Source organism: Alnus glutinosa, chromosome 10, assembly GCF_958979055.1.
Source record: "Alnus glutinosa chromosome 10, dhAlnGlut1.1, whole genome shotgun sequence".
Taxonomy (NCBI): Eukaryota; Viridiplantae; Streptophyta; class Magnoliopsida; order Fagales; family Betulaceae; genus Alnus; species Alnus glutinosa.
The window spans coordinates 27,255,638-27,316,763 of NC_084895.1; the positions used below are offsets into that span (position 1 = coordinate 27,255,638).

Sequence of the window (61,126 nt, forward strand, 5' to 3'; positions counted from 1 at the left end):
AAAAGGAGGTGGGTAGGTCAACTATAACTATTTTAGTTGGGTGTGATTATTATAGCTGCATGCGCTCTCTTAACTACGACTGTACGTGCTATAACCTAATTTAGTCCTATCAAAGTATCAGTAGGATATGAAGCTATAACCTAATTTAGTCCTATCAAAGTATCAGTAGGATCTGAAGCGATTAGTACTAATAGAGTAATAGGATTGATAATTTTAAAATTAAGAGTCAAACAATCACTTTAATACATATCCAACTGCTTTAAGAATTTCCTTTAGGCCACCAAACGGTCCAAACCTCCGTCTTTGTCTTATCGATGAATTTTGAGGTAACTAGTAGCCTAAGTAATTAAACAAGGGGAATTGCACAGCTAATCATTCATCAGGAAACAGTACTCCATTAATGATGCACATGCAACCTTATTTTTTTGAGTCTAATGGAAAATTTATCAGTTGCTGGCAGCGTACGAATATCCCACTTTTTTCAGCTACTTCTTCTGTTTTTTTTTTTTTTTTTTTTTTTCGTCTCTCTCTCCATGGAATAAGAATTAAATTAAGAACGACGCTAATTGCTAAACCTTCAACCAAGAGTACCAAGAGTACGAAGCTATTTATGGCGAGAAAGGTCAACAGCTTAGCCCATATATATATATATATATATATATATATATAAAAGAGTAATGATTTAATACCACTCAAAGATACAACTTTTCACCACCTTACCTATGTGGCAATGTAGTCCCCCACTACTTTTTAAGTTTTTTTATTTTTTTAAAATAAATTAAGGTGCTGAAAAGTTGTATATTTAGGTGGTAGTGAATCATTACTCTATATATAAAAGAATAATGATTCAATGCCACCTAAATATACAACTTTTCACCACCTTACCTATGTGGCAAGGTGGTCCCCCACTACTTTTTGAGTTTTTTTATTTTTTAAAAATAAATTAAAGTGGGGGACCACCTTGCCACATAGACAAGGTGGTGAAAAGTTGTATATTTAGGTGGTAGTGAATCACTACTCTATATAAAATGAGTAATGATTCATTATCACATTTTTGTACAACTTTTCACCACCTTGCCTATGTGGCAAAGTGGTCATAGACTCATAGGCAAGGTGGTCCCCTACTACTTTTTGAGTTTTAAAAATAAAATTGGTATATTTTTAAATATGCACCAATTTATCTATGATTTTAAAAAAAAAAAAACACTCTCTAACGATACATTTTTCTACAATTTGGTTTAAAATCGCACTTTTAGACTGTGAAATTACAATACCAAACACATTCTTAGACGGTTTTGAATGGAAAAAGTGAAATAAAAAACGTGAAAAAACTTAAGAAGTTAAAAGCCAGATAAATAAATCGGCAGAGTAAATTAAAATTTCGTGATTATATGGAGTCCAATTATTGGATACAATTATTGTCAAGTTTAGAAAGAGTATGGAGAAAAGAGAGAATAGCGGAAGAGAAAAATCTTGATTAATCTGAATATGAAAATGTAGTTACAGAGAATGAAAGGAAATTACAGTATATAGCTTGAGAACTCTAGCTATCTAAGCTAAACTGTTACAACTAGAAGATAACAAACATAATAGCCTATCAACAATAAGTAACAACTTAACTATATACAAAGAAATATATCTTCTGTCTCTGATAATTATCTTACAGGCAGTAATTTGGCATCCATTTCTCACAAAAAAGGTTCAAAATCCATTTTATAAACCAAATAATATACATTTTATGAAAAGTCCACTGAATTTGTAGTGTTGTGGGGGCTACCTCACCTTGAGAGATGATAGGGCTGCCGCCCCTTCATTGAGACAATGGTTAAAAATAAATAACTAAATGCTACACACGTCTTCACACTTAATATTTTGAAGGGTAAAAAAAACTCCAGAAATAATACTCAAAAAGTTTAGTTTCCCCCTAAAAATATATTGCAAATATGAGTTATTAATATAACAACATTTATATCACATCAATCACCTTTTACTACCACTAAAAATAAAAATAAAAAAATTCCCCCACACTTGAAGGAAAGAGGGTTGCCAAATGGGGTGCACTGCCGAAACACTTGCTGCTGGGACTCTTCTTCTGAAAATGCCTTTCTCGCACACTGCTCTAAAATGACAGAATGAAGTTGTTGCCTTTTTTAATCAACAAAAAAAAAAAGGACCCACCAAGACATATCGTGGCACCCACCAAGGCAAGTCATGGCACCCATCATCCACTAAGGCAAGTCATATCACTCACAAAGGCAAGTAGTGGCAAGCCATGACAACCACCAAGGCATGTCATGGCGCTTTGCTTGTTGGTTGGTTGTTTGTCTTCGTTTTTAATGAAATCTTCTTACATGCACAATAAATAAATAAAGGTGGGTTTGAAAAAGACAAGTGAGGCCCACAGTTAAAGACTTGTTGAAATACAAGTTACCACTTTAGGTTTTGTTCGGCAAAGAAAGGTACATAACAGAGTAGTGAGTTGTTAATTTTGAAATTAGTAAATAATGATGATGTGATATAAATTAAAAGGAATTTGTATAAAAAAGTGAAAAAGTTTTGTATTGTAGTGATTTTTTTTATTTGAACAATAATAAAAAGAAAATTATTGATGTGATATAAAAAGTGAAAAAAGTGAGAATGTTTTGATGTTAATTGTTATTTAAAAAAAAACAAAAATATGAAAAAGTGAAAAAAAAAAAAAAAAAAAAAAAAGTACGTGAACAATAAAACACACTACTGGGTTCCGTTCACATTCTTACCAAACAACCCCTTAATTACACAGGACCAACTATAGTATTATACTGAGGATCAATATCACTGCCTAGCTAGGTAGTTGTTACGATTATGGTTGCTTTAATGTTGGTTATAATTAACTAGCAAGGGCCCGTTTGATATTTCCCCAAAGTCTTCTAAATAGCAATGATGGATTTTCACTTCGTTATCTTTAATGGTCTTTAAAAGATCCTGTTGACTCTTTCCGATTCGATCCAGAAAATTCTTAAAATATCTAAATTTCTGCATTTTCATGTCCTTCAATCCATCCCCCTTGCGATGAAAAGGGCCTATTGAGACTAGATTAGGAGTGTAGGCTTTTTCATTTACGTTGCGCAGTTGCTTAGAAACCTGTAGATACAGCATTCCGGCCACTTGGCAGGGGGAAGGTCTGGTGGAATGTGAATGACAAAGTCCTTGCACTCAAGTTCTTTTGTAATAATCGAAGCACTAGCCATCTTTTCAATACCTCAAGTTTGTTTTCCTATTGACAAATAAGCAACAATCGATCAGTGGCAGATCGTTTATTTCAATTAGCATCCATTTCTGTATGCATGGCACCTGTTAATCCCCCACCCCATGCATGTACTTTGTATGAACTTTTATTTTTATTTTTTTTATTATTATTTGACTATAGGCCAATTTTTTTTAAAGCAATTGGAGATGCGACGATTCAACCCAACTAGAACATGCATGATCCACCATACGCATGCAACATTGGAGATATATATATATATATATCTTTTTCTTTAAAAGGCTCGTGCTCGAAGTATGACATTCAATTACAACAATAGTTTCTTAAATATTCTCATCATTATTGTTGATACAAGTGATCGATTCCTATACGAGCACAACCACTAGATACAAAGATCCTTGAATTTTGACCTGTTGTATGTCTTGATCTAAGAGCATATATTATTCATAGTGCGCTTTTCAAATTTTCACTAAATTTGATGATGAAAATTTACTTTTCTATTTTGCAGAGCTACTTTTCAATGGAACCAAACATCAAACTCTCTATATAATTTTTTTACTTTAATTAAGTATTCCTTTTTATTTTTTTCTTTAAATTAAATACTGCGATAAACCCAATCCATAAACCCGGAATACATGAAGAATAGCTAGCCTATCTATATATATAGGAAACAAAAAGATGAAAAAACTCAAAGGAGGCATTTATGCATGTTATGTTATTTGTTAGATGAGTTTGTGAAACAAAGGGATGGAGAAGACCTGAGCATGAAAGCGTAGTGGTGAAGATCATAGAAGACGAGAACAAATATAAGCGCAATAGTGATGAAGACAGAAGGCCATATCAGCAATCAAAGTACGAAATAACATTTAAAAACTAAATAGCTTTCACTTATTAATTGGCTCTTGATATTTGGGGAGCATCTCTCACAAATAGTTAAAGACTAGTTGAAATGCACGTCGCCACTTTAATTACACTACACCTACTATAGCACTATACTAAGGATCAATATCACTGCCTAGCTAGGTAGTTGTTGCGATTATGGTTGCTTTAAAAACGCACCAATTTATCTATGATTTAAAAAAAAACACTCTTTAACGATACATTTTTCTACAATTTAGTTTAAAATCGCACTTTTAGACTGTGAAATCATAATACCAAACACATTCTTAGACGGTTTTGAATGGAAAGAGTGAAATAAAAAACGTGAAAAAACTTAGGAAGTTAAAAGTCAGATATAAAAACCGACAGAGTAAATTAAAATTTGGTGATTATATGGAGTCCAATTATTGGATACAATTATTGTCAAGTTTAGAAAGAGCATAGAGAAAAGAGAGAATAGCGGAAGAGAAGAATCTTGATTAATCTGAATATGAAAATGTAGTTACAGAGAATGAAAGGAAATTACAATATATAGCATGAGAACTCTAGCTATCTAAGCTAAACTGTTACAACCAGAAGATAACAAACATAACAGCATGTCAACAATAAGTAACAACTTAACTATATACAAAGAAATATATCTTCTATCTCTGATAATTATCTTACAGGCAGTAAATTCCATTTCTCACACAAAAGGTTCAAAATCCAATTTGTATACCAAATAGTATACATTTTACGAAAAGTCCACTGAATTTGTAGTGTTGTGGGAACTACCTCACCTTGAGAGATGATAGGGCTGCCGCCCCTTCATTGAGACAATGGTTAAAAAAATAAATAAATAAATAAAAATAATGCTACACACATCTTCACACATAATATTTTGTAGGGTCAAAAAAACTCCGGAAATAATACTCAAAAAGTTTAATTTCCCTCTAAAAATATATTGCAAATATGAGCTATTAATATAACATTTATATCACAGTAATAAAGCAATGCATATCAAAAGAGTTGTAAAATGAAATTGTGAGATTCAAGCTATAGAATATTATATAAAATAGTTCATTAATCAAATGCTTTAAGATGGTTAAAAGTTTTAAAAAAAAAAAATCAAACTCATAAAAATTAAAGCGCAAAGGGGAACATTTCAACTAAGTGAGGTATGCAAGAAAAATACATAATTAAAAAAGGCACACGTACATATTAAGAAATTTTAAGAAATTAGAAAAAAAAAAAAAAAACAAAAAACAAAAAACAAAACAAAACAAAACAAAACAAAACAAAACAAAAACAAAAACAAAAAAAATTATAAGCAACCATCCATTTTTTTTTTTCTTTTTTCTTTCTCCATCTTTTCATTCTTTTTTTTATTATTCTTTTTTTCAAGAAAAATTGAGACATTTGAACTTTTCATCCCCAAAAAACCCAACTTGCGGCGCACGTGGGCATTCTATATTGACAGTTTCAGAAATTTGGTAGGATTATATTGCTAATTTTTTAAATATTAGAAGCAAGATCTAATAACTTCAACAAATAACTTCAGATAATGAAGACAAAATGAGAGGAAAACGGGCATGGTGGATCAAGGCCTAGCCTTGTAGGATATTTCTCCTTTTCTTCTTCTTCTTCTTCTTTTTTTTTATTTTTTGGTCACAAACATACTCAAAATCAACATGGAGATCCGGTATAATCGGTTAGACCATTGATTTTTTCATATAATAAACATTTGTTAAATAGTATTCCTAATTCTGAATATATGTAATTAAAGAAGAATAAATAAGTATCAAAAAAATAGCATATCTTATTAAAGAAGCTTTCATAAAAATCGAGTGCAATTAACTTGAGATAGGATTTTCTATTATGTAATTAACGTGATAAATATACGTTGACGCGTTATTTAAAAAAATTAAATAATGCATGTGGCATCATTTATTTTATTAGACGCAACAATTTTAAATCATGATCGTAAAATTGCTCCTTTATGTTTCACTCCAACTAACTGGTTGTATTCATGCATATAACACAAAAAGTTAATATAAGACGTGTGCGAACAAGTAAACCTCATTTAATTCCTTGTACACTAAAATGTATTATATACATGTAATGTGTTGGGAATAACAAACAATTTAATCTTTATGGATTTCAAGATAAATTTTTTTAAAAAAAAATCTTATTATAAAAAGGAGGTGGGTAGATCAACTATAACTATTTTAGTTGAGTGTGATTATTATAGCTGCATGCGCTCTCTTAACTACGACTGTACGTGCTATAACCTAATTTAGTCCTATCAAAGTATCAGTAGGATCTGAAGCGATTAGTACTAATAGAGTAATAGGATTGATAATTTTAAAATTAAGAGTCAAACAATCACTTTAATACATATCCAACTGCTTTAAGAATTTCCTTTAGGCCACCAAACGGTCCAAACCTCCGTCTTTGTCTTATCGATGAATTTTGAGGTAACTAGTAGCCTAAGTAATTAAACAAGGGGAATTGCACAGCTAATCATTCATCAGGAAACAGTACTCCATTAATGATGCACATGCAACCTTATTTTTTTGAGCCTAATGGAAAATTTATCAGTTGCTGGCAGCGTACGAATATCCCACTTTTTTCAGCTACTTCTTCTGTTTTTTTTTTTTTGTTTAGCGCAAAGGGGAACATTTCATATATACTGTTCAATATATGAAAAAGAAATTATTAATGTGATATAAAAAGTGAAAAAAAAAAAAAAATAGGAATGTTTTGATGTTAATTGTTATTAAAAAAAAGCACATGAACAGTAAAACACAATACTGTGTTTCGTTCACATTCTTACCAAACAACCCCTTAATTACACGACACCTACTATTGTCCTATACTAAGGATCAATATCACTGCCTAGCTAGGTAGTTGTTACCGTCATGGTTGCTTTAATGTTGGTTATAATTAACTATATATATATATATAATAGCTGCATGAAACAGAGAAGAGAAGAGAGAAGTGGTAGCTAGCAATATTATCATCAATCTTGAGTAACAGTGCAGTTTGATTGAAAGAAACGGGGAAAGAATGTGGAGGCTTAAGATAGCAGAGGGTGGCAATGACCCTTATATCTCTAGTACAAACAACTTTGTTGGGAGGCAGATATGGGAGTTTGATCCCGAGGCTGGCACCCCACAAGAGCGGGCTAAGGTTGAAGAGGCTCGTCAAAATTTCTACAACAACAGGTTTCGGATCAAACCTAGCAATGATCTCCTATGGCGAATGCAGGTACGTACCCTCATCTTCTCTCTCTTCAATATATCATTATCATTTCCTCTGCACTAAAAATAGCTACTTTTACTCCAACGGGTTTGGCCGAGTGATAAGTCATTTGGCCCTATTCCTCATAAGGTTTGACCTTATTGAGTTCAAACAATTTATTGAGGTAGGATTTTACCCGAGGGAAATACTAAAGATGAGTCTTTCACCCCCCCTTATCACTCCATTTTCCTTAAAAAAATTGATTTTTATTAAAAAGTCGTCTCTGATGTATCAATTTTTTTATTATAAAGGGGTGATAAGGTGGGGATAAAGGGTGCAGGTGTAGAAGGACTCTTTACCCAAACTGTGTAGAGAAAATATTTTGTATGGTGATTTAAAGATCTAGTTGGGGCGAAGCTCCGAATATCCCGATTTTATATATATATATATATATAAAATAATAAAAATAAAAAACAGCTACTTTCCTGCCATGTCACAACCTTTCTCATGTATCAAAATCTGTGTCACCTTGCTTAATTTGAAGGGGCCGAAGGGTGGAAGGTTTTGAAGCTTTTTTGCATGGTTAAAATCCAAAATTTTACCTTCATATATAATTCGGTTCTCATATTAATATATATAGAAGGAAGCAAGGCGCTATTTGATATAAAACTCATTATAATGGAGTATTGAATGATTGTTTCATTATAATGGAGTACTGAATAAATGGGTTCTGGGCCAATTTGAGAACAAAGACATCAAAATCAATTTCAACATACGCTTAAGGTGGCACTACCATACACTTTAAATGCTTACAAACATAAAAAGAAGGAAAAAGAAAACACATAATCCTTTCAACCTACTATCTCATTTTTAATGTCCTCCCAAATGACCAATTGTGTCAATGACTCGATCTCCCCATTTTACACTACCAAAAACTGTCAATGTCCCCCCTACTGACAAACATACCCTTCATAAAATTATTAAAATTTAAAAGAAAAAACTAAAAAATTATTAAACTTTTTTTTTCATTTGTTTTTTAGAAAAATAAAATTGTTTTATAATTTTCAGTTATATTTTTTTAATTCTTTGTTCTTTTTCGTTTTTTTTTCCTAGTTTTTTCTTTATTTTTTTATTTTGGTTTTTTTTCAACTTTTTTTTTGAACTTTTTTTTTTTTTTAGTTTTTCTTTTGTTATCTTTTAGTTGTAGTTTTTTTTTTTTTTTTTTCAAATTTATAAGGACATTATTGTCTTATTGAAAAAAAAAAATTAGGGTCATTTTTATATTTTTGTTGATCTTAGGGAGAGATATTGACATTTTTTGATAGTTTAAAGAGGGATATTGACACAATTGGTAGTTTAGGGAGGATATTGACAATTGAGTAGTAGTTTGAGGGGGATACGTGTACTTTTGCCTAAAAAGAACAAAATCAATTTTAGCAAAAAAACCAATAAAACATAAAATAAAATAAAAAGACGGAGAATTAGAAAAGAAAGGAATTTAAATCTTATAAGAAAGATTGGTGTATAATTGGAGACAAGTCAATTTACCTTTTACATAAACAATCTTTCCAATACAGTTGCTTCTTGTGTTAAACCACCATTTATTTTAAAAGCTTAAACTTATAAGAAGAGGTAAATTTAATCACTTATGCAGTTGTTTCGACGTAAAATATTTTCAACGAAATCATTTTCAAAAAAAAAAAAAATGATTTTCATGTAAATATTTTTTGGCATTTAGCTCGTACAAAAAAATCACCACCGGTGAAAAACTACCGGTGACGAGATTCCGTCACTGGCCAGTAAGATTCCGGTCACTTTCAGCCAATTCAGGCTACTGTTGCCGGATTCTGAGATTCTGGTGATAGAGGCCGGAATCCGACCGTACTAACTAGATTCGTCGAAATGTCGGTTGCGACTATAAATTTTGAGGTTATGATTTCAAAAGTGATGAAAAATTAAGGGTTGTATGTGAAGTTTTTCCTACATTTTATTATTTTTTTTCAAGACGTTTCCTTGAACCAACGCAAAGGTATTGGATTTCAATGTTTAAACCAAGGAACATCACTTCCCAAATGTCTCAGTTATGTGCATGTACAATGGTACGTTACATCATACTAAAACCTGACATACGAGTTAAATTTGTGTCACTAAATCCTCAGTATAACACAGAGCCTAGATAGCTCGTAAATCTGTGTCACTAAATCCTCAGTATAACACAGCCTAGATCTATAAATGCTATTTTGGTTGTTAGTTTAGGAAATGAAATTCTATGGTATTAGTAGGTGATGATATTGCCCTCCCACTTCTGGATACAGAGTAATCTAGCAGCTTTAAAATTCATATATATCATGAGATATCTAATGATTCAGAAATTGTACTCTAATATGCTTATTTCCTTGACAAAATGATTGCAGTTTCTTACGGAGAAAAACTTCAAACAAACGATTCCCCAAGTAAAGGTTGAGGATGGAGAGGAAATCACATATGAAAAGGCCACAGCTGCATTGCGAAGGGCCATCCATTTCTTTTCGGCCTTGCAGGCCAGTGATGGCCATTGGCCTGCAGAACTTACTGGCGTATTGTTTTTTCTTCCCCCCTTGGTGAGACTCATAATTATTATCAATCTTTTTTTTAATTTTTTTTTTTTATCAATGTCATCATTGTGATCATCACATAATCAAACAGATACTGTTTTTGGGATATTTACGGAAAAAAAAAAAAAAAAAAAAGGGAATACATCAGGGAACCTTTTGTGATACCAGGACAAATCATCAACAACATAAAAGCTTTTCTAATGATATTTAACACTGAAACATCTTCTAAGATTGACTGGACTATGAACAGTACCATTGGATTTATGACGGCATGTCTGCCTTTGACTTGTTTTGGTTTTCATCTGATGCACTGCTAATTGTATTCTTTTAACCCGAAAAAATGCAGGTAATGTGTTTGTACATTACAGGACATCTTAATACTATGTTCCCTGCTGAGTATCAAAAGGAAATCCTTCGATACATATACTATCACCAGGTGTATATTCTTGGAAGCTTTACATGTTAATCATGCAAACAGGATTAGATTTTCTGTTGAATTACTTGATTCCTTTCCTTCCTTTTTTTTTTTGTGTGTGTTTAAACTGTCATGTTTAACAATTATGCTGTAAATTTTGCATATTGTAGAATGAAGATGGTGGCTGGGGATTACACATAGAGGGCCACAGCATCATGTTTTCCACGGCTCTCAGCTACATTTGCATGCGTCTACTTGGGGAAGGACCCGATGGTGGCCAGGACAATGCTTGTGCAAGAGCGCGAAAGTGGATCCTTGACCATGGTGGTGTAACACACATACCTTCTTGGGGAAAGACCTGGCTTTCGGTATGACCATGTTTCATGGCTAGTTGGGAAATGAATATGCATATATGATTACTGTTTGTTTGCTGATAATTAACTCTAGTATGCATTTTTCCCTTTGTTGTAGATACTTGGTGTGTTCGAGTGGATTGGAACCAATCCAATGCCTCCGGAATTTTGGATCCTTCCTTCATTTCTTCCCATGCATCCAGGTTTATACATATCTTCTTACAACTTCATTATACTTCCTGAAAATGCCAGTCTATTTAGATCCTTATTGCATCATGAAATGTTTTTAAAATCATTTAGTCCAATGTTGAAAATTAAATACAGGTTTTAATTGAAACATGGTTACCACTTCTGTTGGAAGCCTCTATTACATAGAGGTTTTACTTATTACATAGAGGTTTTACTATCTTCTCTTTGATATTAAACTTTCTACATATTGCTTATCACTTGCCTTTCCCCTAAAATGCAGCCAAAATGTGGTGCTTCTGCCGCTTGGTGTACCTACCTATGTCATACCTGTATGGGAAAAGGTTTGTAGGCCCAATCACACCTCTCATTCTGTCATTGAGGGAGGAACTCTATACTCAACCCTACCACGAAGTTAACTGGAAGAAAGTGCGTCATCTATGTGCAAAGGTGAGTTTACCTTAATCTTCTCCTCATGGTTGATACTTGCTCATTGCTACATATGCTTTTCAATGTTCTTCCAACCCATTGATTATGCAAAACTATTGTTATAGGAGGATCTCTACTATCCCCATCCTTTGATACAAGATCTGCTCTGGGATAGTCTATACATATTCACTGAGCCTCTTCTCACTCGTTGGCCCTTAAACAAGCTGGTAAGAGAGAAGGCACTTCAAGTAACAATGAAGCATATTCATTATGAAGATGAGAACAGTCGATACATCACCGCTGGATGCGTGGAAAAGGTAATGTTATCATACAATCAAGTGAAGCAATGGAAAGTATCTATTTGGGCTATATAACAATACTCTTAAAGCCATTTGCATTGAACAGGTCCTATCTATGCTAGCTTGTTGGGTGGAAGATCCAAATGGGGATTCTTTCAAGAAGCATATTGCTAGGATCCCAGATTACATATGGGTCGCTGAAGATGGAATCAAGATGCAGGCCAGTATACATATTCTGCAGAAATAATTGCTGAACCTTTTGTCTGTCTATGGAACATTAGAATTGCACTTCATTTATATTGAACTATGAATGAAGAGATTTCCTAAAATGAATTTCTTTCTAGGGTTGGTTTTGTAAATATAACTATTCAAACTTGGGTATAAACCCAAGCTCTTGTTTTCTAGCTTCAAGTCTATAAGTCCGGAGTCTTTGCAAGAACATGGAAGGGATCATTGACTTCAATATATGCCATTTGTATTTAGGGTTGCGGAAGTCAAATTTGGGATACCAGTTTCGCTATTCAAGCTTTACTTGCGAGTAATCTCATTGATGAAGTTGGACCTACACTTGCGAGAGGGCACGACTTCATCAAGAAATCCCAGGTTTGATTTTCAATTCTGAAAGCATCTCTTCACCATAATCGTCAGACTAATTATCTGTTTTCCCTTAAAAATTGTAAAGGTCAAGGACAACCCTTCTGGGGACTTTGAAAGCATGTACCGTCACATTTCTAAAGGATCGTGGACTTTTGCTGATCAAGATCAGGGATGGCAAGTTTCTGATTGCACTGCAGAAGCTTTGAAGGTAATTAACTTCATTTAAATGTGTCAATGGGGTAAAGTGTTGCACCTTCTCCATAATTAATGTTTTCCTCACCAAATTCTCCTCTATTTCAGTGTTGCATGCTTTTATCCATGAAGTCGCCAAAAATTGTTGGTGAGAAAATGGAACTCGAGCGATTTTATGATTCTGTAAATGTCATACTTTCTTTACAGGTGAGGATGAAACTTCCACAATTGTTAAATCACCGGTCATCTCAAAAGTTTAAGCTAATAAAAAAAAAAAAATTGACTATAATTATTTAAATAATATTCCAACACTCTCACGTGTGGGCTCAAACTCCTCCTTAATAAGTAAATAATGGAAAAATGTTGATTTTCATTATTTAACTAATATTTTAACACTCCCTCTCATGTTTGGGCTCAAATTACCCCTTAATAGTGAAGCCCAAAACGTAGAGAACTCAGAATCTTGGCTCTTATACCATGTTAAATTACAAATTATCCCAAAAACTTAAACGGATAGAAAATTATTAATTTTAATCATTTAATTAATATTCAAACAACTAGTGTTGTATTATGAAGTACAAATATTTCGCAACTATCGGCATTGAATAGGAAAACCAGGCTGCAATGTTTATCTAGTGCAATGTTTATTTCTTAAGTATTTTACTGCATTCATATCAATAAGCTCTATTGTATGGCTTAATGCAGAGTAAAAATGGTGGTTTAGCTGCCTGGGAACCAGTACGAGCCCAAAATTGGTTGGAAGTAAGTACCTTAACGTATTGAAGTGGCCTTGAAATGTGCTTAGGGGATTACTTCAAAATTATCTAGTGCTTTTATATTCTCCCTTTTCTATCGTATATTAATGGAAAAAATCTTCTTTCTTTTTTTCATTAGTTGCTTAATCCCACAGAGTTCTTCAAAGACATTGTTGTTGAGCATGAGCACCTTGAGTGCACTGCATCAGCAATCCAAGCTTTAGTTTTGTTTAAGAAGTTGTACCCCGAGCACCGGAAGGAAGAGATAGAAGATTTCATAAAAAATGCTGTTCAGTTTATTCAAGACATACAACTGCCTGATGGTTCATGGTATGTATGTTCCTCCACTGGTTTATTAGATATTTCTCTGACATTAGTCTGTTTTTATACCAAAGAAATCTATTACATGATTAAGCATTTCCACAGGTATGGAAATTGGGGAATTTGCTTCATATACGGTACATGGTTTGGACTTGGAGGATTGGCCGCAGCTGGCAAGACTTACAACAATTGTCCAGCTATGCGCAGAGCTGTTGATTTTCTACTCAAAGCACAAAGGGATAATAATGGTGGTTGGGGAGAGAGCTATCTCTCATGCACAAACAATGTAATGTTTTAACAACCATAAATGCTAAAACCCTCGTAATTCTTAATTTATTTTTCATCTCTATTTTCAAACATCATTAGTTTTTTTCATTATCTTTTACTCTAAACATCATGGATAACAATTTAAGAACCTTTATTAACATGCGTCGTGTGGTTCCACAAATTCTTATTAGTGGAAGAATTTCGGTCAAAGAAAAGTCTTTCTTGTTTTTGTCTTTCTAAGATATTGCAGACGCTAGATAATAAAACTATAATCTCTTTGTGCTTGATTATATAGGAATATGTACCACTTGAAGGAAACCGATCAAATTTGGTACAAACTGCATGGGCAATGATGGGTCTCATTCATGCTGGACAGGTGATCGACTTGATGGTTTAAAAATCTAGCCTTGTTTTCTCTTATATCATGCTGTCATTATTGTCATATGCTTTGATCTGGCATATTCTGATGTTAAAATTGTATCGATCTGTAATAGGCTGAAAGAGACCCGACACCTCTTCACCGCGCTGCAAAGCTGATAATTAATTCTCAACTGGCAGACGGTGATTTTCCTCAACAGGTACGTCCTATCTTTAAAACATGAGAATTTAATTCAAAAAGATTGGGGAGAAAAGCAAGATAGCATAACTTGGAAGTATATTATGCTTGAATTTTACCTCCAACGCTTCCTAACCATCCGTCGACACTCTTTCATATATACAGGAAATCCTTGGAGTCTACATGAGGAACTGTATGCTACACTATGGAGCATACAGAAATTATTTCCCAATGTGGGCTCTTGCAGAATACCGCAAGCATGCCACTGCCATTGCTGTAACATCCCCAGCCCGAAAGGAGGTTGGTTCGTGATACAGTCAGATTTCCTAAGGCCTACGTGGCAATACCGTTGCCATCAAACAACCCCCAAGCCAACGCGAATGAGGAGAATAATTCTCCATATTTCTTTCCTTGCATGTTTTAGCTAAATAAGGAATGTATTTTCACTAGTTTATTTCTTTCCTAATGAATTTTCCTGCGTGATGTAAGGATGGCTAGACCTAATGGTTATGTCTTATGACCTAACCGTCTTCTATATAAGTGTAAACCCTAATGTATAAAGATCACGCTAAATTATAATCAAATCTATAACCTTTGTTGGTATCTTGGAGGTCACGGCTCCCTCGAAGTAGCCCATATCCATTTTTCCTTTGTTCTTTTACTATTTGATTGCATCAATTCGTCAACTCTCCTTTCATAAATGCAAAGAATTATAAGGCATGTATCGTAGCTTTGTTGGAAATCATCATTTCGAAATTAAGTTGTGTCTTCATTGAAATATTGATGTGTTAAATATGCTTTGAAGTGTTCAGAAAATAAATCGTTTTAAGTACAGGGTTTTAAAGAAAATGAATTTAACCCAACTGTTTTATGGTCGGAGATTTACTTACTGAGCATTTCAGCTCATTCAGTTTACTTTTTGTTTTCAAGTCTTGAGCAAGGACTAGGTGGTTGGGATGTGGGGCTACGATACATATCCATAAAGAACATACCATGAACAATTTTTCCTTAAATTAAATAAGTGCAGTGACACATGAGTATTTTCAATTATGAACTTGTTACTATCGAAATATCATTTTGGAGGTCTTGATCAAACACTTTCGCACTTAAATAAATTTTTAATTATAGCCAATCCTTTGTACCATGCATTTATTATCTCATTTAGTTAACTACTTTGGCATGCCTTAAAATTCTTTGCGCCTCTAAAAGGAGAGTTGACGAACCTACCCCTTTTCAGGATGGGGATGTTACAATTGCCATTGCCATCCAGAATAATTTAAATCAATTAAGTAAAATCTTAATTAAAGAAAGGCAGTTGTGAATTCTCTTACTTTTTCTATAGCAGTGTTGACTGTTGGGGAAATACCTAGAGAAGTTCTTTTTAGTGAGCCCATAATATAACATGTTGAGACACCATACAACCCAAAAACTTAAGCGTATGGGTTTAGGCCCAACAATGCTATATAAACTACACACTCTCTTTACACCTTAGCAATGTGGGAACACCTCACAAATGCACTCAACAATCTCCCCCTCACTTGTGATTCTCCTCCACATTAACTCAACTCTCTCTCGCTTGTGAGTCTTTTTAGGTTCTTTTTAGTGAGCCCATAATATAACATATTGAGACGCCATACAACCCAAAAGCTTAAGCCCATGAGTTTGGGCCCAACAATGCTATATAAACCACTTACTCTCCTTACATCTTAGCAATGTGGGAATACCTCACAAGTGCTCTCAACATTGACGTTTGTAAGAAGTTTCTAAACACACCGCCGAGTAATTCTCGACGTCATATCCATATCATTTTTAGGGGACACCGGATATGGGTATGATGTTTAGAATTACTCCACACAGCCACCTAAGGTAGATAAGAGTAAGGAATATATTATACAATGATGTACCAATGAATAATATGTAAGAAATTCCTTAATTATATTAAATTGTGGTCCATACGCCACATGTATTTATTGTGATTTAAATTAAATGTAATTATCGGTATTCAATAATTTATTCCAAGCTAGCCTATATTGCGTAGGTTATTTCATTATAATTTACTCGAAAAGTCTTTAAAAGATATAGTATCGGTAACCAATTTCCTTTTCCCCGCTCAATTAACTAATTGTCTACCATGAATGAAAAATGTTCATAAGATCATTTTTGTAACGCCTCGTCTTTTACAAAAAAACGTAAATGATTATATCTGAATAACCATGTGACATTACTACATCAAATACGGTAAATCTCGCAGCGAAAAATAGGTATATGTTTTTTTTATTTTTTGAAAGAGAGGGACAATTCCTTTATAACACATCAGAGCTTGTTTAAAATACCTCAATATAAATAAACATGAACAGCGTGTTCTTACATAATAAATACACACAAAGCGATAACATATGTGGCACATGCGGCACTGATACTACGTAACCATAGTGTTAATACTTTACAAACCACAAGCGAAAAATATAACATATTAAAAGTAACGCTTAAAAGATAAGTCTGACATATATAATAGATAGATTAAACTAGGTAGTCCATCATACAACAGAGGCAATAGTTAGCCTCATCCATAAATATCGGGATTGACAAAATGATTCTGTCAGTACTGACCTGCCTCCTGTCCTGTATAATCATTTATGTGATTGTGGTGATATAATTGAGTGAGTCAACTGTTTCGATAATATAACAATTACTAAATTATTTAGAAGCACATAATGTAATGATATGATGACAATTTTATATGCAAGTCTTATTTATTTTCTTCTTGCACTCCTTTCGTTAGAGCCTTTGCTCCGTTAACGTATTACCTTGGAATCTATGGTCCTTCAACTATAAAGCTTATTTGTTTGATGCTGGAAGCCTACGGTCCCAGCCGACTGAAAGCCTAAGGTCTCAGCCTTTTTATTATTAAATCTTTCACGGAAGCCTATAGTCCCATTGGTGGCCTATGCTCATCAACTTTGTTATTAACCAATTTAGTCATAACGTACACTAAAATATACAAATTTCTATTCACACGCATACAATTAAATAAACTTGTAAACATGATATTATAGAAATCAGCATCACTCTCAATAAGTAATTTATACTTACAGTCATTTCCTGCTTCAGAAAATATTCACACAAGTGATCATTGTAATACAGTTTTGTAATGTGATAGTGAATTAGTACAAATTGCTAAAAACCTATTTTTAAACTTTTGTCACTTTTGACTTTTAACGTAGCTTTCCTAATGTTGCTTAGATAATATAACGGCATATAAAAATAGGCCGGTTGCATGACCACATATTCTCATGTGGGCATTATTATAATGTCCCAGATTTTTATTAGACATTTTTAAAAAAAAAAAAAACAAAACAAAAAAAAAAAAATATGATATATATATATATATATATATATATATATATATATATATATATATATATATATATATAAAACTTATTTAGTAAGTTAAGTAACTTATTTAACAAGTTGAAAAATAAATAAATAAATAAATAAATTTAACAGCAAGTTGTTTTCTTCTTTATTACTTTCTTCTTCGGAAAAATTGCACCGTTGGTCCCTGTGGTATTCCATAATTATTTTTTACTCCCTGTGGTTTAAAAAATTACTGGGAGATCCTTGTGGTATGCAATAATTACAAATCGATCCCTGGCGTCAAATTCTGTTAAATTTTTTAACAGATTCCGTTAAATGCCACGTCAGCGACACGTGTCACCATCTTATGGCGACACGTGTCCATCTTAATAAAAAAATATAAATTTATTAAAAAATAAATTAAAATACATTTAAAAAAATAAAAAAAAATAAAAAAATAAAAAAAAAAAAAAAAACTGAACGGGTGGCCAAGCCACCCATTTGGGGGTGGCCGCGCGCCACCCCCAGAGGCCGCAGGGGGTGGCGCGCGGCCACCCCCAGTGGCCGGGGGTGGCGCGCGGCCAGGCCACCCGTTCAGTTTTTTTATTATTATTATTTTTTTTTTTTTTTAAAGAAAATAAAGTATTTTTATTTATTTTTTAATAAATTTATATTTTTTTTATTAAGATGGACACGTGTCGCCATAAGATGGTGACACGTGTCGCTGACGTGGCATTTGACGGAATCTGTTAAAAAATTTAACAGAATTTGACGCCAGGGATCGATTTGTAATTATTGTATACCACGAGGACCTCCCAGTAATTTTTTAAACCATAGGGAGTAAAAAATAATTATGGCATACCACAGGGACCAACGGTGCAATTTTCCCTTCTTCTTCTTTCTTCCTTCCTCTTCTGTTCTTCTTCTCGCCAGACCCACCGAGAGAGAGAGTGACATCGAGAGATTGAGATAGGAGAGAAACAGAGAAAGAGTGAGAGAGAGAGAGAGAGAGAGAGAGAGACTCGAGGGAGACAGAGAGATGAGACCGAGAGATAGGGATAGGAAGAGTCAGAGATCGGGAGAGAGGGAGCTGAACCCGGAACCCAGAGGACCCGATCCTCTGTGGACGGTGGCCAGAACCGGAATCCGACCGTCCAGTGGCGCGATTTCCAGCGGGTCAGGCGTTGTTCCTGCCGGTCGTGGAGGACTTGAGTGGCCGGAGGTCCGATTTCAGTGGCTGTCGTTCGTGAGACCCGAGAGACCCGTAACTCCAAACCCGGTCTTCCCTTGGAACCTGTGAAGCCCGACCTTCAGTGGCGAAGTCCGGCGCGATTTACGGCGATTGGATGCAGTTCTCCGGTGGTTTTCGTCCGCAGTGGACTGCCCAGCAATCCGTGCAACTCGTGACCTGTTTGTGTGTAACCCGATCGACCCGCCAGACTCGAGAGGAAGACCCGGTTCTTCAAAGCTATTTCCGGCGACTTTTCCGGCGGAATCAGTAGCGAGTTCCGGTGGTTTTACTATGAAAATCATTGGGGTCATTTCTTATAACCTATGATGATTTTATTATGGGGATTAATTTGCTTATTATGGAATTAGGGTTTGATTATTTTGGGGCTTTTCAATCGATTGTGTTTAAATAGGTTGATTGAGTGTTTGTGGGTATTCTGTTTTCTGTTCTTGGTTGATTCAGTGGGTGTACGTGTGTGCTTTGGCAGATTTGGGTTTCTTGTGTCTTAACCGATTATTTAGTGTTTGGATTTTTGATGCTTTTGGCCAAATGGTTTTGAGGTTAAAATTGTCTCTGTTGTGACTGTGATGGACTGATTTGAGGTGTTTGGCCATGTATTAATTTTGGGTAGACTCTCCTAATTTGGCAGTGTATGTAGGTTAGACTTGTGATATTTCATGTTGAATTTTAGTTGTGGTGATAATTTTTCTAAATGATCTTGCTGAGGATTTTTATGAAAGACTTTTGGTTAGTGGCTGATGTTGGTTGAAATCTCTTTTATGGAAAATTTTGTTAGGGTTAATATTATTTGTGATTCTTTGATGATTTTCTTGAGTTATGTTGATGGAAATTAGTCATGGATGAAGGGCTGACTTGAGATTTGATTTGGGGATGTTGTGAAGGATATTATGTAGAAAACATAATAGATATTGAAGATTTTGGATAATTAAATTGGAAATTGTAGATTTTATTTGAATGAATTGTAAATAAATTTTGAGTGAAAAGAGCGATCAAATCGGTATTACAATTTCTTTGAGTATATTGGTTGAATGGTTAAATGGTAGGTTTTGGCGAAATTGAATTTTTATCAAGGAAAGTTTTAGTCGAATAGAAATACTGTATACTTATATGCTGTAAATTTTGGAAAGAAATTTTGTATATAGTATATATATATATATATATAGGATAATTTAATTTAAGTCTTAGAACTGAAATTTCAAAACGCTCCGCTAAATTTATCCTCGTGTTTTATTTAGGTAAAAGCTCAACACTGACACTAATGAAAAATCCAGGTAAGGGAACACTACCTAAAAATCCCGGCGAAATTTTAATAAAACTTTTCAAAAGAAAAGTCGGGAATTTTCCTAAAACTGCCTCATTTCTCTATATTGATTGTCACTTTAAATTCTGTCATGATATTACTCTTATTATCAAATGTGATTGGGAAATCATGTGATTATATGATTATAGCTTTCAAAGTATGAATTGTGAATTAAGATAATGAAACTACGGTTCTCAAAATGTATGTGCTATATGATGATTTCATGAGATTCTGTATAGTTGTATTTGTGCATCATATCGTATATGTTGCATATGCTCCATGTGAGCGGATAATGATGATATTATCGTAATTATATGTGCATATATTACACACAGTTTTGCCCCACGGCTGCATCGGGTGTTGATCCGGATTCAAGTAGGGGAGCATGGCAACCACACCAAAAGTGTGGGCTATCGGTCGGGGGATCTTCACCTAAGGAAGTTCCTAGCCCGACGGCTCTTCTCTGTGACGACAGGATGAGCGTTTTGGTCCTTCGGGATCGGTCCCCATGGATATGCCAAACATAATGTGCGCTGCTCACGGTTAAATAGCAGAGGTGGGCCAGTGGAGGGTGAAACTAACACACTGTATAAATGATTCCAGCACCATGCTGCATTTGATCTATTTTTATGTTATATAACTGTTTCTTTACCTGTTAAATTATTTGAAGTTTATTTAGAATTTCTAAAAAATAGCATACTCTTGTTTGTTATATTTACCTTACTGAGTTGTCAAACTCACCCATTTTCCCCTAAATTTTTTTTCAGATGACGCAGAAAGACGAAGTTAATTCTTGTAAAGGGGTACACCTCGCTAAGAGAAATGGTTCGTTGTGGACCGACCATTGTATAGTATATCCCTTTTTGGAGTTTATGGCTTTGTAACTAATTAATTATAGGCAATAATAAAAAAATAAAAATAAAATTACAATCACTATATTGTAAATGTACAAGTTTTTAGCACTCACGTTCACATTTCCCCTTATATCCCAAAATGGGGGCATGACAATTATTGCGGTATTAATATAGCTAATGCCTAAAATATCCGTAAAGTAAAACAAGCATCATAACAGCATTAGTATGCTAAATATGTAATATTCTGTGTAAAAATAGTAATAGTAACCTCATTAATATAAATAATGAGTATGATATTTTTAGAAATATACGGGCATCGTAACGGCATAATTATAAATAATTTATATTTTATCCTTTTATAAAATTCGGGTAGAATAACGGCACAAATATAAATAATTTCTATTTTATTTTTTTTTATAAAATTTGGCAGAATAACGGCATTAATATGACTAATGCTTAAAAACATTTTTATAATTTTGGGCAGTATAACGACGCTTTTATAAAATACTTACTTTTATTTGGGAATTATAACGTCGTATTTATTAATTAAATACACCATTTTGAAAATCATGTTTAAACACAACATTAAACATTTAAATAACCCAATAATTTATAAATCACACAAACTAAATCATGCCTTAAGAACTTACTCAAAAATATCACAAAATAAGATTGGGATATTTTTAAGAGGACTCCAACCAGGTACAGCCAAAACAATGAGGAAGAGAAAAGTTCTTTTCTTCTCTTTCTATGGGCTGGCCGAAAGAGACAGAGAGGAAGGGCAAAAGGTTACTTTGATTTAAAAGAGAAAGAGGAAGAGAGCTTTTCTGGTTTTTCTTTTGGGTCGGCCGTGAAAAGAAACAGAGGAATGAGAGAGTTTGAGAGAATTGTCTCCTATTTCTGTTAAAGGGGTACAGGCCGTGTAGCATAGAGAGAAGGAGAGCTTGATGTCTTTCTACAAACAAAGAAAGAGAAGAGAAGAGTTTCTGCAGAAAACAATAGAGAAAGAAGAAGAAGTGTGCTGAACGTAAGGGGTTGCACTTCAATATATAATGCTGTGGATGGCTTAGATCAGTTTGAGTCATACCTGAACAATGGGTGAGGATCCTATTCGTGGGCAGCAAGCTAGATGTCGATGAGCTATGTGGTGAGTCATTGCAATAACAAAAATCTGCTATCTCTAATGAACTATCGGTTAAGTTTCTATTTAACCGAAAGTTTTCTCCTAACTAAATTAAGTGGTTTAACTAATTTAGTTTGCTTTAGCCTTCATAATATTTAGGAGTTAGATATTGACAAAATGGGTTCATGCATGGAGAGAAAATCATCAAATGGGTAATGATGATTTTGATAAAAATCGGATGACAGTTGTTCAGTCAAGTTCTGTTCTAAGCAATTATATGGAACACGAGCGCTATATTTTGGGGATCGAGCGCAACTACGATCGAGCTCCATATTCTGCAGTTCGAGCGCAATTGCGATCGAGAGCCATGTTCTGTGGATCGAGCGCCATGTACTGGGGGGATCGAGCGCACATTGGATCGATCACCTTCAACAGACTTGGGTTTGTGTAATCCGTGAATGTTTTCGCATCTTAGATGAAGTCCAAAAATCATACAATTCGGAGAGAAGATAGAAAACTTTGGGTAGAGTTTTCTAGCTTTCGAATCAACTAAATCGGAGCTCGTTTGATCATAATTCCGTCATTTTAAAGTTGAAGGTCCAATAAACTTATCTAATGAATTTGGAGCTGTAAACGTACCTCAAACATCAATGAATATTTAATCCTATAAATACTCATATAGTTCTTTTATCAGATTTACCACTAGCATTATTATTTCTGTATATATATATATATATATATATATATATATATATATATATATATATATATATATATATATATATATATAGCTACAGTATTATTTTCTCGGGCTTTACAATTTTTAACCGAAATTTTTAGTTTACAGAATAAACCCCACATATCAAATAATTTCAGAAATTCTAAAGTTTGATCCTTATAAAATTGAAACGTGTTAAATCTTTGTGACCATAGATGTAGTTTAAAACGAAAGGAACTATAAAGGGTAATAATTATCAAAATTAAAACCAAGATTAATAAATAATAGAAGATGAACAAAGTCACAAAAATGCAACCAACCACAATCCATCACATACCACTTCCCCCTCCACTGCAAAATAATTCTCTCTTGACTATTAATGACTAATCTGCAAACTTAAAATAAGTAAAGTTACAATGATATCAAGCATCAGCAATTTGCTTTATTTCTCTAATTGAGTTATAAAAGTGTTATTGTATTATTTTAAAAAAAAATTATGGAAAATATAAATTTACTCTCAATAATCGTGTAATTTCAATTTATTCCCTTGGGTTTAAAATCCGACTTGTAACTCCTTAAGTTTTTCTTGTTTTTCATTTCGCTCATTCGGTGTAAAAAACAAGCTTACATGGTAATAACCCCTTTAATGCCGCAAAAGCAATTTTAGGGCCCTTTAATGTTTGCGAGTCTAAAAAGTATGATTTTAAAATATGCGATTTTTAAAAACGTAGTTTAGCCTTCATAAATCGTGCATTTTTAAAAATGTACTTATTGCTTACGATTTGAAAACTTTTAAAAAATAAAATAAAAAATACACTCCCAAACAATATATTTTTTTACGATTTGATTTAAAATCGCACTTTAATACTGTGAAATCGCAATGTCAAACACACTCTTACACGGTTTTGAACAAAAAGATTGAAGTTAGAAATGTGAAAAAACTTAAAGTTAAAAATTAGATATAAAATCCGACAAAGTAAATTGAAATTTCGTAATTATATGGAGTCCATTTATCGAATACAAAAGGTTCAAAAGCCAATTTCTAATTTTTTCGGTGGGTTGGGAAGAAAGCACACATTGAATCAAGATCCCCTACGATCTCAATTTTTTTTGAAATCAAGCCGTTTTTTACATTGAAATGACGTAAAAAATGTTGTATGTTAAAAATATGACTTGTTAACAATGAAACACAAATATATATATATATATATATATATATATATATATTCCAAATGGTTTTTTCTTTACTTTTAAAAAGACGCTTCTTTTTTACTAAATTGAAATACAGTTTTTTGCTCAAAGCTTTTATACGACATAAAATGTAAGAAAAAACCTTTTGGAATGATTTTTTTTTTTTTTTTTTTTTTTTTTGAGTTTCATTGTTAACATGTCATATTTTTAATATGTAACATTTTCACGTAATTTCAATGTAGAAAACAGCTTGATTTCAAAAAAATTTGAGAATTTCAAATTTCTTTGAAATTGTAGGGGATCCTGATCCATACACATTTGGGTCCCACAAATTCAATGGTAAATCCATATTTTCTACACATTTATATAAAATTAAATTTTAAATTTATCATATTTAGGTCCCACAAATTCAATAGTAAATTTAAAAATGAAATATGTAGGACATGTATTTATGGGCTTGTTTGTTAAGCTCCTGTACATTACAGGATAGTGCTGGTCACTATTCACATATTTTTTATTTTATTTTTATATTTTTCAATAACAATCAACATCAAAACATTCTTACTTTTTATATCACATCAATAATTTTTTATTATTATTCAAATAAAAAAATTCACTACAATACAAAACTTTTTCACTTTTTTATACAAATTCTTTTTATTTTATATCACATCATCACTTTTTACTAATTTCAAAACTAACAACCCACTACTCTGTTCTGTACTGTTTACTAATTGATGCACGACAGGGTTTTTTAAATTCATTTTATTTTTTAAATGTAAGGAAATTAAAAAAAAAATCTATAAAACAGATTTTTTTTTTTTTTTTTTTTATGTTCCCTAAATCAAGGAAATTAAGAGTGCTACCTTAAATTTAGGGGATCGGGATTCCCTATAATTCTAAAAAAAAAAAAATTAGATTATCAAATTATAGAATTTAGATCGTTTCTAGGCATCGAAACCCTAGGAAAACTCTACCTATTAAAAATGTGTATATTTTCATAATGATCTTGCACTCTATGTTGCAAAAAAGCTTTGAACAAAAAACCATCTTTTGGTTTTGGTTTTAGGAAGAATAAGCGTCTCTGTGACGACCCGTTTTTTTTTTTTTTTTTTTTATACAAACATAAAACGAGTCATCGCAGTGGCACGACTACGTGTCGCTCAGCCAACATATGGCACATGCCCCATAACATGTACCTGATAATCAGAGTATAACATAAATCTATCTATGCAGCGGAAAACATAAATCTGAATAGCGGAAATTACAACTTATACATCTATCACAAGTTAATTACAACAAAGAGCCATTTAACATCTATCTGTTTGAGTCTTATTAACACTATAACAATAATGGCTTAACAAAGAATAAGTGACACAAACGTCACAAGCCATACCAAACCTATAAAATAGTGGACAACCCGTGGTCCGACAATTACAACTGTCGCGGCGAGCTTCAGTCATAATATCCCAAGCATACTGCTTCCGACCCATAGACTATACCGAAGTACCTGCAGCCAAAGAAACATCATCTACACGGTTGTGGTGGTATCCACATCCGCATAGGTGAAAGAATGAGTTCACCGCCTTAGTATACCTCATACTAAGACCTCAGTGGTATAAGACTAACTGAGTTTTCACAAAGAACCAACATTTATATTATTTTAGTCGTGCGAGCACTATATTAGCCACAATTTACCAACAGCTAATGCAGCACACACCGACTATTCAAAAATCATTTAAAACATACTATATAGCTGTGAACATATGTAGAAGTTCCAGTCTACCGCTTGGAAGATTCTACATATAGACCCCTCTATAATAATACTTTTCACCGGTCGCTCAGACATATGTGCACACGATCACTCCATCACAGATATCACGTATACACATAGGTCTTAAGCAAAGAACATGGCATCTTACTCTTCCATACTAGGATAACATCCTTCAACAAAACACTCGCAACACCATCTCTAATCGTATTCCAGCTTCGTGCCTTGACGTCAGTAGATCATGAGAGCACTAGAGTTAAACTCAATCATGCTAACACGTCTTTCCTGAAGAACAAGAACAGTCAACCTTCCTACTCATAGACATGCCATTACTCGCACCTGGGCAGTCATGTATCCATGTACTTTCAAGTTCAATGTATGACCTTAACACATGACTATCCGATAGAAATATACATAAGATCTTTTTCATGAAGACTCTTATGCATACTAATACGTCTAGCAAAACTACTCATAACATAAAAACATCACTCATAAAACAATGTTATAATGCTATGCATGAACTGGGGCTGATACTGTTATGCTGCTGATACTGATACTGCTGATACTGATACTGTTATGCTGCTGATACTGATACTGCTGATACTGTTATGCTGCTGATATGCTGATACTGCTGGTATGTATGCTCTATACTACATGCTCAATGTTCCGTGCTTGACCAGTATATATTTCACTACTGTGTCACGCTGAAATCATGCATTTGTTAAATCACATCCTCTCAAAACTAAACAAATCCAGCATTTTACCCAACACTTTGAAATCATTCAAAACTTAGTTTCTTTATCAAATCTACGCAGTTTCAACATGACATGTTCTCAAACAATTTGCATAATTTAAATCTCAACCGCAAAACTTAACCCTTTAAATCTATTCAATACTTTTCACTCATACACTATCTCTTTAACATCATTGATATAGTTTAAACATAATCGAAACTAAACAAATCATCTCAAAGCATATACATTTCATCATATGGTTGGTTCGGTTTCATAAACAATATATATTTTTATCAATCCAATACATATAAAAATATATATTTTCTCAGTGAGTGGAATACCCACATTGGCTGCATTGGACTCACGACTCGAACTCTACATTGGAGAACCCGTTGAAGTCTCCAACTACGACACGATCCTGCAAACATTGGTAGCATTAGACTATGCTATTGAACCTAAACCCTATGACACATAAACTACCTGCATGCTCACACGTCACATCACTCGCTTCTAAAGCTAGCTAAATACCTTAAGCTATTATTAAATTTACCATTGGTTCTTGGTTCCTATTGTATCTTATTTATCAACATAAAATGTATTTACTCTATTTACTAGCTTATTTATTAAGTTAACAATATATATTTAACATATATGTATGCATACGTATATATTTTTATATATACATACATACCTATATATATACAACTCTTATACCTAACTGATGATACACTTAAATACTTTGTGTACAGGAATATGTGAGTTAGTTACTAAATTAGCTCCTATAGGATTCAAAGTACATTTATGTACTTCTACATTTTTATCAATTCTTTGTTGTCTAAGGATTATATGAATAATTATCATTTCACGGCATTCACATCTTAATCATTGCTTTAATGCTTAACCTTAATTAGTCACTAACCATATAAGTAGTTTGGATTATAGAACATTAATCTTATTTAACGTACTAATCTAATAACTCTTTAGATTAGCTTAGGTTACAATCTCGTTTTGTAATGTTTACGCTTACCATAGCTTGAGGCATATACCAAGACCTCAAAACTAAGCGTTACACTTAGGCTCAATTTACTGTTAGTCCACCACAACTCTACATTAATGCTCCTACCTATTTATTGATACGCTTATCCATTAAGTCTTTCCAACCTAGGACCCTAGTGACTTATACTTAAAGATTATCTTAATGTCTTCAATTATATTAGCATAAATCCATAATCCATTTATATAATCATTTTACCTATTCATAAGTTTATTCTTTCTTTATACAAATGTATTTTATTTACTTGTTTATATTGATTTCTATCCATTCATTTGTTCATCACTATTACCCAAACTACATCCTATTCACTAAGCCATAACATTTGGCCATAACACTTCCGGTCGTTACCACACTCAATCGACAACACTACCATAAACAATTAGAACTCTAATCAATCAACTCCAAATTTGGATTCGACAACATACACACATCAAAGCCATAAAACCAACTCTAAGGGTACCAATTCGGTAATTCTCAACAAAGCCCTCAAAATCAATCTCCAACAACTCTAGAAGACCAATGCTAACTAATTTCAGCACCCATCCACAAGCCCTCTTCGGATAACACCCAACAATTTCCAAATGAAATTAACCGGAACCCATCCTCAACCACGTTCCACCAACAAGACTCAACAAAACATCATCAAATTTGCCAACAACAAAATCCAGCGTCTCTACCAATCAAAGCCAAGCAAAACGCCATTCAAAATGATAACCCATCACCAACAAACCCCATGAAAATCAAACCCAAACGGATGCTAAAAAGGACCCAAAACAGATTCCAAAATAATCTATCCAAGAAGAAATTCCAGAATTTCCCACAATGCCCATTCGGCCAATCAAGGACTTAAGGTTTCCACAGCTCCAAAATAAACTCTAAGGACCCATTCAAGAGCATAAAGCAACCCAAAGAAATCAAAAGCAATTTGGAACCCATTCGGTATTTTCCCTCAAAATTAACCTAAATTTGCATCTAATAAAAGCCATAGAAATTTACACCATTATTTAGCTCTATACTCATTGGGTATTACAAAAATCACAAGAAAAGGTAGGGATTTACCAAACTCCAATATTGCACTCAAGTCCCATTCGGCTACCTCAACCCTAGCATGACAAATCCAACAATAACCCATAAAATTCGCTCCTCAACCAATTGCTAACACAAACCAAAGAGAAAGGTCCAAATCAAGAGCTCCGAAAATAATCCAAACAAGGGAGAACCCATTCGATTCGCATCTCCAAAAATCTCAACGGAAATTCAAATCCAAAAGCTAGGGAAAAAGGATCTTACCGAAGCATGGCCGGAAATCGCGCCACTGACCACCGGCGACACCCACCGGAAATGAGTTCCAGGTCTCTCTCTCTCTCACGGGTTCGTCTCTCACATGGGCTCACTGTGCGTGTGTGGGCGTGGTAGAGACGAAGAGAGGAAGAAAATGGAAGAGAAGGAAAAAGGGAGAAGGAATCGCATGCTGGAACAGGGGAGGGACTGCTGTGTGCGGTAGGGGAGAAGGAAGAGAAGAAAAAGAAAAGAAAATGGGAAGGAGGAGTTGCTGTGCGAGGAACCAAGGGGAAGAGAGGAGAAGAAAAAGAAAGAAAGAAATAAAGAAGAGAGTGTGCGTGTGTGGGGGACAAAGGAATAAAAATCTGAATGAGGAAAGGACTTGTCGTGAGCCACACAAAAAGATAAAGTGCTAAAGTGCAAAATTTCGGAAATGCCCTCTCACTTAAGTGACATTTGTGGGCATTTGTGGAAATTTCTGGTTTGGGCCTCAAAAACATCATTCTTATTCTCTTTTCTTGGGCTATCATTTAAAAGCCCATAAGATAAAATAAAATACTTTGATTCATTTTATCACACTAAATAAACTTATTTTTATTTAATCCTAAAAATCCATTACTAATAGTCTACCTTTTCTTTTCACTCTTCTAAATTAAATCCTCAAGTGTGATTTCACCACATTAAGTGGTCTTACACTAATTTAATTTCTATAAACTCATTAAACAATTTCTTGGATATTACAGTCTCTTAAACAGTAAATAAAAAGTTTTTTAAGAGGGAAATTATTGATTGTTATTTCATAACATGCCATCTTTTTAATGTGGCAATTACTGAGCATTTTGATGTCTAAAAAGGGCCGAAAATTTTAATCCAAATTTAGGATAACATTTTTGCTTCCTTTAACATTATTTAAATAATATAAGACAATGGTTAAAAGAAAAAAGAGAAAAATACTACAAAAATTTTCACTCTTAATATTTTGAAGGGTCAAAAAAACACTCCGGAAATAATAGTCAAAAGTTTTAGTTTCCCTCTGAAAATATATTGCAAATTTGAGCTATTAATATAATATCCTTTCTATCTTTCATACGTATCAATGGAATCCAACATGACTGCCTATAAATATCCATTTTATGCAACGAATATGATATCGCTCAGTTCTCTCTCTCTGCTTTTGCCTCTGGAATCTTCCGCCTCTCTCTATGTAATACTCAACTAATCCACATTCCATTCAAAACATGTTTTCCAAAATCTTTTTCTATGACTCTGAGTTTCTAACTCTAATTCTAACGCTTTTTTTTTTTTTTTAAAGATCTCCACGTACGTGTGTGTGTGTGTTCGGTTTTGCCAAATGTCGAAGGTAGGAGGGGCATTCGATCTCGCGTCAGGTGTGGGAGGGAAGATGGAGAAGCGCGATGTCCTCTCCGCCGTCGAAAAGTATGATGTTTCACTTGGTACTCTTTGTCTCTCCAGCGTTGTGATTGTGGAGCTTCAAACAAATCTATCTGTTTCTCTGTCTTTCTAAATGATGCTTCAGACTTAAGTTTGATATATAACATGCATGTCCAGACAAAACCCAAAAGCTTTCCGTTTTATATAACATGTGGGATTTTCTATATTACGCCAAACTTCGACTTGGCGTCTGCTTTTTCTCTCTAGCTATACGTTGAATAAAATGATATTCTTCAGCTTCAATCTCTGTTTCACTAAAATGAGAAGTATGCTACATCACTCTTTTTGTTTGACAATTCAGGTACGAGAAGTATCATGGCTACTATGGTGGTGACGAGGAAGAGAGAAAAGCAAACTACACTGACATGGTGATGAGTGACGTTCCGTCTTTACCAATCTTTTTATTCCATGCAATGGCAGGGTGTTACTGTCTTTTGAATTTACTATAATAATCTCTTCGATTTTTAGTTTCTAAATCATGTTATAATTAAGGTGCTCTGGTGAGTAGATCAAATGAGAAACCCAAGCCAGCAACTTGAATTATTGTAAATTTATATTTGTTTAGGAGGTTTTTTTTTCCATCTTATATATTCGTTGCTTTATTGGTTGAAATCACGAGGAAAGAGTATAATTTCTATTATACATGTGTGAAGAACAAAATTGAACTGTCTGTTGTGGACTTCAGGTTAATAAATACTATGATCTTGTTACTAGCTTTTATGAGTATGGCTGGGGGGAGTCTTTCCATTTTGCACAAAGGTAGCCTTAATTTGAAGAAATGCAGTATAATTTCTTTTGGCCTACAATATTGTTGATTATATCTAATCATGTTCATACTTTTGTTCCTAAAGATGGAAAGGGGAGTCTCTTCAAGAGAGCATCAAGCGACATGAACACTTCCTTTCTTTACAGTTAGGCCTGAAGCCTGGACAAAAGGTTTGTTCCTTTAGTAGAACATGGGAAAACCGACAATTTGGAGATTCACTATTTAGGTTTTGACATTTATTTTGTTTGCCATAACAGGTTTTGGACGTTGGATGTGGAATTGGTGGACCACTAAGAGAAATTTCCAGATTCAGGTGAATGGCAGTCTATGATTAAATAAGAGTGTCATGGAGGTCATGCTTTCAACTTGTTTGTAGTTTTCATTTATATTCAAATTAGATCGGAATTTGGATGAATATTGAAAGTACTAACTTTCTCTTGAGGGAAGGACTCTTCAGTTATGTTTGCAAATTGCATTAATGGTGATTTGTTACAGCTTAATTAACATCGGTTACGGGGGTGAACAACAATGAATATCAGATATCAAGGGGAAAGGTATATATCTAGAACAATCATTTTTCTTCCTGTTTAACCTTTTGTATTTAGCTCAAATAGTATTGGATTATAAGGGTTTTTTTTTTGCAGTTGGATTTGGATTTTATAAAGATTGATCAAGTGCTAATTAAAATCTCAAAATAGCAATAACATTTGCAAGCTTCAGTTGCTCCACAGGAACTAAACCGCATTGCTGGAGTGGACAAAACCTGCAATTTTGTGAAGGTCGTTGGTTATAAAATCCTTTATTTATTTATAAGTAATTCAATATCATTAAAAAAAAAAAAAAAAAAAAGAGCCATGGGGTACAACCCTTTACTTTGAAATGTTTTTCTTTTTTTTTTTCTTTTTTTTAATCTCATTCTCCTGTAAGTATTTTATATTAATTAGTAATGAGACTTGGAAACAAACCTTTTATGATACTACAAAAGGATTAATATTGGTTCTTGATGATGTTGACACCCCTCGATCCGTTAGGATTTAACAAAAAATCCTAACGAATAGGTGAAATTGAAACATTTTGAAAAATAAATACACTAAATTGAAAGTTTTTGAAGTTTAGAGAAGTAATTGTGAATGTAATGAAAGTTTAAGAGATTTAAGTGAAGTTTCTCTGACCTTTTATGATACTACAAAAGGGTTTTTGGTGATAGATGTCTGATTAGTATTGGTTCTTGATGATGCAGGCTGACTTCATGAAAATGCCATTTCCTGACAATACCTTTGATGCAGCATATGCACTTGACGCTACTTGTCATGCACCAGATGCAGTATGTATTCCAAATTCTAATCATTACAACCTTGGCAAATCAACTTCCACTTCTTAGTGTCTTTTTCTTCTCTTCGGTTCATACTGGTTTAACATTTGCTTCTGATCTGGACAGTATGGATGCTACAAAGAAATATACAGAGTACTGAAACCAGGCCAATGCTTTGCTGCATATGAGTGGTGCATGACTGATTCTTTCGATCCCAATAACAAAGTTTCATTGGCACAGACAGAAATTGAGGTTGGTAATGGCCTTCCTGAAATCAGGTTGACAAGAAAATGCCTTGAAGCTCTCAAACAAGCAGGTTTTGAGGTGACTGCAAGTTTTTCTTTTTTCTTTTTTCTTTTTTTTCGAATCTCTTTTTATTATTGGCACAAGTTTCAACTTTTTGATTTATTTTGCACAAAGGTCATATGGGAGAAAGATCTTGCTGAGGACTCACAAGTCCCTTGGTACTTTGATATGGATACAAGTCGCTTCACACTGAGTAATTTCCGTATAACTGCTGCTGGGCGTTTCATTACAAGGAACATGGTAAGATTTGTTTCAGTGAAATGTTTCCTGCTTCTACAAGATTTGCAAGAATTCATACTTGTTCAACTGTAGAAAGGCAGGGATTTAGAGCTGAGTTTTCATTTTGGCAGGTCAAGGCCATGGAATTTGTAGGACTTGCCCCAAAGGGAAGCCTACGTGTTCAAATCTTTCTAGAGCAGGCTGCAGATGGCCTAACTAAAGCTGGAAAGTGAGTGTTCCCTCTGAAATACTTACTCTCTTTGATCTCATTTGAGAACTAAATATGCTAAATCTTTGATATATCATTCCTTAGCAACATAAAGATAGTATTTATATTTCATGTTTGAGCCTCAATGATGAAAAGAAATGGGTAAATGAAAAAAGAGAGCCTTTGAATTCTCTTTTTTTTTTTTTTTGATAAGTTAGCCTTCGAAATTCTTTTCTTATAGGAGTTGAATCACAGTTTTTATCTTTCTCAGTCATTAAGTTGATATACACATTAGCTACTCGAATAATTATATTACTTTGCCTTTCAGGAGAGAGATTTTCACACCAATGTATTTCTTCTTGGTCCGGAAGCTGCTCTCAGACAATCAGTGACATGTTAATGTAAACTAATAAACCTGATGTCATAGTCATGGAATCTTGCCTGGGATTCTGACAAGTTGAAATGTATGTTAGAGTCGGGTTTTTACCATGCTAGATGACTTTGTGGTCTCAACAGTAAACATTTCAATTGTGACAAATAATTCATGGAACAACTTTTTTAACCACTTTGAAGTATGTTTACTTATTGTGTTCATTTAAAGTCCATGCTAAACTTTCCCCGTAACGTTCTGCTCCTTCGTCTGCAATTTACCTCATCTTTAGGCGAGGTTTAACCATTAAACCCTAAATCATAACGTTAACACTAAACTCAAATTGTACATATTGTTCCTAATTTTTTAAGCCATGAACCTATTACTTATACTATTTTCTTTTAAGCCCTAAACACCCCCCCGCCCCCGTCCCTATCTCTCTTTGACTAGAGTAGTCCGCTCGACACACCACTCAAACGGGTGTCAAAGTGTCTAATTTGACCAAAATTTCTTGAGACGTGGCTTAATTAAAGTTGGCTCGGCCCTTACTTCGCTCGAGCGAAGTGCTCTACCATGCATTAATTGTCCTTAACCTCTAAAAACCACCCCAAAACCTTTATTTTCTAAACTTTCTCTTGGTTTCCTTCACAATACTCCATCACCCAATCAAACCCTACATTTCTAAATCATAAAAATCACCTAAAAAGAACATCCAAAAAACCAATAATCCTCCTTTGAAACAACTCAAAAACCTCCTCACTATCCTCTTCCCCTCCACTTTTCAACCACCACAACATAAACAACCAACAAACTACACAAACTCAAAACATTTCATTCACCTAACTCACACATCCAAAAACCCAACACCTTTCCCAGACACACTAAAGGCCTAGACAAACACCAAAAAAAAAAATCCTCCACTTCTTCTCACTTTTTCCGTCACCATTCTCAAGCACCAAACGACACAACCAACAACACCCACTACAACATCAACCAAAACTTAGAAAGAGAAACTTGCCTTTGAATAACTCATTCCCTTCCACCTCTTCAAACTCCTTCTCTGATGCAGCATTACAATAGTTGATAGAGAAAACAGGGGAATTAAAAGAACACGACGCACACACATAGCCTTATTTTTTATCTGTGATAGACCACTCGAGTGGTCTGTAGAGCGCCCACTCGAGCTAAGCATTCTGCTACCTATCCACTAGAGCGGACTTGGAATTATTTGTTGCTATTGGGATGGGGAATAGGATCCTCTCCATTTCAAGTCCATTTTACTTAAAATAGAGATGAGTTATTTCATGATTTGAATTTGTTATTGTTGTATCTAATTGTGTAGATAATGTGACGTGAGAAAAATGGAAAGGATCCTTGTCCTTGGGATGGTTTTGAAATGCGATGTTTACATTTAAATGCAATATGGTGTACAATGATGGAATAGGATCTCGAAATTGAGAGGATCCATCTTATGATCAAGATTTTGTTTTGTTACATGTAACAGTGTACATGGTGCCATGCCATTTAAACATTAACACTATTAAATATGTGAAAATTAATCTAAGCCATTAAATAAATCATTTTCATTTCACTTAAAATAGAGAGGATCCTAATCCTATAATAATTGCAGTAGTTGAGGTTGACCGGTGTGTTCCCCCATATCAATATGTTTTTAGAACTCCGAAATCTTTTTCTTGTTTCCCCAAAATTTGTAATATTTTCTAGGCGTATTTGTTGCTTCCCTAGCTATGGCCGGGATTAATGACAACTTGTTGATACTTGTTATCACTTTGTTAGTTAAATAACATTCAAGACTACATTCATTTGTCTTACCAAGGCACTTTTGTTCTTTCTTTTTTTTCAATGGCTAATGCCTTTATAAGAAATGCACTTTATTAATAAAAGAAAGTTTTTCTTCGACCTGCCATATTAAACTAAGATAAATGCTTTTATGTATTCTTTTATCCTTCTCCTATCCTCTCAATTTGAAAATTAATCATTGGATCAGTAGGACTTATTGTCACACATAGATCATGTGTAGGTCCTACAAATCTAATAGTTAATTTTCAAAATAAAAAAATGAAAGAAAGATTCAAATATACTAAATAAAAATATTTATTTTTAGGGGATGTGACATTAAGCGCGTAATTCCCACTACATTTTTCCAGTGTACAGAATATCACATAGCTTTCTAATCTGACACCACTCCCCAAATGAAGCAACAATACTAACATTAAGCAGAAGACTTCAAACAGTTTAGATAACTAGTTTCAGTAGAACATGGGCCTAATCAACGGTCATATTCATAAAAAGTAGGATCTTATAACCGTTGCCAAATCTCAATCACAAGAAAAAAGAAAAAAAAGTAGATGATTGAAATAGCATCTAAGCTACAGGGACAACACTAACTTGATCAAGGACAGGACCACAAAGGGATCCGAAGTCATCGACTCTAGTATGGTAGAAAGAGCTGAAGAATGTGATTCTGGTCCTGATTGACAGTGCTTTGAACTTGAAGCTCACTGTCTTGAACCTGCCCTTGCCTTCGGATTTGAAGGGTACTTTCAAGGTGTCTTTAGCAGCAAATGCTTCAACCATCATCGACCCATGGCAACCGTTCTTTGCATCTCCAACAGAGAAGGTGAGATTGTAGAATTTGTTGGGAACTGTCCTGAGAATTTGGGCAATGGCACTTTCTCTCCCTGCAACAAGTTCAACCGCAGCATGTCCAAAAGGGACGTTGAAGTGCTTCGCATCTATGAATTTCACAGCTTTAAGGGATTCAATCATCCAACCAGGAAGCGGGGATGTGCGATCTTCCTGCTGCGGAGGAAGGAGAATACCATGGGAAGAGTTTGCCAGATGATAGGGACCCTCCTCAAAGCCTGGATTCTTCACCAAGTTATCTGCAAGAATTCATTTACAGGTATTGATAAGAACCTAAGTTGTTCATTGATAGAAATAATAAACACAATTCTCACTAATAATACAATTACAATAAAACATTCAAAGCGAAGAGCAGAATTCGGATCACAGTGATATTTCTTGTAACGACTCAGGAAAAATATTAGTCAAGTTGCAATTAGAGCTCTCCAAAATCACTTACAAACTCGATCTTACCCAATTAAAAACCAATGTAAAACTTAACACACACAAGTGCCTCTATAATTCATCCACTTTACGTGGACTACTCATTTTCCTAATGGGGGACTAGGGTGTCGACAAATAAAAACGTATAAAACAGAGTAAAACTCAGACCAGGGACTGCAATTCCAGATCTCAGTGATAGTTATGTTCTTTTCTAGGCCATCTGTTTGAGACTCTACAAGGAATTAACTTAGCTATAAACCACAGAGGGCAGAAAAAATAGCATATGGATAATAGGGTATATAGGTCATATCATGGAGATAAGCATTAATCTCACTGCCTAAACAGTAAAAACTTGCTCATAGAAATAGACAGACCAAATCAGTTGCAAGCACAGTTCGCAAACCATAGTGAACAGAGGAAACTAATATTCTGACAAAAGGCAGTATCCCATATCACAGATCTAGCGCTACACAATTCCAGAAGAATCCCCAAAATGGATTTCTAGAACAAGTAATATGCAGAAAGGGTCCACAAGAACGTCAAGACGAGTCCCCTCAGTAATAAGAGCATCTTGGGAACAAGATGGAATTCTTGTCCTACATCAAGAGATCAAAAACTAAGGAAGCCCAGGTATATATGTGGCTAGAATAGAACAAATATATATGGCTAGTTATCCTCTTACATCTTGTGGGCCTTGGAGGGAAGAGCTCCTTGATAGCAACTGCGTCCAAGAGTGGTCCACAAGCAGGATCCTCCTGAACCCCAGGATTGTGGAATTTCACTGTAACAGTATCAGAAATGGGGATGAATCCCCAAGCGTAAGTGTCACCTCCATTACTGCTGTAGAGTGTCTGCAATGGAAGGTCTCCTTTCTGAGGAAGCGCTATGACGCTCAAAACCTCTTCTTGTGCACATGTTCTTGATGCCCCAAATGTTAGAGCATATAAAGAGCCTGGTTTGACTTTTATGGTCTGAGAGATTGAGGCTTCATTGCCAAGCCTTACAGCATGGACACCGTGAGCCACGGCGAAGAACATGCCCCCGGGCTGCGGCCCCCCGGAGATGTACTCCACCAAGCCATCGATTTCCCACTTGGGCAGTGCGTTTTTTCCTACAAGAACTGTTTTCTTGAGGTCAGTCGGTTTTGGTTGTTCTTCAAAGTTGCCATTGTCCAGGTATCCTGTAGATTTGCAAAGCAACAGCAAATAAGATGTGTTGAAAGTAGAAAGGTTGTAAATTTAAGCTTCTCTCTCTAGAATCTTAGGTGAGCATAAGGGAAAATGTTTCAACAAATCTATGCGTCTAGAGAGAGAGAGAGAGAGCAAAAGCGAAAATCTTTCCAACACAATCTGTGTGTGCGAGTGTGTGTGAGATACAGAGGAAGACCAAGAAGTGTTGACAGTAGAAAGATTGCAAATTTAAGCCTCTCTCTCTCTCTCTCTCTCTCTCTCTCTAATCTTAGGTTAGAAATTTAGAATAAGGAAAAATCTATGCGTCTAGAGAGAGAGAGAGAGAGAGAGAGAGGAAGACCAAAAAGTGAACACCCAACAAACCGAATCAGATTCTAAAGCCACTCCAAAAGAGTGCACAGGAAAGAACATAGAGTCCAACTTCGTGATACAGATCAGAATACCATAAACTCAATAACTAAGCCAAATGGGGTTAGAGAGAGAGAGAGAGGAAGACACCCAACAAAATAGATCAACTTTGTGCAATAAAACCAGCACAAGTAAAATGCAAAACAAAGTTACAGGCACAAAATCCAGCTCAAGAAATGGGGGGGTTAGTTTAGATGCAAGCATTACCCTCCAAGAATGTAGCTGCAAAAGCAGGACCGATGAACAGTAGCAAGCAGGCAGCGAGCAAGAGTGTGACTTTCAGTGCCATTGGCACAAGGAAAAATGGACAAGGACCAGGGGGAGAGAAGGAGAGAGCTGGAATGGGTTTGCTGTGGGAGAAAGATAAGAGAGATCCAGCACCTATACTTATACTGAAACAAAAAAGTGGGTTTAGGAAAATGATGAAGAAAAAGCTTAGCTGAAATCACGTTGAGAAACCACACAGTACTGCACCCGTCTGGCTGTCTCACAGATTATCGAAACCGACTTTTTCTCCATAATTAATGCCAGTGACATTTTGATAATTTTGCTCCTGGATGCTTGACTGCTTGAGGACAGGTGTTTCCGATGATCAGTCCAATCCTTCGCAAATTATTTTTTAATTTTTTTAATAAAATATTGATTCAATAATTAAATTTTTAAAGTTTACAATTAAACATTATAAAAATATTAATTAAACAATTAATTTATTCTCTCTCTTTTTTTATCAATTTAAGGTTTTGGATAAATAATTTAATAGTGAATATTATCATATATGAATCCACACGACCAAGAATATTAAAACCTCACTTAAATCAATATGTTTGTGACAACTTGAAGTGAAATACGATATTGGTTAAAATCGTAAAACAAAGGGTTAAATACCTTTTGCTCCATGTAGTTTAAAAATTTTATTTTTTATTTTTTGAGTTTTTATTTTTTTATACGTGATTCCTATGCTATGCAAAAAGACGGAAATGGTACCTCCGTCAATTTTTTCGTCCAAAACTAACAAATTTTCACATCAGCAATAAATGTCACCATTAAAATTGCGACACGTAGCTACACAATTTTTTTTAATTTTTAAGCTTCTTTTAAAAATAAAAAATAAAAATTTAAAGTTTTTAAACCACATTGTGTGTAAGGTATTTAACCCTAAAATAATCATTTTACAAAAAGAAATTGTTTGGATGGTTCCAATAGATGTTATATAATCAAGGAGTATTTCCTTGTTTAAAGTTTGAAATTCAATCATTCAATCTGCGTAGGAAAAGAAGACGTGCTAGAAGTGGTGGAAACTATCAAGGTTAGTGGTTCTGCAGCAATGACATTAGGATTTAGCAGTATTAGGTGATGGTCTTCAGCATGGCCATAATGTGGGTAGGGAGCATAGTTGTGTTGGCAATTACTTCAATAAGTAGGTAGGTGATGGTTGCTAGGGAGACATCAATGATCTAACATAATCATCAAGTCGGGATCATTTCAAGAGGAGTAATAAAAGATTGATTAAATAATTAAATTTATCATTTTTTTTTATTAATTTAAACTTTTAAAATAATTGGTGATTTAATAAACATAAAAAAGTCTGATTGCGGTCAATTTGATCGTGTTGTAAGCATAAAAGTTTACGCTTCTGTTTACTTTTCGAGCTTCCCATGTGGAGGAGGTTAGGATGGACGAGAGGGTATCCACAATAATGGTGGATAATCTCCGGTCTTTGGTGATCAAAAGAAATAATAGCGCAAATATAACAACTTGAGAGCCGCCTTCAATGATGAAATTGTTAACCTAAAGTTGAGAGGCTAAAGAGACTGCAAGGAGTGCAGCCAAAGTTTCTCCAATGTTTTGATAGGGGCGGGTTGGGGGGGGGGGGGGGGATAATGCTGGAGATAGCTTCGATTATGTGTACCTCAATGCTTCGGTAGACTGCAACTTGTGTCGAGAAAGAGGGCAATAGGTCCATATTCTCAAAAAAAAAAAAAAAAAAAAAGGTATTCAGCTTGAGTTCAATTTTAGTAGAAACTACGCCCGTTAAATTGAAACACATGTCATTTATGTTCTATTATAAGACGTATATCCTAATCCTAACGGGTATTTTAGTTCCGATTAAATTGGTATAAAGCAATTTTTTTTATTAAAAAAAAAAAAAAAAAAGCAAAAAACAGAAGGCAAGAGACAAAAGACAAAAAAAATAAAATAAAAAAATAAAAAAGATGCTTTTGTGGCATTGGTCGCAGAGAAAAGGGAAATGGCACATGCCCATAACATGTTTGCAGTGTTTGATGAAAGTGATAGAATTGGAGGTCACATGAAAATATTTCATCATCTTTTTGTGAAAGGGAGAAGGCTGCATGTGCTCAAGGGCCCAGATGATGGCCCTTCCGTTGAGCTGTTTGGATTTGGCAGACGAGTGACCAAATCATTTTCAGATGATCAGATGGTCGCAGAAATACACATAATGTGGGCCCAAATTGGAACCCCAATCTGGCCCCACATTTTGTAAAGCTGATCCCCCCGAAATTAATTGCCTCAGACGTAAAGAATGGACAACTAATATTAGTTCTCAACCAGTTGAAAGAAATAATGATAAAAAATACTTTTTTTTTTTTTTTCTTTAGCGCATTCTGAGCAGCTTATCTTTGATTTTTCTTAAATTTAAAGAACACAACTACTTTTTATTTCTATATTTAAATACACTCTACACTAGTTTCACTTATCTTTCTTAATATCAATTAAATATTATTTATTTATAAATATAAGTTTGTACCTACCCTCACATTTTTCACAAAATTCTAACACAATCCTTAATAAAAGGCAAAAAAAAAAAATGAGAGAAGAAAAATATTTTGTATTAAAATAATGGGTAAGGAAGCCCTTTTCGTTCCCTACACATTAGGTAAAACTGTGGCATTCTCAATGCTTAAAGAACCGATAGGATATCTGCTATGGGTAGTTATTTGTGATTTTTTTTTTTTGACATTTTTCCTATAGGTAGGGAAGATAATGCTCGGTACATCAAATAAACAAATTACTCTTTACAGTTCAATTTTGCCCACTAAATTAACCGATTCCGATAATATTATACGTCAAAGCAATAAAATTATGACACGTGTCATTTTTAAGTCGGTATGCAAAACGAATTTGACAATAGAAAATACTTTCTTTTTTTTTTTTGACGTACCGACATTTGAATTCATTTTATTGTTACCGTAAAAAAAGCTACTTGTAAAAGAGCTGAACCTAATGAAACGTTTGACCCCGTTTACTCAAGCCAATCAAAACCCATCAAACTAAACTCATCACCGAATCCAGCGATTACCCATCCCCCCGCGTGACCCGCAAATCTCCCCCACAACCGTCCGATCCCCAAAACCCTTTAATGAACCATTTTCAAATACTCCCGCCCAACGCTCCAGATTCAAATTCAAATTCAAATCACTCTGACCGTTACCCCTCCCCTTCAAATCCCTCTCTCTCTCTAGAACCCTTCCAAGAGGACACCCCCTCTGTGTCCAAACAAATCAAGATCTCTCTCTCTCTCTCTCCCTCTCCCTCGCTCTCTCTCGCAACAAGAAACGCCTCCCATGGCGATCGACAAGAGACGCCCTCTCCAGCCCAGCGACGCCGCCAACATGGACCCCCCTCCCAACCCCACCACCGGCAAAACCATCGAAGAAATGTACCAGAAGAAGACCCAGCTCGAGCACATCCTCCTTCGCCCAGACACCTACATAGGCTCCATTGAAAAGCACACCCAAAACCTATGGATCTTCGACTCCGTCTCCAACCTCATGGTCAACCGCCCCATCTCCTTCGTCCCCGGCCTCTACAAGATCTTCGACGAGATCCTCGTCAATGCCGCCGACAACAAGCAACGTGACCCCTCCATGAACTCCCTCAAGGTCGTCATCGACGCCGAGGCCAACACTATCAGCGTATGTAACAACGGGGATGGGGTTCCCGTGGAGATCCACCAGGAGGAGAAGGTGTACGTGCCAGAATTGATCTTCGGCCACTTGCTCACCAGCAGTAATTACGATGACACGCAGAAGAAGACCACCGGCGGCCGCAACGGCTACGGCGCCAAACTCACGAATATCTTCTCGACAGAGTTCATCATTGAGACCGCCGATGGAAAGCGCCAGAAGAAGTACAAGCAGGTACCGGATATGAATGAATGTACTAGTTAGGGTTTAAGGGGTTTTGTTGGTGTGTGGTTAAATGGTTGTTTTGGATTGCGGTTTCTTGGGATTTTTGTTTGATTGAAAAAATTTGAACAATTTAATCGGAAAATGATGGCTAGGGTTTGAAGAGCTCCGTTGTGAAGTTATTGTCGGAAATCCAGAGGATTCAAGTAGTTTGATTAGATTTTTGGTTTAATTCTTGGATAATATTTTTGGTCAATTAGGTTACAGTTCTTGTATTTTTGCGTTTTGAAATTGCTTATGATTTCTCTTCTTTTAGGGAGCAAGAGATTTTACACTGATTCTTTGTTTACTTAAACCCCCAGCAAAGAAAGACGGCATTAGCATTGGGTTATAGATTAAGTTTTTGTCATATCATTTCATCTATCTGCAAAACTTAGTAAATTTGTTTTGCTGAACTTGAAGGTATTCTCTAACAACATGGGAAAGAAATCTGAGCCGGTCATAACCAAGTGCAAGGAGAGTGAGAACTGGACGAAGGTGACATTTAAGCCTGACTTAGAAAAATTTAACATGACCCATCTTGAGGATGATGTAGTTGCACTAATGAAGAAGCGGGTGATTGACTTGGCCGGTTGCCTTGGAGGGTCTGTGAAGGTTGAACTGAATGGAAGTCGGGTCCCTGTAAAATCATTTACTGACTATGTTAATCTCTACTTGGAATCTGCTGCTAATTCCAAACCCGAGAAACCTCCAAGGTCCTTTCTATGAAACTTTGGTTCTCTATGTTTACTTTTCCTTTTTGTTTCTTAACATGAGTTTACTGACTGGATTCTTTGATTTCCTCAGCTATCATGTGAAAGTTAGTGATAGATGGGAGATATGTGTGAGCCTTAGTGATGGGCAGTTTCAACAGGTATTTAGAAGATCTTTTGAAGCACAGGGAGTAACGACTTCTTTGTGATTGCAACTATGTGAGTCTTATATCGAGGGTTCCTTTTCTTTTCTTTTTTTCCTTTAACAGGTCAGCTTTGTGAATTCGATTGCCACAATCAAGGGTGGAACCCATGTTGATTACATCACCAATCAAATTACAAACTATGTGATGAATTTTGTAAATAAGAAGAACAAGAATGCCAACGTCAAGTCTCATAATGTGAAGAGCTACCTGTGGGTCTTTGTCAATGCTCTTATTGACAATCCTGCTTTTGATTCCCAAACTAAGGAAACTCTGACGCTTCGTCATAGCAGTTTCGGGTCCTCGTGTGAGCTTTCAGAAGAGTTTCTGAAGAAAGGTTTTTTATGCTTCAATCTTCATCTTTTTGGCTTTCTAATGATGAATATTGCTTCATTATTCATTATTCTCGATAATAGAATATTATCATTGAAGTGCTAGAGAGTGATCTTTACGTCCTTACCACTATTTACAGTCACAAAGTCCGGAATTGTGGACAGTCTCCTGTCGTGGGCAAATTTCAAACAGAGCAAAGATCTTAAGAAAAGTGATGGAACAAAGACAGAGAAGATTCATGGAATTGAAAAGCTGGATGATGCTAACAAAGCTGGGGGAAAGGAATCTGACCAATGTACCTTGATTTTAACCGAAGGAGATTCAGCTAAAGCTCTTGCTGTAAGTTGTCGAGTTATCGCGCAGTTCACTTTGAAACCAATGTAGCTCATTTTTTGTTTCATTTTTATGAGTTTTGACATTATTGAGTCATACAGTTGGCTGGGCTTGCTGCTGTCGGTCGAGATTACTATGGTGTGTTCCCGTTGAGAGGTAAATTGCTCAATGTGCGGGAAGCCACCATTAAACAGCTCAAAGAGAATAAAGAAATTGGGTACATCAAGCAGATTCTTGGACTGCAGCAGAATAAAGATTACAGCAATGTCAAGTCCTTGAGATATGGTCATTTGATGATAATGACTGATCAGGTGTGATGCCTTAAACAGCTCTCTCTGTTTTCTTGTTTTCAGTTTACAAAATCTCATCCACAATGGTAACAAACACATGGTTTGGCAGGTTTGCCTTTGCCAATTAATCAGACAATAATTGTTTAACTTCTACGCTTGTACAGGATCATGATGGTTCCCACATCAAAGGGCTGTTGATCAATTTCATTCATTCTTACTGGCCGTCACTGTTAAAAGTTCCTTCTTTCTTAATTGAGTTCATAACTCCTATTGTGAAGGTTGGTATTTCAGTTAAGTCGTTTGATAGCAAAGCTTTAATACTAAGTGGAATCTTTCTTGAGGAAATATTGTCGATTATCATCTTTGCAGGCAACCCACAAAAATGGGACACAATTATCGTTTTATACCATGCCGGAGTACGAGTCGTGGAAGGAAAGTTTGAGGAGCAATGCAAGTGGCTGGTCTATCAAGTACTATAAGGTTTGTCTTTTTAACGTGTACAAGTAATGAGAGCCAATTAGAGCACCTTGTTATTCTTCTCTCATGTCCTATTTTGTTTCTGTTTTATAGGGGTTGGGAACAAGCACATCAAAGGAAGGGAGAGAGTACTTTGCGAATCTTGAGAAGCACAGGAAAGATTTTATTTGGGTAGATGACCAAGACGGGGATGCCATTGAGCTGGCATTCAGTAAGAAGAAGATAGAAGAGAGGAAGAATTGGCTCAGGCGGTTTGAGGTCAAAGTTTTGCCATTTTTCATTGTTGTGGTTTTTAGAGAACCTAATTGAGACATTGTGGTTCTAATTCAACATCTTCTTAATGTGCAGCCTGGCACTCACCTTGATCAGCAGGCCAAGCTCATAAAATACAGTGACTTTGTCAACAAGGAGCTTATATTGTTTTCCATGGCAGATCTCCAAAGGTCTATTCCTTCCATGGTTGATGGCCTGAAGCCGGGTCAAAGGAAGATTATTTTCTGCTCTTTTAAGAGGAATTTTGTCAAGGAAGCAAAAGTTGCACAGTTTTCTGGTTATGTGTCTGAACATTCAGCGTATCATCACGGTGAGCAGAGTCTTACAAGTACCATCATTGGATTGGCACAAGACTATGTGGGCAGCAACAACATTAACCTTCTTCAACCAAATGGCCAGTTTGGAACTCGTAATTTTGTGAGATGAACAAAACCCATGTCACTCTTTAAATATGAATGAAGCTCAATCTTGCTTCATTAATTCTGTGCTTATTTTCACATTTTGAATTTATTTATAATCTGTTCGTTTTCAGGGAGGCAAAGACCATGCGAGTGCTAGGTACATATTTACTCAGCTTTCTCCTATCACACGGTTTCTGTTCCATAAGGATGATGATGACGTTCTTGACTACTTGAATGAAGATGGGCAATTAATTGAACCAACTTGGTATTTTTTCCTTCGCTATATTTGTTGAGTGGATTGATGCATTATATATATATATGAAGGAACTTCTAAATTATAAAGCTTACAATTCATTTTTTATTTTTTTTTGTCTATTTTAGGTATATGCCAATTATTCCAATGGTTCTTGTCAATGGTAGTGAAGGAATTGGAACCGGTTGGAGCTCGTACATTCCCAATTATAACCCAAGAGACATCATCGCAAATCTTAGGCGCTTGTTGAAGGGTGAAACCATGGAGCCTATGGATCCATGGTATCGATGGTTTAAAGGAACTATCGAGAAAACTGCAAAGGAAGCTGCGAACGGCTATACTGTTAGTGGAATTATAGAGGAAGTGAATGAGACTACACTCAAGATAACGGAGCTGCCAATTCGTAGGTGGACCCAGGATTATAAGGAATTCCTGGAATCTATTTCTTCAAGTAATAAAGAATGCAAGGATCCTCTGATTGAGGTAAACTAAACTAAGTATTTGAGAATTATGACATCCATCAAAAGGTGTCTTGGTCTGTATCCAGTTTCTCATAAAAAATTATGCTGGTTGCAGGATTTTGACATGTATTGTGACGATGTAACAGTAGACTTTGACATCTGCTTGACCCAAGAGAACTTTGTTAGGGCCAAGCAAGAGGGTTTGCTGAAGAAATTTAAACTAACCACCACAATTAGCACAAGTAACATGCACCTGTTTGACCCAAAAGGCGTCATAAAGAAGTATGACACCCCAGAACAAAGTATGTGTTAGAGGTTACGGAGTACTTCACAATTATTCCTCAATATATTCCAATGATAACATACTTACTGTTTTTTTTTTTTTTTTTTCTCCCTCAGTTCTTGAAGATTTTTTTCCCCTACGACTTGAATTTTATGAGAAAAGAAAGGTGAGCTCACTTATGATCATAGGAAAGAGTACCAATCGCTTCTCAATATTTCAGCAGCTTCTTAGTACAACTATTAACTATAATTTTATAAATGCATGCAGAAATTTCTATTGAACAAACGTGAAGTGCAATTGTTGATGTTGGAAAACCAGGCTAGGTTTATCCTTGCAGTTGTGAATGGAGAGATCATTGTGAGCAATAGGAAGAAAGCTGATCTGATTGATGAGCTGCAAAGAAAAGGTTTCACTCCTCTAGGAAAGAAAACTAAATCTGTTGAACCAGAGGTTGCTGGGGCAATTGATGGCCCCCCAGAAGAAACAGAAGAGAACTCTCATGCTGTTATCAGTGACTACCAGTATCTACTGGACATGGCAATTGACAACTTGACCGTCGACAGGGTTCAGAAGCTATGTGCTGACAGGGATAAGCTCAATAAGTTGGTTGAGGATTTAAGGAAGGAAACTCCAAGGTCTTTTTGGATGAACGATCTGGATGCTCTGGAGAGGCAGCTCGATGTATGAACAAAAAATTTATGATTTTGCATGACGCTTCTTTAACTTGTTTCTTGAATGATTTGTTTTGTGTGATTCAGGAGCTACAAGCAAATGATGCTCAGTCAGAGGAGCAGAGAAAGAAAATGAGAAGCAAAGCAAAGGGTGAAGCTGCTAGAAAGTCTAGACAAGCACCCAAGAACCCGCGCAAGGACAATAAGAAGAAGGCAAATAATGCAGAATCAGTTGCAGAAACCATCTCAACATCGTCTACTACATCTGCAATGGAAATTGGTACACCTGGAACAATAAATTATTATTATTTTTTTTTTCAAAATGTGTTGGTTTTTTCTTTAGATTTTTTGTTTACATATGCTTTATTTGTTAGAGAAAGCTCCTGAGGTGGTGAAACCCAAAGGCAAAGGGCGCCCTAAAAAAGCTCCTGCTAAGGTCTGTTCTGTTCCTATAATCCATTCGTCCCATGCAAAAGGATGTATCTATAACTTATACTATTATTACTTTTCCTTATTAGCAGGAAAGGCCCGCTTTACTCTTGAATGACGATGATGATGAGGACGACGAAGTGCTCGAGCTTAAAGATCGACTTGCTGCCTATAACCTTGAATCATCTCCTGATCAATCAGCAGGTAATGTTATATGCATAAAATTATTTGTTTGTAATGATCTCTACACTATTTTTCGCTGCTGCATATAATAACTGATCATAGTATGTGCTTCCGTGAAAATTATGTCGGGGATATCATATTGCAAGTGAAATTAAATATAAGAAATAAGAGATCGGAATGTGGGGATGTCATAGTATGTGCTTCTGTGAAAAATTATGTTTTTCACTTTTTCTTGGTCAATTTAATTGCAAGAATATCCTAGTATTATGTACACTTATAAGTTATAAGCCGTCTCTTATTTAACGGCATCAGCTTAAAATTTTACTTGAGATGCAGCAGAAACAATTTGTTGCTTGGTTCATGATGTTTAAAAGTGAACATCGAGTGTGTGTTGGAGTGTTTTTCCTGCAAGTATTTATGAGTAAGCTCACTTTGTTTATATGCCCGCAGCTATGGAGACTGAAGTGCCCAAAGTACCACCCAAGAAGAAAGAACCTAGCAAAGTCCCAGCCAAGAAGAAAGAACCTAGCAAAACGACTGCTGCGCAGAAGAAGCCATTTGCCGCTGTTACAGAGGTTTCGGATGTTGATGAGAATGATTCCGATGATGAAGTCTTTGAGCTAGAAACAGGAAAAAAGGGAGGCAAAAAACCGGCTGCAAATGCCAAGGCCGCTAAGGCCCCTGCAGCTGCAAAGAAGAGAGGTGCACCCAAGAAACAGCAGCCTCAGACATCGGGCCAGAAGCTTTTAACTGACATGTTTAAGCCTGCTGAGAATGCGGGGATTTCACCGGAGAAGAAAGTGAGAAAGATGAGGGCATCTCCCTTCAACAAAAAAAGTAGTTCTATGTTGGGCAGAGTTAGTGGGGAAAATGAGGCAACTGGAGGTGAGGAAAACTTGGGTTCTGCTTCTACTTCTGCCAGTACTGAAGAATCGGTTGAAGCTGTGCCAGCAAGAGCAAGACCTCAGAGGGCGAACCGCAATCAGACAAGATATGTTCTGAGTGACTCTGAAAGTGAAAATCCCCCGGATGATTCTGACTTCGATGAAGAGGAGGACTAGATTAGTTTGTTCTGTTGAGGAGCTGACTGAAAACTTGAAACGGGAATTCAATCTCATTTCCCCTTAACATATTTTACTCTGTTTCTCTTTACTTGGTGCTTCGATTCTCTGCTAAATTGTGTTCCCCTAGCAATGATCACTGTATGTTGGATTGGAAGGATATTTTTTCCCCCTTGCAGTTGAATTATGCAGTTAACAGTGCAAGTATATTTCACTATTCACTAACGTGTTTTTTTCCCATGGCCAATAATAATAATAATAATAAAAACAAAAAATAAAGAAAAATCTACTACATTGTTTGGTAAACAGCCAGGGCATTTTTCTATGACGGAGAAACCAATTAAATGCTTTTTTCAAGGTAAGAATCTATAATAGGGGCTGGCTACGAAATTCGAAAAAAAACAGTAGGGCCATTACTCGCAAATTGTACCTACACTGACGTTAAAAAAGAATATTTCTATGAGTATCGATTTTTTTTTATTTTTTCTTTTAAATTTTTTCTAGTTTATCATTGTCTACTTTATTAATTCTAATTGATTTTTTTTTTTACCTAGTTGATTTCTTTAAGGGTGGAAAGGTCTCTCTTTTACAATCGTTTTGGCCAGACGCAAAAGAAAAAAAAAAAAAAAAAAAAAAAAAAAAAAAAAAAAAAAAAAAAATGTATTAGAATAGTGCAAAAGTCATCGAAAGAAGTGATTGATGTTTGAACAGTAAAAAAGAATTGACGTGATATAAAATTATAAAATATATATATATTATAAAAAAGAAAAAAAAATTGTTTTGTAGTTAATTTTTTATTTGAATAGTAAAAAAAAAAAATATAAAAAAAAGGGGGGGAAGAGGAATAGAGGGTTGCAAAACCAAATAAATGAAGAGTAATTTCATTAAATTGTACCAGTATAGTTCTTATTGTAGTCAGCAATAAACGTCTTGAATATTTTTTTTTTCAATATATAAATATAGTCTTGTACAAAGATTTGACAAATGAAAAATTCAGGATAGTAATTAAGGTGGCGCGCGCGCGCGTGCGCGCACACACACACACACACACATATATATATATATATATATATATATATATATATATATATATAAAGGTTCCTTCCACATACCCAAGGTCATCGAGTTGAGCCGCTTCAAAATTTTATAGTTTTTTTTTTAAATATATATTATTTATTTTATTTATGAACTTCAAAATTTTGAATTGAAAGAATTTTTCAACCACTCAATTTATAAGAAATTATTTATGGGAAATGGTTCTTTATTTATGGGAAATGTACGTAATGGAATTTTATGACGTGGACGTTGAGGGACGTGTACGTGAAATGGTTCTTTATTTATGAGAAATGTACGTAATGAAATTTTATGACGTGGACGTTGAGGGACGTGTACGTTTCCTCAGGCTCACACACACACACACACACACACACACACACACATATATATATATATAAAGGTTCCTTCCACAGACCCAAGGTCATCGAGTTGAGCCTCTTCAAATTTTTATAGTTTTTTTTTAAAATATATATTATTTATTTTATTTATGAGCTTCAAAATTTTGAATTGAAAGAATTTTTCAACCACTCAATTTATAAGAAATTATTTATGGGAAATGGTTCTTTATTTATGGAAAATGTACGTAATGGAATTTTATGACGTGGACGTTGAGGGACGTGTACGTGAAATAGTTCTTTATTTATGGGAAATGTACGTAATGAAATTTTATGACGTGGACGTTGAGGGATGTGTACGTTTCCTCAGGCTCCAGAGGTGAATTTCTCAAAGAGAAGGGACCAATCTACCAAAACCTTAGCGTCGAAGAATAAGACTCCGCAAACGACGTCGTATCTCAGAAACTGTTCAGATTAACGCACCCCAATTGTCGCATATTAAAATTGAGCATGGGTACCTATTACCATATCAACAATGTTTTCCACCAAAATTAAGTTGGAAAAAAAATCTTTCAAATTCAATTTATTAATTGACATCTCTGTCCTTAAAAGTATATAATTTTCACATTCATTTTTAAATATAACGACTATCCCAGACTATTAAATTCGAGTATGGTAATCCTAAATGTATGAGAATTACATGTTCTACGATATGGCAGGCAACTTTGTTGTGTCTCTATACGGTACTCTCGAAATTTCATCACCTTTCATTGCAGCCCAAAATACGTATCCCAAGTTCCCAACAATTGCAGTAAATTTCTTCAGGAAATAAAAGTTTGATCTATAATTATCTCTTTCATATTGCTACCCTAAATGGGAACCCTTTTAACATATAAAGAGATGTTGCAGTCTCTGTACAAATTCTGGTTAGCGGCTTGAACAGAAAAATAAAATAAAATAACAAACCTAAAACAGAAAATACACCTACTGATCATGAACTAAAGCCGATGGAACCATGATGTTAAAATACAACACAGAAATGTTGGCACTTGAGGGAAACAATTACCTGAGAAGATGACAATTCTACAGGCAAACCTCTTGACCAGCTGCTAATCACATGGAAAGGTTTCGTTTTGTAGCTTCCATTTTCAGTAACAGATCTTTGATATCCGCTTCCATCCTCATCTTCATATTGAAGTATTCTCTATGTGCTCTCTCTAGGGCCTGGAGTTCTTCCAATTTTTGTTTACGCATTTCTTCCGCCTCAGCCAAACGCAACTTCGCGATTCGACTTGAATACTCCTCTTCAATTTTTTCACTCTTTGCAATGGCAATACGTTTCAGGCCCTCGGCTCCCCTTCTTGCATCTTCAGCGCGTGCTTGGAACATTTTAGCCTCTGCATGTTTGATTTTCACAATACTCTCCAATTCATCAAAGAGAGGTTCCTTTTGAACACTTGTCTGCAACTCCGATTCCAAAACACGCTTATCATTCCGGTCATAACTGAAGCTAGGGAGTATACTAGCTACCCTTTCCAACTGAGGCCCCTTCTCCGAATATACAGAATTTAGCCAGATCGGTTCCTGGCTTGGCCCGGCCATCCCGTTGCTTTCTTTACCTTGTTCCTTCCCAGATGAGATAGGTGTCTTGCCTAACTTGGAAGAGTTGCCATCTGCATTGAAAGCGAAGGATGTAAATAATAACCTTCTGGTTCAGTTTTCTATTTCAACAGAAACCAACATGGGAAGAAGATAAGATTGCATTATATTCATATGATGCCACTATGACTGTCACATATACACCCAAAACACCCATACGCAACAATGTTGGATATTTCCCCATTGCCCAGTTCCACACCCAATAATGCAAATATCTCTAGAGCATAAAGTTGTTCTTATAACTTCAAAGAGAATGAAGTCTGCAGTTTGGATTTGGCAATGAAGCAAATATTGCAGTTCCAAGTCACCATATTGAATGGTTTACCAGTTTCTAACACCAGTTATATCACAGAAGTCAAATGCTAAGAACCACAATCAAAAGGTTATTGAATGCAAAAACTACAGAAAGCAGATCAAAATGACAGTCTTGTAATTCTTCAACTTGGTTTTGGTTGCTCAGCAATATATTGTGGCCCATGTAAAATAATCAATTCTTAAAGAGTTTAGTTCAAATGGAATATCTGATCACTCAAAGATGAATATGATATGTACTTAAGAAAAAAGGGTTTTGGAATAGATTGAATTCAGAGCTTCCCCGACACTGCTTTAGAACATCAATACTCACATATATCAAAATATAATCACAGAAATTTGTGATAAGACATTGGTAATATAATTGACCCATACCTGAAGTTGTCATGCATCATACAATATATCGCAAATAATGCAGATGATGAATAATGCAGAAACAGATTGATGAATATGGCAAAGATACCTGGCATTTTTTTTCTTCCAGAAAAGTAATTTGCCGCACATTCAATTCATTTGGAAAAACTACTAAGTGCCAAAAATATTGATTTTTCTTAAAACCCATTAGCTTTCTTTTACTGCAATCCTGTGAATAGCTAAAGTTATCTCAAACCATTAGGAACATAATCATAGATAAGAAGCATGGCTTCAGCCCAGAGACAACAAGAAAAAAGCTATATCAAATTATGTCATATTGTACAAATTAATATATGAAACAGGTACAAATATCTAAAGTACCTATGTGCATGACAAGTTGAGAAGTAAAATTGATCTCGTAATCATCCAGGAAGGAAAAATATGCAATTCCTTGTTATCGAATATAAAGAGTTTACCATTAAGGAAAGCCATGATATGACTGTAAACTTCATGAAGGTCAGACTTATTAGTCAATCTTCCCAGCATCTGATCAGCAATTTCATAAAGTCGTCTCCCCCTCATGTCCTTGCTGTCGCGAAAAATTCTTTTCACATATTCAAGCTCTCTAGAAAGAGTTTCAGCTGTCCAGTCCTTCGCAAAATTTTGAAAAACCTCCTTCACAAAGCCAAACATCTCAGAAGGATGATCACAGGCAACACAATGGAACTGCATCTCGGTCGGCCCATAAGCGCCAGTAGCACTCCTTCCGTTTCTAATATAAGATTCCCGCAACGCACAATCCGCATGGCACCAATGAAGACAAACATCACAACCAACCCAACTACATGTATTTGACGCCATGTCAAACTTCAAGCACACAAGACACGTACAAGCACTGCAAAAACCATTCTTCTGCACACAAACCTTGCAATCACATTCATCCACAGGCAAAGACTGCTTACAAGTAAGATTTCTGCATTTCAAGTTCAGAAAAACCTCAGCCAAATGAGTAGGTGAAACACTGTTGTCTTGCTGGAGATAATCTGGCAGCCCAGTTTTCAAAGCGACCAAAATTTCCAACTGAGCTCGATGGGATTTCAGTAGCATCTCCATGGTTATGTCAGACCTGTTCTGCAATGCTTTCTGACACGCGAGTAGTTGTGGTCGCTTGTCAACATTCAACATGATCTGGTGAACGCTCTCTTTTAGACACGCTATGGATTGTCCGGCCATCTCATGCAATCTCCTAGCCATTACATGTACCGGTTCAGCAACTATCCGGGCAATGACCGTCTCAACAAATTCCACTCCACCTATTGGAAGCTGTTCAAGCTCCTTCTGGCTACTAGTCCTATATAAACTACCACTACTCTTCTCTCTCATTCCTCGTTTCTTGTCGAAACTATAATTTGATCCAATATCATGAGACCCTACACTCTGCGAAGGTGATCTAACATCGTCGTGGTGCCTTGACTGTCCACCAGACAACTGCCTATGAAAACTCAACTGCCTCTCTAACCCATTGCCCATTTTAGAGCTTCCTTCTAAAACCCTGTGATGTTGTCCTTGCGTAGCTTGACCATTCGAACTGCCCTGTAATACTGGAGACTGACTAAGAGAGCCATTTGGCCCATTTCCATTCATCAAGATTCTGTGATACAAGGGAATTTCTTTCTGCTTAGACTCATTCTGGGACTGTCCCTGCCAATCGATTCCCTGAAATATGGGGTGGCTGCCAACTGATTGTTCAAAGTTGTCCATCGAATTCTGCGTCAGAGAACAGCTCGGGTTGTGGAAAAACGACTGAGAACCTGAAAAAGACATCGATGCAGTTAATCCATCCGAGTTAGTACAAAAAGTATTGCTTAAGGACTGAACACTCCTTGCTTGACTAGGTGAACCAGGAGCAGCTTGGTTCGTATCACGAGCAGCACCAATCGGTAACAAAACATTCGGTAAGCTCAGCGAAAGATCAAACGGCTCTAGCACCAGCTTTTCATCCTTCTTATTATTAACACCAGATCGATCATCTTTCTCCTGTCGTCTAACAGGTGAGGTCGAGAACAGCTCGAAGCCCCGAGTACTCGGTCCTTCCATATCATCATCATCATCCCTCCCGTCCCTTCCAATCCACACACCACCATCTTCAGTAGAATCCACCACATGGGTAGGTTCAATCGACACACTTTTGCCTTTGTCCTTGAAATCCTGAGTCCTCAAACTCTCTGTTTCAATCCCCACATTCACTCCATTCCCTCCTCCATTTTCCTCCTCATTCAATTCCGCTACGTCCACACCCTCTGCCTTGGCCTCAAGATCTATTAAACCCTCCTTACCTTGCTGCTTACACTCCTCTTCAAAACCCAAAGGCTTGTCATCAACAACCACATTCTTCTTCACTTCCTCCTCCTCCTCACACTCCCCATCTTCCTTGACACCCTCTTCTTCCTTATCACCACCACCACCACCTTCATCATTCGCTGCCATTCCAATCTCATCAACGCTTCCGCCTCGTGACTCATCAATCAAATCGTTCTCACTATCACTATCACTACCACTACCACTATCACTATTACTCTCTTGCACTTCTTCATCAACTTCCTTTTCTTTCCTCTCCTCACAAACACTCTCCTTCTTGGTCACCTCCCTTTCTCTCTCTATCTCTCTCTTTCTCTGTTTCTCCTTATCTTCTTTACCCAATTCTTCATTAGCCCCTACCTCCACACCCCCAACTTCAACAGCCTTCTCACTATCGATCTCCAACCCCACACGATCTTTCACCTCCTTCCTCTCCGACTCGGCTTCGGCCTCAACTTCATGACCCGATTCCCTTTCGGGTTCAGGTTTCGATTCTGGTTCTGGCTCCGGCTCCAGCTCTCCTTCCTCCATTTCACTACTACTCTTACTCTCATTCTGCACCTCCTCCTCCTCCTCATGTTCAATAGCAACCTTCTTCACAACCTCCGCCTCCGCCTCCACCTCCACACTCCTCGATTGCTGCTCGCTCGCCCCCGATTCCCTCGACCAACTCGGCGACTTCGACTTGGACTTCGATTTGGACTCCTCTCTCGTCGTCCTTGAACTGGAAAATACTCTTGCGCCTCTTACCGGCGATGATCCCGAATTCGAGGCCCTAACCATTCTTGTCGACTCGCTCGTCGCCGAATCCCTAGACCAAGTCGGAGACTTCACGTCCCTCAATCCGATTCTCGCCGTCGGAGACTTCACCTCAGAGTCCTTATTTCCATTGTTGTTGTTGTTGCTCCCGAATCGCCGCCACGAAGACACGCTCCCCTCCCGCCGGGACCGATCCATCGCAGCCGAAGAGGACCGCTCCGACCGGAACCCCTTCGGAAACTCCCTCCTCCCCGCTGAGGACGAAGACAACCCCCCGCAGAAGCTCTCTGACCGGTGCATCAAATTACGATCGTAGCCTCCGCCGTACCGATCGAAGCCTCCCTTCCGCCGATCGGATCCCCCGTCGAACTCGTGCTCCGGCCGCTTCCTCACCATCCTCGACCCCTCGCGATCCTCGTCGGCCGCTGATCGGTCCCGCTCGTACCGTGCCGACGAAGACAACAAACCCTTGATCCGCACATTCTCGGGCGACTTGTAGTAGAAGCCCCTATGCGACGACGACCGGTTCGTATTCGAACCCGAACTCAAATTCGGATTCGGATCTTTGCATTTATCTCCATACGACGTCGAATCGAGATCGTCGCTAGGCCTCAATCTCTTCATTCTCCGAAGCTAAGAAATCGTACGCCTTCTCTTTTGCCCAAAATTCATGCACGAATTTACCGACTCAGCCACCCCAAAACCAAAGCTAGGGTTTTTCTTTTGCTGGTAAGAGATTTGATTGAGATTGTTGTGAGCTTTTTTTCCTTTTGGTTCCTTTTTGCCCCTGAGATTAGCATAAATTTACGGGGCAGGCCATACCGGAGATGAGCCGGAGATGGTTAGCGGCGGGACGAGGGTGAGATTGTTCGGGTTAATGGAGGGCATAATTGGAAAAGGGTTTTGATAGCTCTCAGTCAACGCAGTTTTAACTACTGAGGAAAAGAGAGAGAGAGAGAGAGAGTCGTGTACGCAACGTTTTGTGTGCGGAAGGAAGAGAAGAAAAAAAAAAAGCGGTGGGCAAGAGGGGGGTGCGTAATGCGCCAAGAGGCGTAGGTTAGCTGGGGTTGGGGTTTGGGTAGAGTGCAGTGGAGGCTAGTGGAAGTGTGTTTGGTGGAGCGCTCACGTGGTTCCAGGTGTCTGCATCTTGACAAAGGAGACTTTTTTTTTCTTTTTTCTTTTTTTTTTTTGAAAATTTGACAAAAGAGACTTTGCCCTAAAAAGAGATAAGTTGTTTTTTTTTCACTTAAAATGAAGATAATTTATTTTCAAAATTATATTTTTGCTCAATTAAAATTTTAAATAGCATGACATCATGTAACTTATTAAATGGAATAAAATAAAATCTTAGTCATAAAATCAATTCACTCAATTTCACTTGAAAATTGAAATTGTTGCCCCTAAAAAAGAGAGTTCAAACTTCTAAAATTGTTAAGATATTTATAAATCAATAGTTGCTTCTTCTTTTTTAGTCCTTAAGAATTTGGTTGAGTTTCTCTCAAATCCAGTATATTAAGTTAACATGTAATTTAAAAATATATGCGAGAATCAAATGTATTTCAAAGACACATTAGTTTAATAGACTGAACTAGATAATTCTTCTTCGGTCAAATTTGGATGAAAAATTTATTCTCGAAGAGTCAAGAATGTGTAATCTCAAAGAGTCTAGTATTCATTTTTTCTTTTTCTAAAGTCAATTTGAAAGAAAAATGGAAGATTGATGAGACTTGTGAGTGAATTTTGAGAGAGAATATTAGAATGGGATGCATGTCTAGGCAGGGACGGATTTAAGGGGGGGCTGGCAGGGGCCATGGCCCCCCCTCAATTCTAAAAAGCAACAAAAAAAAAATAGGCAACAAAAAAATTATAAGATAAAAAAAATAAAATTTAGCATATTGGCCCCTACCAATAATTTTTTTGGACCCTTGGCCCCTGCTCATAAGAGTTTCTGGCTCCGTCCATGTGTCTAGGCTTACGTGCACAGCATACAACTTTTTCTCCTTTAAAAGTCTATGGGAAATAATGGTCTTATTAAGAAAATGGTATATGAGGTAGATGTAGTTATTTAAATGATTTGAAGTTAATGCTCATCTTATCATTTTGCAAGTGGAATTAATTTTTTTTTTTTTTAAAAAAAAAAATATTCGATTGTTTTCTTTATTAAAACCTGGGTCTTAGAACATTCAAGTCACATTTATTAATAATGAAGTTAAAAAAAAAATAACAAAGATTGTGTTACTCAATTAATAACTAGATTCAAACCAAAAAAAAGAAAAGAAATTGATGACTAGTTGACTAAACAATACTCATTAGGAAGTGTGTACCACGTGATTTTGTTAGTATTGTGATCAATGATATGGCCAAGAGTTTTATTTAAAGAGTAAATAAATCTAAGAGGTTGACTATAAGTATTGAGATGAAATTGCATTTGGGAAATAATTATCTTTATATTATTATTGATGGACCATATGTACTCTTGACCAAATTTGGTCGAGAGAAACTTAAGATTTAAGGTTCATGATGATAAACTTAAATAATTCGACCAACCATGTCAGCCTAATAGCTACATAAATAAAAGACATTAACTCTTTCTAAATGAATGACATAATTATAGTACTGAAGATAACTACATCATGATTTCAATACAAATTAAATTTAAACCGTTCGGAATCCGACTAAGGCTAACCCTCTCTAGTAAATGCTCTATATAAGGGACGGTTTTGTGTTTGGCAATACTTTCTCTCATATTTTTTTTTCATTTTTTACATAACAATCAAACTCATTTATTCATATTAACAAATAATTCTTACAAAAATTCAAAACTCATTTTGCCTTTATATCATATAAAAAATTTATTTTTACTATTTAACAAAAAAAATATCAAAAAGCTTTGCCAAACATTATTTTTCTTTTTTCCTTTCTTCTCCAAAAAGTTAAAACATTAAAAAACAATTTTATTCAAAAAAAAAAAAAAAAAAAAAAACCTAGATAACAGTTTACCAAACACCACCAATAAATTCATTACTTCTTTAAAATGCTATCTACTTTGGAATTGAACCTAAAAATATTAAACTTTATTTATTGACAAATTATAAAAATAAAAGTTTTTTTTTTTTTAAGATAAAAAAATAAAAAATAAAAAAACTATGATATGACTTCTTGGTGGACTGTCCCCGTTTGAAATTCCCTTTCCCTTTTCCTTTCCTTTGGAATTTTTTTTAATAATTGAAAAATAGGATTGATGTGATATAAAGTTGAAATAATTTATATGAAAAAGTGAGAAAAATTTGTATTGTAGTGAATTTTTTATTTAAAAAGTAATAAAAAAAGTGTTGATATGATATAAAAAGTAAAAACAGTAAAAATATTTTGAAATTGATATTTTTTAGAAAAAGTAAAGGGAAGGGAAGGGAAGGGGAAGGGGGATTTTAAACGGGCCTTTGTACCATACAATCCAGACCCCCTCGCCATTAACTCCATGGCAAATTAAATTACTTTGCATTTACCACTCAGTCACAGTACACTTACGTGGCGCAATATGATTGGTTCTCGGGATGACAAATTCTGCAACCTGAAACATTATTGTCGGTCGATTTTCCTTAAAAGTTAAAACCTTGGCCAGCCGTGCCGTGCCGTGCCGTGCCGTGCCCAGTTGATTTTGATGGCTCACTCTATTATTTTCCCTACCCACTAACGTGTATATGGTACGAAACTCTCGATCTCTACTGACCACGTATCAGGATCTACACGTGTTATAATCTCAGAGCGAGTGGAAGACGCGTACGAAAAGTAAGGACGGTTTGACTCCATCTTGGACTTTTGACGTCATACGATTACTTTTGTTTTGACATGTTGTCTGACACTGTCTGATGGCGTACGCTAAGGGTGTGGATTGAATTTGGAGGTTTGAATCGGAGCCGTTGGATGATATTGGGTTGGCCCACCATTCGGATGAGTTTGAAAAAGGAAGCTGCACGTGACACGTGGAATAGAATAGTCAAAATGGTGAAGAAGAAGGATAATTGGCCCTGTTCACTAAACCCCTTCCCCCTCCCCTCCTCTCATTTTTTTTCTGCATATGTCAGTACGAAAAGTGTGTCAGTCAGAAAAAAAAATTCAACTATATTTTATTCCTATTTTACCCCTAATCTTTCAATAGGAAAAACAAAACAAAAAGAGAATAGAGTAAAAAGTTGGGGGTAAAATGGGAATAGACCGAAATGTTGGCTTCCTCAAGAAGCCAACATTTCGATCTATTCCCATTTTACCCTTACCTTTTAGTTTATTTCTATTTTTTTTAGGGTTTTTATATTCCAAGACAAGGGGGTAAAATAGGAATAAAAAACAACAGAGTTGCATATTTGAAATTTGAATGGTGTGGAGACCGTGAGGTTGAAGTCAATGCAATGGATTGGTTGATTCCCCTAAAAGATATTCCTAAAATACCCTAATTTTTGAAAAACAAAATCTATTTTTGTTATAAATTTCTAATATATTACCATTGATTTTAGAAGTTTAAACCACTAAAAAATAAATTTAATTAATATTTTAATAGTCTCCTTCATGTGTAGGACAAACGGATAAGGATCCTCTCCGGTTCATCAATTTGAATTAAAGATGATCTAAATGCAGGACAAACGATTGACTGCGACTCTAATATAATATTAAATTATTTATTCCAAAATTTCAAACCAATAGGAAAACTGTGAATTTAAATATTTAATTAATACTTTAACAAAATCTATAACCTTATTTTCATGTCTAAATTTGTAATAATTAGTGGGTATTTCATAGCTTACTTGATAAGGACAAAGTTCAAGTTTATTAAACTGACATGTGTATTTAAGGGCTTGTTTGGCAAGTGACATTACAGAACAGAACAGAGTAGTGGGTTGTTAATTTTTGAAATTAGTAAAAAGTGATGATGTGATATAAAATAAAAAGAATTTGTATAAAAAAGTGAAAAAATTTTGTATTTTAGTGAATTTTTTTTATTTGAATAGTAATAAAAAATTATTGATGTGATATAAAAATTGAAAAAAGTTAAAATGTTTTGATGTTGATTAGTAGTGAAAAATATAAAAAAATGAAAAAAAAAAGAAAAAAAAAGTACATGAACAGTACTGTAATGTATTGTTCCTTGACAAACAAGCCCTAAATTACCTGATTCACTTGTAATTTTTTTTAAAAAAATATAATAAAATTACATGCATTTTAAATATAATATGTGAAATGCACATGAGAATCGCATGCTTTAAAAACACATCAATTTAATAGACTATTTCTTCAATCTAATTTAGAAGAAAACTTTGTCCATTACATAATTTCTTAAATTTTGGTGTAAAGAAGCTAGGGTTGAATCCTAGGTATCAGAGAATGAAGATTTTTTTTATTTATTAGAATCGAGCGCATTTCATAAATAAACTTTTTAAGTACAATGCTCAAACGCAATAATATTCGAAATACATAGGGGT

The 61,126-nt window shown here is 35.5% G+C and overlaps 5 protein-coding genes and 2 long non-coding RNA genes across 8 annotated transcripts; 4 read left to right on the plus strand and 3 right to left on the minus strand.

Moving 5' to 3' along the window:
• The first annotated feature begins 7,106 nt into the window (after nucleotides 1-7,106).
• LOC133879650 (beta-amyrin synthase-like) lies at nucleotides 7,107-14,873 on the plus strand. The gene is made up of 17 exons (XM_062318297.1): nucleotides 7,107-7,375; nucleotides 9,763-9,948; nucleotides 10,289-10,378; nucleotides 10,528-10,725; nucleotides 10,829-10,913; nucleotides 11,180-11,346; nucleotides 11,451-11,642; nucleotides 11,731-11,844; nucleotides 12,108-12,227; nucleotides 12,307-12,429; nucleotides 12,522-12,620; nucleotides 13,119-13,175; nucleotides 13,308-13,498; nucleotides 13,595-13,775; nucleotides 14,052-14,132; nucleotides 14,251-14,334; nucleotides 14,478-14,873. Exons 1-17 carry the CDS (start codon nucleotides 7,175-7,177, stop codon nucleotides 14,622-14,624), a joined length of 2,316 nt encoding a protein of 771 aa, XP_062174281.1. The 5' UTR covers nucleotides 7,107-7,174; the 3' UTR covers nucleotides 14,625-14,873.
• Nucleotides 14,874-18,559: 3,686 nt separating this feature from the next.
• LOC133878893 (uncharacterized) lies at nucleotides 18,560-21,144 on the plus strand. Its single transcript, XR_009902017.1, has 2 exons — nucleotides 18,560-20,777; nucleotides 20,989-21,144. It is a non-coding gene; the product is annotated as an uncharacterized LOC133878893 (long non-coding RNA).
• Nucleotides 21,145-25,338: 4,194 nt separating this feature from the next.
• LOC133880061 (uncharacterized) lies at nucleotides 25,339-29,290 on the minus strand. Its single transcript, XR_009902178.1, has 2 exons — nucleotides 28,957-29,290; nucleotides 25,339-25,638 (listed from the first exon to the last, which is right to left on the minus strand). It is a non-coding gene; the product is annotated as an uncharacterized LOC133880061 (long non-coding RNA).
• A 975-nt stretch (nucleotides 29,291-30,265) lies between these two features.
• LOC133880389 (cycloartenol-C-24-methyltransferase-like) lies at nucleotides 30,266-33,795 on the plus strand. The gene is made up of 12 exons (XM_062319340.1): nucleotides 30,266-30,384; nucleotides 30,701-30,767; nucleotides 31,085-31,158; nucleotides 31,251-31,335; nucleotides 31,423-31,477; nucleotides 31,664-31,719; nucleotides 31,897-31,944; nucleotides 32,406-32,489; nucleotides 32,604-32,801; nucleotides 32,898-33,023; nucleotides 33,134-33,231; nucleotides 33,539-33,795. The coding sequence occupies exons 1-12, from the start codon at nucleotides 30,299-30,301 to the stop codon at nucleotides 33,600-33,602; spliced, it is 1,041 nt and encodes a 346-aa protein (XP_062175324.1). The 5' UTR covers nucleotides 30,266-30,298; the 3' UTR covers nucleotides 33,603-33,795.
• Nucleotides 33,796-35,880: 2,085 nt separating this feature from the next.
• Nucleotides 35,881-38,797, minus strand: LOC133880404 (protein TEEBE-like). The gene is made up of 3 exons (XM_062319352.1): nucleotides 38,476-38,797; nucleotides 37,353-37,850; nucleotides 35,881-36,486 (listed from the first exon to the last, which is right to left on the minus strand). Exons 1-3 carry the CDS (start codon nucleotides 38,555-38,557, stop codon nucleotides 35,966-35,968), a joined length of 1,101 nt encoding a protein of 366 aa, XP_062175336.1. The 5' UTR covers nucleotides 38,558-38,797; the 3' UTR covers nucleotides 35,881-35,965.
• Nucleotides 38,798-41,707: 2,910 nt separating this feature from the next.
• LOC133879576 (DNA topoisomerase 2) lies at nucleotides 41,708-49,040 on the plus strand. 2 transcript variants are annotated; one of them, XM_062318192.1, is made up of 19 exons: nucleotides 41,708-42,428; nucleotides 42,879-43,171; nucleotides 43,263-43,329; nucleotides 43,438-43,708; nucleotides 43,844-44,043; nucleotides 44,139-44,348; nucleotides 44,492-44,605; nucleotides 44,697-44,807; nucleotides 44,898-45,062; nucleotides 45,153-45,494; nucleotides 45,610-45,743; nucleotides 45,860-46,214; nucleotides 46,308-46,494; nucleotides 46,592-46,641; nucleotides 46,743-47,156; nucleotides 47,234-47,426; nucleotides 47,521-47,582; nucleotides 47,665-47,779; nucleotides 48,209-49,040. In XM_062318192.1, the coding sequence occupies exons 1-19, from the start codon at nucleotides 41,853-41,855 to the stop codon at nucleotides 48,817-48,819; spliced, it is 4,470 nt and encodes a 1,489-aa protein (XP_062174176.1). In that variant the 5' UTR covers nucleotides 41,708-41,852; the 3' UTR covers nucleotides 48,820-49,040. The 2 variants fall into 2 exon arrangements, with proteins under 2 accessions (XP_062174176.1, XP_062174177.1); XM_062318193.1 differs by having other exon boundaries at nucleotides 41,709-42,428; nucleotides 47,668-47,779.
• Nucleotides 49,041-51,042: 2,002 nt separating this feature from the next.
• On the minus strand, nucleotides 51,043-56,626 carry LOC133879577 (protein OBERON 4). The gene is made up of 2 exons (XM_062318194.1): nucleotides 53,012-56,626; nucleotides 51,043-51,883 (listed from the first exon to the last, which is right to left on the minus strand). Exons 1-2 carry the CDS (start codon nucleotides 56,274-56,276, stop codon nucleotides 51,324-51,326), a joined length of 3,825 nt encoding a protein of 1,274 aa, XP_062174178.1. The 5' UTR covers nucleotides 56,277-56,626; the 3' UTR covers nucleotides 51,043-51,323.
• Between the last annotated feature and the right edge of the window lie 4,500 nt (nucleotides 56,627-61,126).

Excerpts from the sequence above, each read along its gene's own strand:
- LOC133879650 (XM_062318297.1), top strand. The coding sequence starts at position 7,175 with ATGTGGAGGCTTAAGATAGCAGAGGGTGGCAATGACCCTTATATCTCT. Across the intron at positions 9,949-10,288 it reads TGTTTTTTCTTCCCCCCTTG|GTAATGTGTTTGTACATTAC; the intron begins GTGAGACTCATA and ends GAAAAAATGCAG. Across the intron at positions 11,643-11,730 it reads CCGCTGGATGCGTGGAAAAG|GTCCTATCTATGCTAGCTTG; the intron begins GTAATGTTATCA and ends TGCATTGAACAG.
- LOC133880389 (XM_062319340.1), top strand. The coding sequence starts at position 30,299 with ATGTCGAAGGTAGGAGGGGCATTCGATCTCGCGTCAGGTGTGGGAGGG. Across the intron at positions 31,720-31,896 it reads ATCAGATATCAAGGGGAAAG|GAACTAAACCGCATTGCTGG; the intron begins GTATATATCTAG and ends GTTGCTCCACAG. Across the intron at positions 33,232-33,538 it reads GGCCTAACTAAAGCTGGAAA|GAGAGAGATTTTCACACCAA; the intron begins GTGAGTGTTCCC and ends TTTGCCTTTCAG.
- LOC133880404 (XM_062319352.1), bottom strand. The coding sequence starts at position 38,557 with ATGGCACTGAAAGTCACACTCTTGCTCGCTGCCTGCTTGCTACTGTTC. Across the intron at positions 37,851-38,475 it reads TGCAGCTACATTCTTGGAGG|GATACCTGGACAATGGCAAC; the intron begins GTAATGCTTGCA and ends GCAAATCTACAG. Across the intron at positions 36,487-37,352 it reads CCCTCCAAGGCCCACAAGAT|ATAACTTGGTGAAGAATCCA; the intron begins GTAAGAGGATAA and ends GAATTCTTGCAG.
- LOC133879576 (XM_062318192.1), top strand. The coding sequence starts at position 41,853 with ATGGCGATCGACAAGAGACGCCCTCTCCAGCCCAGCGACGCCGCCAAC. Across the intron at positions 43,330-43,437 it reads GTGATGGGCAGTTTCAACAG|GTCAGCTTTGTGAATTCGAT; the intron begins GTATTTAGAAGA and ends TTCCTTTAACAG. Across the intron at positions 44,044-44,138 it reads ATTCAGCTAAAGCTCTTGCT|TTGGCTGGGCTTGCTGCTGT; the intron begins GTAAGTTGTCGA and ends TGAGTCATACAG.
- LOC133879577 (XM_062318194.1), bottom strand. The coding sequence starts at position 56,276 with ATGAAGAGATTGAGGCCTAGCGACGATCTCGATTCGACGTCGTATGGA. Across the intron at positions 51,884-53,011 it reads TATCATGGCTTTCCTTAATG|ATGGCAACTCTTCCAAGTTA; the intron begins GTAAACTCTTTA and ends CTTTCAATGCAG.